At 37.5% G+C, this 72,089-nt stretch overlaps 1 protein-coding gene across 2 annotated transcripts; it reads right to left on the reverse strand.

Moving 5' to 3' along the window:
* Positions 1-8,509: 8,509 nt before the first annotated feature.
* On the reverse strand, positions 8,510-35,169 carry LOC131070722 (uncharacterized). 2 transcript variants are annotated; one of them, XM_058006332.2, is made up of 7 exons: positions 34,670-35,167; positions 10,984-11,091; positions 10,545-10,701; positions 9,740-10,403; positions 9,301-9,459; positions 9,057-9,135; positions 8,510-8,825 (listed from the first exon to the last, which is right to left on the reverse strand). In XM_058006332.2, exons 1-7 carry the CDS (start codon positions 34,907-34,909, stop codon positions 8,760-8,762), a joined length of 1,473 nt encoding a protein of 490 aa, XP_057862315.2. In that variant the 5' UTR covers positions 34,910-35,167; the 3' UTR covers positions 8,510-8,759. The 2 variants fall into 2 exon arrangements, 1 of the variants encoding a protein (XP_057862315.2); XR_009112392.2 differs by having other exon boundaries at positions 8,808-8,825; positions 9,270-9,459; positions 34,670-35,169.
* Between the last annotated feature and the right edge of the window lie 36,920 nt (positions 35,170-72,089).

Raw genomic sequence — 72,089 nt, forward strand, 5'->3', positions numbered from 1 at the left:
TCATAGTGAGGGAACCTTACTACTGACAGTCATGGTTCTCCCTCGTGATCTTCCCTTTTACTTTGTCAATCGAAGTCGTAAGATCCTTAGTCCACTGGGGGCTTGGTGTGTCTTGCCTCCTTGACGTGGTGAAAGTCTTTCAATATTGTTTCCTTGTACTTTACCGGAAGTATGAGCATACATACTCCCGCTAAAGTGGGGGCTAAATGTAGCATCCTAAAATTGCGACACTTGCAATTTCGACTGCATTTCGGTCTTCACGATGGCGATGCAACACGGAACCTGGATGGAGACCCCGAAACTTGCTCATGACACCAAAAACTGCATTTTCTTGCACCCTGGCCTGAACCTCCTTTGCACCCTGCTGTCCCGGGAGGTGGGACCAGAGCGCCCAGCGCCCTGGTCCCTGGGTCCTATTTTGGGCCCGGTCTCTTTTGGACTTCGGGTCTTTATGTTTGCAAATTGGAAAATTGTCTTTCCTGGTCGGCCTAAGGTTGGGAAAATCAGTCTATCAGCCCTAATTGACAAGTATATAAACTACATTTTCCTCTTTCATTCGACATGATGGAAAAAGCGTGGAAATTATACTCGAGCATTCAAGCATTCAAGCATTCCTTCAAGCAATTGATCATTTCAAGTCTCCATTCAAGGCTAAGTGTTGCATTCAAGACAAGGATTCAACCATTGAAGAGGAGATCACTTACTACATACTACTACAACATACAACATACAATATCTATACCTTCGCACATAAGGATACAAACATCCTTACAACAAGGTATTAGTACTTGTTTTACATTACAAACATTTACATTTACAGCATTGCTCATTTCTTGGTTAATTCCAAAACCGGGGTTTGACCTAAAGGCAAACCCCTAATCCCTAACCCCCCAATCGTCTTCGCTTTTCTGTGTGTAGGTTGTAGGTACGCGGCTGAAATTGAAGATCTGGAATCCTTGTGCAGAGACGAACAGATCCCCCTTCGTTTCGCGGATTTTTCGGAGGACCGTGGCGCTCGAGCGCCATCGTCCTGACAACTTTTGCTCAAATTTGCAGGACAACGCCGTATCGACATTTTACTACTAATTCCAGGTCCGCAGCTTCATCCTATATCCCTATCTCAGTTTATAAGCGAATCTTTCTCACTTTCTATGCATTCCTAGCTTAATTCTTCTATGCACATTCTTTACAAAAGAGGGTAGCCTTGCTTTCTTAACCCTTGAAACTCATTTAGCATCCAATCTTGCATTGTGTGGGATTGGATCTTGTGGGTTTCAACCCCTCTTTTGAATGTAAAGTCTCTCCCCTAAGTGAAAACCATCAACCCTAGTGAATCTCCCTTCTCTCTCCTTGGAGTTGGAAGAGGGGAGAGCAACTAGGGTTCGATCGCGATTTTCCGCTTTACACTTGGATGTAATGAAGGATGTGTTTGGCGGCTTTCCAATGAAGCTCATGTGGATCCTGCATGAAGCGGGAAACCATGCCAACGGCAAATGAAATATCAGGGCATGTATGAGTCAAGTAGATGAGACTACCCACAAGCTGACGATACAAAGTGGCATCAACTAGTGGAGAAGAACACTGAGCCTCAAGCTTGACTCCTGAAAGAAAGGGAGTCGGGGCAGGCTTACAATCAGCCATATGAAAGCCTGCAAATAGATCAAGAGCATACTTGGGCTGCGATAGTGTAATCCCGGAAGGTGACTGTGAAATCTCTATCCCGAGAAAGTAGTGCAAAAGACCCAGGTCAGTCATAGAAAATCTGTCATGCAAAGCAGATTTGACCCTGCTAATGATGGATGAAGTACTCCCTGTAATGATCAAGTCATCAACATAGAGCACAAGTATCAAGTGAGAGTCATCCTATCTCAAAATGTAAACATTTGGATCGGAATGACACCTGGTGAACCCTGTGGAGAGAAGAAAGGAATCCATCTTGGCATACCAAGCCCTGGGGGCCTGCTTAAGGCCATAGAGAGATTTCCTTAGTCTGCAAACCAAGGAAGTATCCTGGATGAAACCCTGTGGCTACTCCATATAAATCTCCTCATCAAGATCTCCATGAAGAAAAGCACTCTTCACATCCATATGATGTACAGCCCAACCATGAGCTGCAGCAATAGCAAGTGTCAAACGAATGGAGTTCATCTTGGCTACGGGTGCAAAGGTCTCAGTATAGTCAACACCTGCAACCTAAGAAAAACCTTTTGCAACAAGTCGGGCCTTATACTTATCCACACTACCATCCGTTGCAAACTTGGTCCGATAGATCCACTTACATCGAACCATCTTTCTCCCCTTAGGAAGATGGACTAAATCCCATGTGTTGTTCCTCATCAAGGAACTATACTCTTCCTCCATAGCTTGGTCCCACTCGGGAACCCCTGATGCTTCCCTAAATGTCTGTGGATCGGAAGTGGTAGCAATGAATGCATGTGGAAGATCCTGATGTTGTGATCGAGTTCTCCATGTATCTGAAGGATCCCCAACAAGAGAACCCGCGGACTCAAGTGTCTGTTGAGCCCAACGAGGTCTAGGTGGAGGTGGAGAACGAGGCTTCTCAACTGCAAGTGGACCCTGCAGAGGTGTAACCCTGCGAGTCAGAGTTGAGGGAGTCTCATCATCTGAATCACTAACATCACTATCCACAATGGAGGAAGGTGGAGGAGGTAGAGAGACTAAGCTAGGAGAGCTTTCCTCAAAGTGAACACTCCTCTCAATGAATACCTCATGTGTCTCTGGATCCATCAATCTGTATGCCTTAACACCCTCAGGATATCCAACAAATATGCAAGGCCGACTCTGAGGTTCCAATGCCTTGCGTTTCTGTGGAGGTATCCGAGCCCATGCGGGACACCCAAAGACTCTAAAATGTCTCACAATAGGTTTCCTACCAGCCCAAGCTTCAAAAGGAGTAATACCTTGCAAAGCTTTGTGAGGAACCTGATTCTGGATGTGTGTGGTACAACTGATAGCCTCTGCCCAAAAGGCGGGATCAAGAGAATGTGCATGTATCATACAGCTAGCCATTTCTTTGAGAGTTCTATTCTTGCATTCTGCAACCCCGTTCTGCTGTGGAGTGTATGCAATAGAATGCTGAAGATCAATCCCCTCAAATGTACAAAAATCCTCAAGTCTTTTATTCACATATTCCCTTCCATTATCTATGCGAAGAATTTTGACCACTTACCCTGATTGCTTCTCCACACGAGTCTTGAAGTCCTGAAATCTGTCAAATACTTCACTCTTATGAATGAGAAAGTAGACCCAAGTGAAGCGGCAGTAGTCATCAATGAAGGTAAGAACATAGCGGGCCTTACTGAATGAAGGTGCTGGAAATGGACTTGCTACATCGCTGTGAACAAGTTGAAGAACTTCCAAAGCTCTCCAAGTTTTCCCTTTATCAAACTTCTCTTCGGGATGCTTGCCCATGGAACAACCTGAACATACACCCTCTGAAAAACTGATTCGAGGTAGACCTGTGACCATGTCTTTAGTGCTTAGCTGCTGAAGATAGCGGTAGTTGAGGTGACCAAACTGCTCATGCCATAGCTTACTTTCTGAATTTGAATGAGTAAGCAAGGCCCTAGAAGGTGAACTTGGCACAAAGTGGGAGAATGAATAAAGCCTTGAGTTGTCATTGACTTGTCCCACTACTACCAAGGCATCATCATCAAGTTCCTTTACCACAACTGAATCTGGTGTAAACTCAACCTTTTTCCCATTCCCATAGTGAGTGATTTGGTAGATAGAGAGAAGGTTGGTAGACAAGTTAGGAACATAGAGAACATTCTCAAATGTTCCATCATCCATGTCAATTGAACCTTTCCCTTCAACCTCTACTTGTGTGTCATCACCTATGTAAATGTGAGGTACCTTAGATGGCTCCAATGAAGAAAACTGCTCCTTTGTAGAACCCATGTGATATGAGGCACCCGAGTCAAGTATCCATTGCTGTGAAGAACCTATTGTAGCCACAAATGCTTGCCCTTTTCCTTTAGACTGTGAGGAAGAGGAAGGAGATGAATCCTTCTTTGTGTAGGCGGATGGCAAGTTGATGTTGTTTTTCTTGAGAAGATCGGTTAACTCATCAACTTGCTTTGTGTGGCATCGATGCTCATCATGACCATACTTTTTGCAATATGCACAAGTTGGTTTATCCTTCTTAGGTGGTGTCCCCTTCTTGGAAGAGGATGATGAATCGCCTTGTGATGGAGAGGATGATTGTCCTTTTTCCTGGTGTGGCTTAGACTTGGATTGCTTCTTCTTCTTGTTGGAATCTTTGCCTTGACTTCCTTGATTCCCTTGATTAGCCACCAAAGCCTTGGACTTTGAAGACTTGAGAAACCCCATGTTCAACAACTTAGTTTGTTCCAATATTAACATTTCTGTGAAAGCATCAAATGAAGGCATAACATAAGAACTCCCCACTGTCAAATGATGAGTTTGGAAGCTAGATACAAATGCTGCATATTCTAGTGCAAGCTTGTCCAACAGGTTGAATATCAATTGAGCATCCTTTTTGTCAATTCCACAATCCTTTAGCTTTGCTCTTAGCTCATTTGCTTTGGTGACATAATCTTGGATTGTATCAAAACTCTTGGGATCTAAGTTGGTGAGCTCATTGTCAATCTGATAGCCTCTGATTTCATCAACTTGTCCATACAATTTCTGAAACATATCCCAAGCCTCTTTGATTGTTTTACACTTCTCAATGTGAAAAATGAAGTCATCTGATACATACTTGCGTAAGGTTCCAAGAGCCATGCAATTATTTGTGAGCCATTCTAAATGAGCAATTGGATCAGCCTTAAGATCAAGTGGTGTTGTTATTGTTCCATCTATGTAGTGAGTGAGACCCTTTTCCATTAGTTTACTCCATACTTTAATTTTCCATGATGCATAATTATGTGGAGTTAAAGGTGGAAATTTGTTAGGACTCATTGCAACAAGAATGGAAAGAGCACAAAGAGAGGCACAATCACACAAGACACCCCCCCCAAATTCATTCAATCAAAGAACCCCCCCAAATGTGATGATTTTGGCACTTTATAAGTAGTGCGTATACAATGGGCCACTTGCAAAAAATGGCAAAGATGACTTCTGATTTACAATTTTACAACTGCCTCAATAAGGCCAAAAGAGACTCAAACTGATAATGTAAGAGATCTAACTAAGATCCGAGCAATTTACAAGTACCTAATAGGCCAAATAAGACCAATATCTGAAAGTACAATTTCCACTCAAAATCTCTGAAATCTGATCATAGATTCTAAAAGTAGACGAATTAATAAGCACTTTCAAAAAAAACGGCACTTGAAAAGGAAGTCGTATGAGCTCAAACGAGGCCTTTGAATTTGTAGAATTGAGGATTGGATAGGTACAGCTGAGAGAATCCGAAAATTACGAAAAACCTATGCACCAAAATCAGAAAATAACCACACCACTGCGAAGATCACGAAATTTTAGCCCATTTCAAAAAAAATTGCACCAAAAAAGGAGCAAAAATGAGCAAGATATGGCCTTTCAAAGTTGGACTGCAAAACTGAAAAGCCCAATGGAGAGAGGTCAAAAAAATTTCAAAAAGTGCTGATGTGGCACTGACATCAGCAAGTACTGTATTAAATTTGACGGTCGTATGACCGTCGCAAAAACTTCGCCTCCCTGCTGACTGGGCGTCCGTACTGTACGGACTGCTGATTGGGCAAGTGACTGTGCAGGCCGTACGGATGACGTGGCATTGTACTGACTGATTGCGTGGCACGATGGTTGTGTTGTCGTACGGTCGAGATGGCGCGATGACGTGGCGTACGGACAGCTGTTTGAGAGCCACGTGGTGGGGTCGATATGCTGACTGGGTGTCAGCGTGGCGGTCACCGGAGGTGACTGGACGATCACCGGAGGCGGTGGCTGGTCTGGTGTCATCGGCAGCCGGAGGTGTGTGGGCGGTCGTCGGAGGTCTCTAGCTGGCGGCAGCGCTGGGTAGACGAGCGCAGCGGGCCGGGGCGTTCTGCGGCGGTGGCACGGCGTTCGGAGCGGCCGGCGGGAGGGAGCACAATGGCAGCGGCGAGACCTGCAAAAAGGGTACGGGCGATCCCTGCAACACCTGCGCAACACGCAGGTACAGTGTACGGGGTCTACGGACCCCCAGACAAAGACTTTTTTTTTTTTTAATTTTTCGAAATTTTTTTGAAAATTTTTTTTTTTTTTTTTTTAAAGTTTCGAAATCCGTATGATAATAGCCAAAATGGGGAAAAAAAATTTCTCACCAAAATAGATCGACTTTATAGTCGAAATTTATGGAAACGGCCTCCCGGATTCAACAGTGATGTCCAAATCACTCTATGACGCCCCCAAAAAATGAAGTTTTTTTTTTTTTTAAAGTTTCGAAATCCGTATGATAATAGCCAAAATGGGGAAAAAAAATTTCTCACCAAAATAGATCGACTTTATAGTCGAAATTTATGGAAACGGCCTCCCGGATTCAACAGTGATGTCCAAATCACTCTATGACGCCCCCAAAAAATGAAGATCCCCAAATCCGAAAATAGAAGTCTTCCACGATGTCTCCAAAAACCGATCAATGAAGCCCCAATAGCTCTGATACCATGTAGGATTTTGCCAAGATCGAGGGCACAATGAAAAGCATAAAAGAGACAATAGAATGACAAGAACAAACTGTATTCTCATCAATATACAAATGATCAACTGGATTAACCAATACAATGAATAGAGGCCTGCTTATATAGGCAAGGCCATATGGATGTATGAGCACACAAATATGACATGTGGCTCAATGAGAAACAAGGGTAGGTAAGAAATACTAAGGGTAGGTAGGAGAAATAATATAATATTCCACAAGAGGTGGACCCACCGAATGTGGAGTGTAACAGCAAAATAAAACCACAAAAGGTGGAATTTCTCCTACAAGCTATATCCCTATGTGCACACTTCCCTAAGTGTCTCAAATTCAAACTACGAAGAGATGCATTATCCTAAGTTAACTTAAGTAAGTGTAATAATATCCAAAATGAATATTTATTTACACCAACATTAACTTGTAGAAGCATAGAACCATGCAAGGCTTAAATTGATTAGGTCAAAGTTTTATTACCCTTGCTACTCAAGGCCAATGTATATAAAAGCTTGCAGCAACTATCCAAACTACCAAATTAGGCAAATATAATAAGCATCATTGGATAATTGCCAAATGCTCCTAATATGATATAACACCAACCATCCACAATGGAAGTGCATCAACTCATGTACAATTATTTCTATAATTTATCATTTGGATAAACCTTGCTACTCAAGGCCAATGGATAGGAAACTTGCAACAACCATCCAAACTAACAATTTAAGCAAATCTAGTAAGGTAGATTGAACAATTGCCAAATGCTCCTAATATGATACCTACAACATCAAACATTCTAGGTGGAAGCAATCAACTATCGTTATTCTTCATCATTTGGAGGTCTCTACTAAGTAACTCGCGCAAAAGCATAAATGTGTCTATAAACATTTCTCTCAATAATGATGGATCACAAAGTGTATCCAAACTCTTGATGCAAAATCCACCGTACAAAGCTTCTTTCATTCTACTTCTCCTACCCCAATAATGGCATCTACACTTTAGGTAGCATTTGTAGAATTAGAAGTGTGTAGAATGTTGTTGAGTAGTGCATCATCACAAAGCAAGTGCAGAATTTAAGTTAGACATGCTGAGAGCCTAAAATGGACTGTGGATGCACCACCGTGTGCTTGGCTCATGATTTAACAAATTTGGTGATTGGGAAAGAGGGCTCTCATTCGCATGTGAATTGTAAACGCCCTTTACATTCTAATTTGTTAATCCAATATGTTTTCATTTCCAAATTCCAATGCCATGGCAATCCATTTATTTTTAAAATTTGTTTTCTAAAGAAAGGCACTTAGTTGCAACAGAATCTTAATTGAATTGGTTACATATTCATATTACTATTACTCAATTGGAAATTGGCATGACCAGCCTATTCATGTACTACTATTTTTACATATAACTAAATTCCAATGCCATGGCAATCCATATACTTCTATGTTAAAATTTGTTTTCTAAAGACAGGCACTTAGTTGCAACAGAATCTTAGTTGAATTCCTTTATGGTTACATATTTATATTATTGGCGGCATGATCAGACTCCATTTTTATATAATTGAAGGGGCATTATTATGGTAAACTTTGTAGGCTTGTTGTTAAAAGAGATTCTTAAAGAAATCTTAATCATCTTTTTTTATAGTCCACCCTGGGAAAAATACCATTTTCTTTTTCAGAGATCTTAATCATTTTTTTGTTTCACCTTGAGAAAATACCATTTTCTTAATAACATTTTATATTGCAAAATAGCTAGATTTGAAGAAATTATTTTGAATGTATATTAAAGTAAATTCTTTTGAATGAATAAAAGTCAATTATGAATAGAATTAAGTAATATGTATCATAACTCACTAGAAAATTTAGTGAATCCTTCCCAAAGTCAAGAAAGGGGATATGAACTGAATATTTTACAGAATGATATCTTAGAAGAGTCATAGTCCAACATTTGAGCTTGAAATCAAATCCAATTTGATGAAGCTGTATCTATATACAGGTTACCATTAATATACATACAACACTTTCTTGAATGAGAGTTTCACAAGATGTGAAATTCCTCTTAATAGATGATGTAAACATCTGTTAAAATTTTTGCAATGAGCACAACAATACAATAATATCATAATAATTCAACATGCCAAAAGTGGCATGGTCTCGTTTGTTATCTTCCCATACCGGCAGCTAAAATAATAAGCCTGAACCAAAATTGATCAAGATCAGTGATTAATGCTAACCACAAAAAACAATAACAAAGATATAAATGTAACATGGATATGCTTGCCCTATTCTATGCCAGATATACAGAAAAAACTACTATGATAAAATGTTTTGTGACAAATAACATCATAGCCATACAACTGCAATCATTTTAACTGAACTTTTGTGAATTTCAAATCTAAGGCTGAAATGGAGTTTAGAATACTCACCTGCATCAATATGATTATGTCTAGAGATACTGTCCCTAAACTCCCAAGTAGCCAAGGTAGCTTGGCAAACAAATCTTCCCTGAAACATAAGGAAAAAGATGTACAGAAGCCACAAAGCTTATTATCTAAACCATTTGCCCATCAAAGCCTTACAAATGTTTTAGGATCAAATGAGGATCGGATATAATTGAAAAAATCTAATAGAAAACTTACTGCAATAAGAAAAAGGTCAAGATATGATTACCATGATGTTATTAACATCAAAATGGAACCACCATAAGTGAGATTTGCCATCACTGCACAGCTTACCATCCCCAATGACAAACCTTCGACGGATTTTCTAGACCTGTTTTTAAGAAATTGTGATGCACGGGAACTCAGATATAACATTGAAGAGGTCCACCTGTAAAGTTGACCCAAGAAGTCGTTAGGTAAGGCTCAAAAACAAATCTATGTTTCCAAATTTATTTTCCATAGTTATTCTGACATCAGAACTTCCACACTTTCTCAATGAACTTCTGCTTGAAATTTGAATTCATGTACTTAAGTGATAAGTATCTCTAAAAATAAAAATAAAAATAAAATATTGATTTTCACAAAAATAAAACAATGAATTTTAAAAAAAATTGCAATTGCAGTCTTATATCTCTAAAACTTTCAGAAACCTGTGAAAGTAAGATTACCCAAATAGTAATCCAATATCTCTAGTCCACAATGATGCAGATTCACTTATTTCCAGTAGGGTTCTCTGTGAAAGTCCTTGGTCCTCAACTCGTAGCTCCTGTAAGCTTCTTCTCCCTAAAACAACAAATTCATTCCCATCTGGGGTGGCACTCCTGAAATTAGGCACACTTGAAAAAGACTGCCAACTGAAGGATGCCAGGATTAACAGACCAGTGAAGCAAAAGGCAACCTTTACACGGGACTTCCTTGCATGACAGTCTGCACCCTCACACTGTTTTCCTGAACTCGACACATACCTTTTCAATTTTCTTTTTGATGATGGAATGTTGCACTCTAGTCCATATTGCCCAACTACTCTTTTAAAATTAGTCCTTATATCAGTTGCAAAACAGCAATCTTGTAGATGTTTCTGCAGATTATAATGCCCAGAGCTAAATGTCGTATTCTGTTGTGACTGATTCATCCTGCTTGTACTACAGGAGCAACATCGTAGTTTACCCCTGTTTTCAGCAATTGGGTCAGCTACCTTTGATACTGAAGCATGCTTGACTTGAACAATCGGTTTCCCAGAATCTATGACAGTTGGTTTAGTTTCCTGAGACATTTCAGATTTCATTGTACCTAACTGGGGATGGTTGCCCTCTACATCTGCTTTGGTAACAACTGAAGAAAAGAGGTTGCAATCAGAAACTATATTGATAAAAAAATTAGGCCAAAAATTTGCTACAATGAATGTTCCTATTAATTTTTCACTCCAACGCAAACCAGCTGAAGCAATTTGATTCTATAAAGAGAAAACCAAACCTGTCTGCACAGATGACTCCAGCAGCTTCTCCAACTGTGTGGCTACACCATTTTGAAGGGATTCATAATATCCATTAGGTGGCTTGTGCAAAGATTCATCCGAATCTGATCCATATTCTCCAGACTGCTTGCGCCCTTTAAAACCGTAATACAGGTACTGCAAAAATAATAATTATGATTCAATTTGAGATGGCTTCAAGATGAGATAAACATCATGTATTAAAGCTGTAATGGTAATAAGGGGTAAGGTAGCAACAGTAATTATTGAATTCTTTATCAAAATATCAGCAGATAATTAAGATGAAGATATTTACTCGAACAAACACTGTAAAGTCAGAAGTTAAAACCTTGCATTTCCATTGCCAATGATGACATTGTTACTAAATGTTCACTAATCTGAAGCCAAATTAGATTTAGAAAGTGCGTTCTATGAAATTACCTGAGATAAGATTACACAATCTGCAAAAATAAAATAGGCTGCTGTAATGGTTTCTGTTGCTAACTGATCACCAGTCAGAAGACAGCCGAGCAAATTAGATGCATCACCCTGGAATCGATCAATGAAGAAAATTAAATTAACAATCCATGTGACTAGATTATTTCAATCAAAGTAATGAAACAATCTAATCTATCAAACTTCTGTACACCTGATTTAATCTGATCTATTCTTGAACAGGTCATTTCAAAAAGACGCATAATATTTTGGAAAAGGTTGTAGAGCCTTTTTCATGTTTATCTTTCCATAGTCCATATTATTGATCAAAATTGCTTCTAGATATTATTGAAAAAGAATGCCTTAGAATGCTTGGATGGTGGACATGATGGAACCAGTTTATAAAATTGGCAACCTACAATATATCTTCACAAAGTTGCCAATGATATTTTGGAAAAGCGTGTAGAAGATTATTTCAATAAGATACACAACACTTTTGTTCATATTATTGATCAAGAATGTTTCTGGATATAAATATTTTAGAAAGTTTTTATATCAACATTTTGGATCATATTCCACGATCTAGCATCAAGATGAAAAAACTAGAGTACCAGATTGCAGATAAATACTTCTTAAATAGAAGTGGTATAAGAAAGGGTAGATAAGAAAACAAGGAGGGAAACAAGCACAAGGAAGATTGAAGGTTCACACTCAAAAAGCTTATAAGACAAAATCAAAAATAAATAAAGACTGAATTGTCAAATTAGGATACGGATACAGGTATGTAGGTACAAAACACAAAATCAAAAATAAATAAAGACTGAATTGTCAAATTAGGATACGGATACAGGTATGTAGGTACAAAACACGACCAGACAATACAATTAAAATATATATTCTAGGACTATGCTAAAAAAAAGGTAAAAAAAAGTATTAAACATTAATTATTCAATAAAATATCAAAATATTTAATATTATTATATTAATAAAAAATATTATATAATCTTTATATACTTATCTATATAATTATATTTAATAATATAATATATTATATTTAATTTTACTATTTTAAATTTTAATTCAATCATATAAATAAAATATAAAATTAAATTAAAATTATATAATATTTAAATATACTATTTAATAATTTAAAAAAATGGATTTTAGAAATTTATATATATCATTATATTTTAATTTTTTTTAAACGGCAGGAATCAGGTAGGCTCTCATATAAACTGCAGTAAGCCTAATAAATTTTTTAACCGTGACGCTGGCAAGAAGGAGATCATTATATTTTACTTTAGAAATATATTCATACATATAATTTATTTATATTAAATATATTATACAATATAAATCTATATTTAATTAAATCCATCTATTATCATGACATTAGAATGAAGATTTGAAGTTCGCAGCAGAAGAAAATGAAGATTCGTAGTTTACAGCAGAAATACATTTTACAAAAACTTAAACCGCGGGTCAATGCTCACAGGTCTAAAGACTAACCGATTGTTTTCAGGGTTATTTCTTTGGTTTTTAAAAGTCAAATGGCATCAGAATCGAGCTAGAATCATTCTGGATTCGCCACGTCATTGCCGGAATTGATTGGAAACGAAACCCTCGTCCTAGATCCACTTCGGCAGTTAAAAATGCAAACCCTGTGCATACCCACAAGTAATTCACCTCCAAATTGGATTTGGGTACTTTTAATTGGCGGATAAGGGGCGTGATTCGGATTCATAGGATAAAGGACCTAAAAAAAGGTACCTTTATTTATTTTACACGTTTTCAGGTACCTTTATCTGTTTTGGATTTTTTCTTCTAAGCTTTTTTGTGTATCAACTGTCAAACCTCCCTGTGTATTTATTTTGTATAAAAATACCATTAGGTTACCTTTTATCTATTTTGCATTTTGTTTTCTAAGCTTTCTGTGTATCAATCCTATCTTTATTTTGTATATTAATATCATTAAGTTACTTTTATCCATTTATGAATTTGTTTCTTAAGAGTTTTGTGTATTCAATACTCAAGCCTCCTTTTTTCTTTTTTTTTTCTCTTATTTTCTGTTCCACCTTTTCCTCTCCCCTTTCTATTTAGGAAGCTACCATTAGGTTACCTTTATCTATTTTGCACTTTGTTTTCTAAGCTTTCTGTGTATCAATCCTATCTTTGTTTTGTATATTAATATCATTAAGTTACTTTTTTCTTTTTTTTAATTTGTTTCTTAAGAGTTTTGTGTTTTCAATACTCAAGCCTCCTTTTTTCTTTTTTTGTCTCTTATTTTCTGATCCACCTTTTCCTCTCCCCTTTCTATTTAGGAAGCATTTGTCTCCAATATATTACTCCTCTTTTCATTCTGATGATAAATCATAGAGTATGATCTGAAACAGTGATGCAAAAAAAATTTAGCACATTTACATTCAAAACATGCTTGATCAGATTATTCCAAGTTTGCAAGCTTTACAAGCCAGGTTTTGTACATAAAAAAGATGAGAAATGATTTGAATTGGACCATGATGAATGCTGCCATTCAGTTTGAATCAATAATCTGACTAATTTCATAAGTTGTATGATTAAGGAAGTAGTCTAATACATTTAGACTCACTCTTTGAAGCAGAATTTGACAGACATGCAGAGATCAAACATAATCAGAAAAAAGGTGCCGAAAGACCTAAGGATGATCCGAGCATGATGAGGCACATAGAAATTTTTGCAACAGTTTACAATGATGTGTTTGGCAGGTACCACATATGCAGAATTATTCACACATACAGAATCTATCCAGTACAGTTGGGTGAATAAAAATACATAAAAGTTTTTGCAACAGCTTACAATGATGCGTTTGGCAGGTACCACATATGCAGAATTATTCACACATACAGAATCTATCCAGTACAATTGGATGAATAAAAATTAATTTCACCTGTGCTAAATTTACCCCACAATAAACAAAATTGAAATCTACTTGGATGGAAGCCAGAACATTTCTTGTTGTCTTTCTTTTTGTGAAAAGTCCTTATCCAATTCAATTGCTCACATATTTGTTTTTTTATTTTTATTTTTAAAAAGGGGTAAACATTTTTCACCCAGAGCTATGAACTAGTGAGGTCACAAATGGGGAACCTCATCCTCAATAAAAACATTCAACAACAACACCCCAATAGGATCTGAACCTTGATGACAAGAACAACAACACCACAACTTAACCATCACACTATGCCAATACCGACCACATATTTGCTTAATTATATATTTTTATTCTGGATTTGTAGGATGTATGTGCAACTGACAACAATAGTGAAGAATGTTGTTTGAGCAAGTTTTCAGAGAAAGGCAATCTTGTAGAGAATTGAAGAAATGCTGCATAAGTCGCACTCTTCTTGGAGTCTCTATTGGAGCAATTAAATTGACTTGTAAATCTTGGAAAGTAAATAGTGCAGATGAGGAAACACAACCCTACTCTTCTGGACCTTTCCCACATTGGATTTCTACAGGTTACAGTTTTATGTGTTGTTTCAGTCTCTTGCTTAATTTCATCTTGTGCAACTGCCTCATCAAATTTCAGCACTCCCAGCATCACAATTTTAAGAATAATTGTGTCTTTTTAAGAAGAGCACTTAAATACAGCAATCTAGATCAGTTTTATTATATGTCTAGCATGTTAAGATATGTATTTAGTAATTCAGGAATGGAGCCTCCATCGCAGTTATGGATAAACATCGCAGTTATGGATAAACAAACAGCAAACATAAATGAGACCCCACTCAGCCAAAGTGTAGCAAATGCCAAGAAGCTGGTTTCTACTGTAGTTTTAACAGAAGAACTTATTAGAGGAATGACAGTTCAAAACTGCCAGGGCAAAAAGAGATGCTATGGTAATGAAGATGCAGCCAAGGGTTCAACCCACAAGGGAGGATCAGAATTATTGCTCATGCCATGCTCTACTTAAGCCACACATGATGTGTATAACATATCATCAGATCTCAGATGGAAACTGAAAGCAAACAAAAAGAACTTGGAAAATCCATGAAAGAGAAGCTGAAGATTTTAATTAAAGCATTTAAAAGGCTTGTCTGCTGGTAAGCAACTACCAAACATTCTGAGCTTGAAGACCAGAGAGAGTTCTCTACTTGAAGAGAAAATAGATACCCTATATAGAAGTTCACGTTTATGCTGAATACACAAGGATTGCACTCTTAGAGAAAACAGGAGGGGCTTTCTATAAGCTTTAGGCTCCTAACAAACTCCATCTCAGCCCACCAAAAGAATACAATGAAAGAAATCAGGGATCGCTGATAGAAATATCACAGGACTGCAAGAACTAAGCTCTTGTCCAGGAGATAAGTTCATCCTCAATAGCAAAAACACTTCAGCATGTTGCAGGACTAAAGGCTGTACTTTGGTGACTTCAAAAGTTGAATAGTTTTACATATTCATGTTCCTCTCAAAAAGTTATGCAATTTCAAAAAAAGACACCTCATTTCAAGTCCATATGCAAAAGTTATGGCTTCTAGAAGAGAAAGAATATAAATCTGAAGTAAATAGTTGGTTTGTCATTATCAGGTGGTCGTCTTGAAACTGCAAAGGGACGGTTGCATCCTGACAGAAAAACAAAGGGAATTTAAAGCATTTGAGTGACCCTGTCTCTCGTTATCCATGTATAAGTATAGACATAAGGAGTTTATGAGAACTCTATAAGAAGCAAATGGGGAGCCCAAAGCAAAGCAGGAGGGGTATTGAATTGTTATATATCTTATAAAAAGAAAGCTGAAACCATGATAAGCTCGACAAAGGCAGTAGCATAAGTTGTACTTGTATATTTTGAGCAATACACTCCAGTACAGAGCACTTGCCTCTACCAACTGGGTTTTCACCCCACGCAGAATTTTCCCAATATACCTGTGTTGGGTAGCATCTCTACATTTCAGTACTTCAAATCTTAATGTAATAGCATTCCTTTTCCTCCCACTGGTGACTGTCATTTGGAAGTCCAAGTAGAACAATAGTCTCATTTCTTGATTCCTTACTTTCTAACAAAACTCGGTGGAAATGGAAAATCATATCCTGGCTTGAGCCAAAGACAATTCGTATCAAATATCATAAGAGCTCAGATGAAAACTGAAAACAAAGAAATAGAAGTCAGATTTGAGATATCAATAAAAGAGAAGCTTGGGATTTTAATTCAACCATTTGAAAGATTCTAATGACAGGAGACTCTCCCTCTCAAACCACTCACATGCAAATCAGTAAACGACTTGACTTAAATCTGATGTAGGGTGCTCCCCTAACGTAAATAACTCAAAACAATAACGAATTAAACAGAAAATTTATAAGATATGCTTCATGTTTCAATTGATCTTCCTGAAAATGAATTAACATGTTCTGAAAACTTACAAAGCTTTCAGCCTTAAAGGCAACATACAATAATCTCAAATCTGATTATAAATCAGCAAATGGATATAAAATCAATACATATGCAAGAGTGAACTACAAAGAACCATCAACCAACTCTGAAAAATAACCCTTCAGCTATTGAGCCTTAGTCTGCCCCTCTTAACTTTGATCTTCTACCTGCAAACTGAAAATTGAAATCTCCAAGTCAACCCCTCAATATATAGTCTCATAAGGGCTCAAAATACCACCATAAAATATTACCATGGATCAAAACAAGGTTTTGAAAAACCATGGTAAAAATCCATACAACCCCAACTTGTAAACATAGTAAAATACAATAAATGAATCACATGGCCACCATTTTCTTATCCAATTAGGTAGTTGTCATAAAGATGCTATGTAACTCCTCCAAACCCCAAAGATAGCACATGCAAAGACATGCGAGATTGGGTACTATTGGTGTCTGTTTTATCATCTACCAAACATTAGGATAGGATACCTAAAGGTATTCTATCCTCTCCTGAAAAATCACTATTGATTCCAAGGTCTATATGTGCGAACAAGCGACTTTAGTGGAATAGCTTCTTGGGTAGTGTATGCTGAAATTTTCAAGGGGGGACTTACGTTTGACAAGTATTCTTGAACGGCTGAATTTAGATGGATTTAGCAATTTTAGGCTCTTCTTCCTTTTTTGGGATTTTCTGGGATTTAGACTTTCAAAAGAAAGGAAAAAGGGAGATAGGGTTCAGGAAGGCTAATCTAATCCTACGAATTCTGGAGACGGTATCAACTGGATGCCCTCGAGAAACCAAACCTTGCTTCACCACACTAGGGGCAACTACACAAGGCCGGTGCAATCTTCAATGGGTTGTGCTTATGATCGATATGTTGGGATGCACAGGGGATGGGCGCAAACTAACTTTGCACGGTAGAATGGAAATCATCCATTTACCAAAAGTATGAGCGGAAATACACCATCAATTGATACTTATCAAATCCTTCATTCAAATTAACAACAATGAAAGCAAATCTAAATTATTTCTAACTAAGTGTTGAGGCAATTGAAACCATGCAAATCATTCAAATAATAGAGATTACAAAGCAGCGCACATGCAATATATTATCTGGAAATGACCTTAAGCAACAATACATAAAAAACCTCACCCTTTTCAAATGAGGGGAGGCAACCTTATATAGTTTCTCAAAAATAAATGAATGGCCGAGATCAAACAGTGATCAAGGGCCAAGATTGAAAGTCCTAAACCCTAATTAGGGTTTCCCGAAATACTATCAGTTCAAGCAAATGAAAGAGTGACAAGTGGCGCAGCTGCTAATTTTACTAAGGTGAGTGGCCACTTTCCTCTTTCAGAGATTCAACGTATCTAGACACCATGAGCTTGACCTCCTCCATGGTGACACTTGGCAAACTGCCAATTTGGAAGTCGACGATATCCACATCGTCGGCGCACGTAGCAAGGATGCCTTCCCACTCCACTGCTTGGGTGAGGAAGTTGTCATCGATGGAGAGGAAGTTTGCAATCTTAGAAAGATCGCCTTTGTCAATCATCCCTAAATCTCTGAAGAAGCTTGTCTGAATCCTGGCTCTCAGGTTCTCTGCTTGTAAATGCTTCTCCCTTAGGCTTTCCTTCTGCCAGATCTCTGACGCCACCCGGAATACCTTGCCCAGGATCTCTCTAACCCTTGCCTCTGTCTCAAAACACTTGGTCTCGGATTTCTTCAGAACCTCAATCCGAGTGACCAGAGCATAGTACCATGTGCCAAAGTCGTACCTGTCTCCTATCTGTATGACGCCTGCATCCACTAAGCTCTTCTTTAACATGCCTTGGATAACTTTTAGGTGAGGGAGTATTTCATTCTGAATTTCATCCACTTCTTCCCAATTGGATGATAGATCCTGGATACGATCAATCAACAAAGAAGTTGCCTCATGCGCTGATATTAAGTTTTCTACCAGGGTGTCAGCACGTATCACAGCATCTGAAATCCACTCCTTTTCTTGAGTGTATGATCCCTTCATCTCATCATAGTCCTTCATTGATCCCTGCTGAAGAGGTTGTGGTGGAGTAGCTGGGACTTCATGGTTGAGCGGGCTGGTAAGATGGAGAACATACTTCCTCCACTGCTAGTTCTCTTCTTCCACTTTCTTTCTCTTTTCTTTCTCATGAGCTAGCCTTGTCTTTAGAACATTACAGGAGTCGTCAAAATATTGGACCTCCTGGTCCTAGGTAGGCTTACCTATCTCTATGGTGGTGATCTTGTAGTCATCTGCGGTGACATTGTCCATAGTCTTCCCTTCTTTGGGCACTACTATCTGGATTGTCCTGAATCCGGCACTATCTCTCTAAATCAGGGAGAACTTCTTGGCTAGTTTGGGCGGTTTAGCTGCGGCGGGCTCATTCACCTTCTCCAGGAATGCTGCGGTAGCCTCCTCGGTTGAGTGGACCTCCTTGGGCACCTTGGCCTTTATTCTTGCTCTCAGCCAATCAGGAATGGTCGATTGTTCTACAGTGTTCCAATCAAACTCATCGTCTGCTTCTCCTGGGTTCGTTGGTATGCCATCCAAGAAGATTATAGGGGCTTCATCCTACCCTCTGTTTGGAGTTCGGAAGACCTTCTCCATCACCCCCTCAACTGGCTGAGAAAGCACTCTTACTTCATCATCACTCACATAGATGTTCATCTCTTGTTCCCCAATTGTACTCTGATCAGGCGCAATGGAAGCATCACTTAGGATGGAGTGACTTTCACTGGATTCTCTTCTCTCAACTACAGCCCTTTTCCCTGTGCACTTTGTGGAGCTTCCACCCAACTCCTTTCTCTTTCGAGATCCAACACTTTCTGGATTTCGAGCATCACCGACGGAGGTACAAGGGTGGACGGACAGAGTATCATCCACTCCCATTAATTCATAAGTTAGAACTATACCTTTGGCCTTCAACTATTTTGCCTTTTCGGATGCCCACCACCTTGAGTATTCAACCACTGACCTCATGAGGTCTGCTAGATCTGATTTTTCTCCCTCTGTCCAATCTATCAAGACTAAAGGTTCATTCTTCATCTTCTCAAAACCCGGCTGCTGAAGTTCTAGGCTTTCTTCCACCTGATCGGCAACTTTGAACACTTCCGTTGCCCTCACCATACTTAGAGGAATTCTTGACCAGAACCTCTTCCGGATCTCGAAACTATCGGCTGCATTAGCCCAGTAGTCTTCCAGATCTAGTCTGTGCTCAAACGTTGTCCCTTTGATCTTCTTTATCCTTTGGAATGGATCGAAATCTTTTCTTGCCTTGTATTGGTAAAAGGGATACCAGGCCAATTCTTTCTCAGCGGTAGCTGCAGCTTGTGATGATGGACATGTTTCCAACCCATTACCAATTGTAAGTGAGGATGTGTCTGCCTTCTTCTGCTTATCCCTTTGAATCACTATATACTCCTCCAATTGTCTCACAACCTCGAGCAACACCACTCGGTTGGTAGGGTAAGCTGGAAGCTTGTATTAAGGACCAGAGAATCCCTGAATTCGAAGGTAAGTGAACTTTGGATATTGGATGTACCAACACCCGAACCGACTGATGAAGTCCATAGACTCTTGAGAGAGCCTCTGGTGCAGGCCACCTTGAAGGGTCCGAGTAATGTGCATCAGGAAGGCATCATTCACCCTTTTGAAATGGAACTTCTCCTCCATATGGAACTGGGGATAGCAATCATATACCGGAAATTGGTTCTCCTTGTTCCCAACTTCTCCTCTACAAGTGAGACCTATGTACCTGTAGGTCCTAGCTAAAGAATAGAACAAGTAAGAACTCATGAAGAAAGTCCTATTTGCCTCCAAATTCCTTAGCTGGCTATCTAAACTGTCGCTGATCATACGGGCCCAGTCTATCATTTTTACTCCATTGATTATTTCATTAATGAAATAATACATCCAGGGTTCGAATGGAGCTCCCTGAGGATTTCCTATTATTCTATTGAGCAAGACAATCATGTCCCCAATGTCCTCCTTGAAGTATGCTCGCACTAGGCTTTTTCTCTGGAGTTTAGAGGCGCCCTTCCTCGGCTTGTCTAGCCAGGAATGATTAACTATGGCGTCATATTCTTCCAGATGATCATGGTACAGACTGTCAGCTTCATCCTTGGTCATATATACTGTGTTGTGGTACTCAGGGATCCTGAAGGCCTCTCTAATGGCCTCATTGCTGACATTCGCCAACACTCTTCCATCAAGTGCAACAATATCCTTACTGATGGGGTTGTAGTGTTTGGCACATTCAACTACTAGTTCATTGCACTGCATGGTGGGGAGGAAGTTGGCAGCGTGCACAATACCACTCTTCATCATTTTTTGCGCAATGGTGGTAGGCACAAGGTTGTCCAGACCAAACATTCGCTTCTTAAACTCCCTTAGATTGATGTGTCCGAGGTTGGTGTCGTTGATGTTCTTCCACTTGGAAGTCATCCTTGACTCTGGAGGAGCATCTTTATCTACCTGGAACTTCATGGTGCTCAAGACCTGCAGATGAATGATAAAAACTTTTAAGTTAGAAAAAATTCTGCAGAATTTCGAAAAAAAATAACGGGGCCGTGAAATGGCTAAGTGTTGGAAAATTTTCATTTTTTCACTCTCATTACTTAGCCACAAAAGTTGAATTTTCACCTCCAGACCCTCAGCCTTGAAGCTGGTTGAAGTCACCATCAAGTGTTAAAAACTTTCGAAAATTTTCATACTTAGCCAAAAAAATTGAATTTTCACCTCCAAACCCTCAGCCTTGAGGTCGGTTGAAGTCACCATCAAGTGTTAAAACTTTCGAAAAATTTTCATACTTAACCAAAAAAATTGAATTTTCACCTCCAGACCCTCAGCGTTGAGGTCGGTTGAAGTCACCATCAAGTGTTTAAAACTTTCGAAAATTTTCATACTTAGCCAAAAAAAAATTGAATTTTCACCTCCAGACCCTCGACCTTGAAGTCGGTTGAAGTTACCATCAAGTGTTAAAAACTTTCGAAAATTTTCATACTTAGCCAAAAAAAATTGAATTTTCTTTCTCCAAAATCATTTATTAAATTCTAGAAAAATATTCAGAAAATTCACAATTTTAATTTTACCTCTGACTTGGCTAGACTTTTCTCCAAAATATTGAGAAAATTCAGAAAAGATGCCTTTCTCCAGAAATCTGTAAGCCTTCTGCCAAAATATTATCCGACTTCCAGCAATATCTGGAATTTCCTCCAAATGATCTTCAAACTGACATACTTTACTAAGCTCTCCTTAGTAATTTTGAACTTCTTGGTGTAATAATGAATTTGATAATGAAGTATTTGTAGACAAGTTTTAAGAAAAACCGCTAAAATCATCCAACTCATACTTCTAATTCTAAAAAACACTTTCCATTTTGATTTAAGTTTGAAGATATTCATTAATCCTCCAATATTCCCTTTCAAAAAAAACTTTCCATTTTGAATTAATATTTCAATAAATTTTTAATATTCCCTCAATATTCTCAAAAAAAACATTCCATTTTGGATTTCTTTTGAGGATTTTTTTTTATTTAGATATTTCTTCATTTTGGATTTAATTTTGAAATCTCTGTGGATTTTGTGACATCATGTTGACTTTGTTTGACCTTCCATGTGTAGGTTGATTTTTCGAATTTTATTTCCATCTTTTTCAAATTTTGGCGAATTTAGCCAACCTCTCCAAGGTATGGCGGACTTTGTCTAGAACTCCTTTGTGGCCTCTATAAAGGTGAAAAAATTGACTAAGGCATTGGGGCGGACTTTGATGTTGATTCCTCCATGGCCTCCTTTACCTTGGCGGACTTTGGTGGTCTCTTCATGGCTGGGCGGACTTTGGAGTTACCTCCTTCATGGCCTCTTCATGGCTGGCGGACTTCTGCTTGGCCTCTTCATGGCTGGGCGGACTTTGGAGTTACCTCCTTCATGGCCCCTCTTATGCCTTGGGCGGACTTCAAGTGCTTCTCCTCCTTGGGCGGACTTTGATCACTCCTCCTCCTTAGCCTCCCAACCTTGGGCGGACTTTGGAGAGTGCTCCTTCGTGGCCCCTTCAAACTTGGGCGACTTTAGCTTGTTAGCTCCCTCATAGCCCCTCTTCTTGCTTGAGCGGACTTTAGATTACACTCCCACCTTGAGCGGACTTCAACCTTAGCACCCATGTGACCTCTCCAACCTTGGGCGGACTTCAACCTTAGCCCCTTCATGGTCTCCTTCTTCCTTGGGCGGACTTCAAGCCTTGCTCCTCCATGGTCTCCTTAGGTGGGGCGGACTTTGGAGTGGGCACCCATGTGACCTCCAAACTCATGGCGGACTTTAGGCAAGGCGCCCACATGACCTCCAAACTCATGGCGGACTTTAACCTCAGCACCCACATGACCTCTTCATCCTTCGTGATGGGGTTTGAACCTGCAGAAACACTTCAAAACCCTTGTTAGCCAGACTTAGAAGAATTTTCAAAGAAATTTCAAAATTTCACAGTTTAATCTAATTTAATCAGATTAACTTGGAATTTGAAATCCGTGCTTAGGTGGATCATCTGAAAAAGCAAAAAGCCTAAAATCTAGGGATTTCAGCTTTTTAGGTCAAAACTTGGAATTTTCGAGTCCTGATCGAAGCTGGTTAGTAGTACAAGTGTAAACCCTAGGTTTACATCCTGGAAAAAGCAAAAAGCCTAAAATTTAGGGATTCAGCTATTTTAGGTCAAAACTTGGAATTTTCGAGATCTGGTCGGAGCTGGTCGATGGTGCAAGTGTAAACCCTAGGTTTGCATCCCGAAAAAGCAAAAAGCCTAAAATCTAGGGATTCAACATTTTTAGGTCAAAACTTGGAATTTTCGAATTTCGGTCGAAGTTGGTCAGTGGTGCAAGTGTAAACCCTAGGTTCCCCTCCCGAAAAAGCAAAAAGCAGACATCCCTAAAAAATAGGTAAACGTTCTAAAAATAGCCATACCGGGGATCGGGCTAAAAATGCCAAAAACGAAACTTCCTAAAAAATAGGAAAATGCAAAAAAGCAAACTTTCTAAAAATAGAAAGTTGTCCAAATTCGTCCAAATCAATTGCGATCTTCGTCCTTTGGCCTCTCTAAGCATTCTGGTGGTGTTCACACTTTGGAATCACATAACTTGCAGAAACTAACTTTCAATCGTCAGGGCCTGAAATGCTCTGAACTGGACAAGGCTTGGTGAAACTGTAGCAAAAGGTCACAGGACACTAACAAAATCCTAGAAAGCAAGAAAAGAGAGGGTCCCCATTTGCAATGGGGCGATGTGTGGAAAAGGTCACAACAAGTACCTCAATTTGGGAAGCATGCAAGTGACATGTGTCAACATGCATAGGCATGCATAACAAAAGTCACTAACTTCCAAAATGGATGCCTAAGTTTAGAATTCTTCCAAATTGCTCTTTCAACCAATACTGACAAGTATTCACAAATTACTTACACCTTCCAAAGTGGGTGCATTGGTCAAGGATTCCTTCATTATGCCTTATAACCTCCATCAACATGTGTCCAGCTCCCTTGTAAAATGCTACCTTAAGGACTTGGCCAAATATTTATTAAATATTTAGGCCCAAAATACATTAAATTTATTTATCAGAACATTATTCCAGACATTGCAAAAAAATTAAATAAAATATTATTTTTGGTTGATGCAAGATTGCCTTTACACCACCGAATGCTCTCTTACATCAAACATCCAAGGTAAGAAAAACTTTGTGAATATGGATTTACAAAATGGAGTTGAGTGATAGGTAGTACCACCTTTTGAAATTGTAAACAACCTATAGCAAACTCCATCACTAAAACAAGTACCTCTAATAATTTCTTCTTTCTCCTCTTCCAGCACCTAGCAAGAACAAGCATTCTAATTTGACAACTCAGCTCTACACTCAACCTCCTTAATGTGGAATCAATTCCACCATAAACCATCCACCTCCTCCAAATGCATCTCAATCTTGTGGGATTAAACCCACCATAGTTTGGCCACCTCTACCACAATGCACCTGCACTAAACTCTACAACACCATACAAATCCTCTGCATGCCACACATCACTAGCAAATTCTATCTGAACCATCTCATTTGAATTCACTAACTTATCCATCTCTACATAAAAATCATCAATAAGAAAAGATTTTACCTTCTCATCACTCGCTGCAACTTCCACTTTGTTCTCCACTTTCATGCCTTCAACAGGACATGTAACTATATCACCTCCTTGTCCTACAATTAGTTCCCACTCCGCTTCTACTGCTGCAATATCCTTCTCCACTTCTACATTCTCAGTTTCATCCTTTGTTGCAACTCTTTCTTCACTTGCAATCAGTTTATCTCATTATTCTTCAATCTAAACTAGTAAATTATCCTTTTCACTCTTGCATGTGTCATCTAAAGAACTCTCTTTTGTTGTTGCAATCTCTATAACCTCGTTCTCCATGTCTTCCAATAGACATTCCTCAACTTCAGGTTCATCAACCTCTTCATATTCATCTTCCTCAGTGTCACATGCATGACACTCTATTGCTTCTCCTTTCTTTCCTACATGCAAAGCATCATTAGTAAAATAACCAAAATTATCATTACCTCTTCTCTCCTCTACTTTTCTTCTTTCCAACTCTACTACTATTTCATTCACTTGTTGCTACAACTCTATCATTCTAACTCTTATTTCTTCTTGCACTCTCTCTCTCTCTAATTTTCCAAAGTCTCTCTTTGGTTTTCTCAAGTCCGGGAATCCTAAGAATCCATCCAATGACAAAGGGTCCTTTTCCTCTTTCTCTTTTCCATACTCAAGGCCCCACAAAACCTCAACACAAATCCTCTTATCAACACTTCCAAGTTCTGTTGCAAACTGCTTCACATTCGGCAATTTGTTTACAAACTCAGGAACCTTTGCTCAACAAATCCTCTAAGTAGTTCCTCTTGCATGTTGCACATACATATCCAACAAACTCACACACACTCCACCTTCAGGTCCTACTACAAATTGCCTCACGTTCAACGTTCTATCTACACACTCGGGAACACGAGCTACGGTACCACTGATGCAGGGAGACTCTCCCTCTCAAACCACAAACATGCAAATCAATAAATGACTTAAAAACCTGATGTAGAGTACTCCCCTAACATAAATAACTCAAAACAACAACAAATAAATCGGAAATTTACAAGACATGCTTCTTGTTTCAATTAATCTTCCTAAAAATGAATTACAATGTTGTTCTAAAAATTTAAAAAGCTTTCAGCCTTAAAGGCAACATACAATAATCTCAAATCTGATTACAAATCAGCAAATGGATATGAAATCAATACATATGTAAGAGCGAACTACAGGGAATCATCAACCAACTCTAAAATAATCCTTCAACTATTGAGCCTCGATCTGCCCCTCTAACTCTGATCTTCTACTTGCAAATTAAAAAACTAGAATCGCCAACTCAACCCCTCAATATATATACTCATGGGGACTCAAAATACCACCATAAAACATTACCATGGGTCAAAACAAGGTTCTGAAAAACCAGGGTAAAAATCCATATGACCCCAACTTGAAAACAGAGAAAAATACAATAAATGAATCACATGGCCACCACTTTCTCATCCAATTAGGTGGTTGTCATAAAGATGCTTTGCAACTCCTCCAAACCCCAAAAATAGCACATGCAAAGGCATGCAAGCGGGGGTTCCTCAATTTGGGAAGCATGTGAGTGACATGTGTCAACATGCATAGGCATGCATGACAAAAGTCACTAACATCCAAAATGGACGTTTAAGTTTAGTATTCTTCCAAGATGCTCTTTCAACCACTACTGACAAGTGTTCACAAATTACTTCCACCTTCCAAAGTGGGTAAATTGGTCAAGGATTCCTTCATTGTGCCTTGTAACCTCCATCGACATGCGTCCCAACTCCATTGTAAGATGCTACCTGTAATGTCCCCAATTTTAATAATATCATAAGGACTTATTTAATTTTAAATACTATCATAAGGACTTATTTAATTAATTAATTTAATTATTAAATAAAGAGCCTAAATTAATAAAATAATAAACTATTGTCGGCCTACTTGTAACCCTTCGGGAAACTTCCCGGAGCTCTTTATAAGGCCGAGTTTGGCTTAGTTGTAGGCATGTGTGAATTTGGTATTTTTGCTCTGTATGTGCAAATTCCTATTGGAGTTCAGTCGTCTGCCATTTCGGAGGTGGAAGATCCTCCCTACTTGGCATCTGCAATTTCGATGGGAGTAACTCCTCACCCTACTCTGCTCTGCCCTCAGTCCGAGATTTTGTAATCCGAAGTGTTATCATTATTGAATCTAAATTTCTACTTGCCTGGTGTGTTCATTCCTGTGCCAAATCGTGTTAAACTAATTATATTGTCCGACATATTGCATGTAACGGAACCATCTTTCCAAAGCCATGATTATTAGTCCGTACACAAAGAGCCAATTGTTCGTACGGAAGGCAAGGAGCGTACGGAGTGAAGGGTCGTACGAGGGAGGGAGTGTTGGCCGTACGGTAGGTTGTGTTGGCCATATGGGGGAGGGAGTGTTGGTCATACGAGAGGTTGTGTTGGCCGTACGATGGAGGGAGTGTTGGCTATACGGGAGGGAGTGTTGACCGTACGGTGGAAGTTGAGTTACCGTACGGTACGGTACATTACAGTGGTATCAGAGCCAAAATCCTGCCAACCTGTAGAATGCTTGGGATGACTACAAAAATGGAAGAAAGGGATAATGAAATTGCTGCCAATAAAATCACCAAGTGGTATAACAAATATCAAAAGAGGAAGAATCTTCTGACATTTCAAGAATATCTAGTTCTGATAGGAAAAAGTATACCTGTGCATGAGGAGGTTATCAAAATCTTTGATGAATACTCAAGTGAACCCGAGGAGATCAAGGCTACTGAATCCTTTGATAGGTACTATGTAAGGAAAAGAAAAGAGGAGTTGGATCCTGAATTAGAAACTCAATTAGAATCAAAGAAAGATGAAGACAAGTTCACATGTTCACCCCAGCGACAGGAGGATATGGACAAGCCAAAGACAACAATTGTCCCTTCAAGTGGAGAACACTTAAACTTTCATGACAATTGCAAGGATGAGGATGTTTGTAAGAATTTTGTCAAGCCAACAGTGGTTGATCAACTTCATGGAGATGCGAACTCTAGCAATGATTCCTTACAGGAGAAATCTCTACAGTTGGTTGAATACGAAGTTTACCCTTTGGTGGGGCATGAGGCGTGCATGATTGTCATATCTCCATGTGAGTGGCATCTATATGAAGAATGCAAGTTGGATTTTGATTAGTTATTCCTCAACTCCGAGCAGGGCAATGTTTATGTCAGAGTGGAGCAGCGCAAGCTGATTGGGGATTTGCAAGTGGTGCTCGCAATCATGGTGCAGCGTCAAGCTTTCAGCGGATATGGCTACAAGCATTCGTGCATGGTCTGGGATCCCGGAGCTTGTCAGATGGCAGATAGTTACGGATTGCTTGAGGGCAAGCAATCTTTGGGCGAGGAGGACTGTAATGTCCCCAATTTTAATAAAGTGACTTAATTAAGTTAATTAATTAAGTGGTCCTAAATTTTAAATAATATCAAAAGGACTTATTTAATTAATTAATTTAATTATTAAATAAAGGGGCCCAAATTAATAAAATAATAAACTATTGTCGGCCTGCATGTAACCCTTCGGGAAACTTCCCGGAGCTCTTTATAAGGCAGAGTTTGACTTAGTTGTAGGTATGCGTGAATTTGGTATTTTTGCTTTGTATGTGTGAATCCATGTTGGAGTTCAGTCGTCTGCCATTTCGGAGGTGGAAGATCCTCCCTACTTGGCATCCGCAGTTTCGGTGGGAGTAACTCCTCACCCTACTCTGCTCTGCCCTCAGTCCGATATTTTGTAATCTGAAGTGTTATCATTATTGAATCTGAATTTCTACTTGCCTGGTGTGTTCATTCCTATGCCAAATTGTGTTAAACTAATTATATTGTCCAACATATTGCATATGACGAAACCATCTTTCCGAGGCCGTGATTATTCGTCTGTACACAGAGAGCCAATTGTTCGTACGGAGGGCAAGGAGCGTACGGAGTGAAGGGTCGTACGATGTTGGCCGTACGAGGGGGGGAGTGTTGGCCGTACGAGGGAGGGATTGTTGGCTGTATGGGAGGTTGTGTTGGCTGTACGGTAGAAGGGGGTGTTGGCCGTACGGGAGATTGTGTTGACTGTACGGTGGAAGTTGAGTTACCGTACGGTACAGTACATTACACTACCTTAAGGATTTGACCAAATATTTATTAAATATTTAGACCCAAAATACAGTAAATTTACTTATCAGAACATTATTCCAGGCATTGCACGAAAATTAAATAAAATATTTTTTTTAATAGATGCAAGATTGCCCTTACACCACCAATGCTCCTGCATCAAATTGTCCACTGGGAGACAACTGGTAAACATTCTGAGGTTGAAGGCCAGGCAAAGTTTTCTTCCTAATTACAGTAAGCTTGAAAAGAAAATGGATTCCCTCTATAAAAGTTCCCTTTCATACCAAATCTTGTTTGCAGTCTGTTCAGATTACTTGTACTTCAAGTTTTCAGCATTACCTAGATAATCACCATAATTTTTTTCTTCTGTTATATCTATCCTGTTACAGGATTTAATAAGAGTGTTTCTGTATTTCATTCTCATTTTATTTTGAAATTTATATTTCCAGAATGATTTCATTGATATTAAAATCTTTTATTCAGGAGCAAAAAAATAAATAAACTTTTACCATATTGTCCAACTCTGTTGCTATTTTTCTAACATCATTGCTTTCATTTATAAATTATATTTCAATAATCAGGGCCCTTATGTAGTAACTCGTCTTTGAAGGTCACTAGAAACTTCAATTTGGATACCCATAGTTAAAGGCCGTAACATAAACTATAGTATTATATCAAAATTTTAATAATTTTTTTAAGAATCTTGCTGGATTTTTGTTCCTTGTCCCAAAAACCATTAGCACTTCGCAATGTGCATGGAACAGGACAGCTGCTTTCAATCAAGGGAAGGAATCTCTTGCAAAGATGCTTGATAAGATTGTAGAAGACAAGCAATCATCTTGGCAATATGAGGTTAGGGACTAAAGAAGATGAAAAGCTTGTCCTACTGTCTCTGCAAATTCTTTGCAAACTGCCATTTGAATTTCTCTAGGCATTCAATAAAACTGGGTGGCCAGAATCCTAAAGCCAATGGCTGTGAGAATTCTTTACAGCAATCAAGCTCAACCACTTCAAGTTTGTAGCAGTAGCTGATGATTCTCTCCTTTCCAGGTTTGTTCCATAAACCTTTTTATTTGCACCATTAACTAGACCTGATGCGCTTTGGAATACATATTTCCAGAAAAGGTTATAAAGCAACTATAGTACTTGTGTGGTACATAGGGTTCCACAGATTCAGGCTTTCAGAAATGTGTGTGATGTTGACCAGGCATTTGCAAGACCACTAAATTGTGCATTTCACAGGGTTAGGAGTGAATCTTCTTGTGATAAGGTATAACCCTGATGCCACCATGACTGCTGGATTCAATTAATTAATATTTCCCACTTATTTAAGAGATTCTTTATAGCCAAGCTTTGAACCTGAGCATCCTAATAACCTCGGAATGGCATTAGAGCCATGAGCTTCACAAGCTCTAAATCAACCATAAGCTTAATAGATGAGATGCCTTGTTAGGCATCTCCGCACTGACCTGACTGTGATGGCATCCAAGACCCAGAGCATAAATAGTTATAGGCATTAAGTCTTGCCCTACTTTCCAGAATGCAAACCATGGTGTTAATTGTGATTTGTAAAAATTTGTTTATGAGAAGCCCCAAACAAGCGCTATCTTTGTGCCCAAGTTACTGGTTTTCTCCCTGGAGGCCACAGATTCGGTTCAGATTCTAGGTCAATCCAGCTTGGAATTCTGTTAGGATGCTTCTTTTTATCTGTAGGTTCATCCCAAATGTACCAGCGGACCTTGCAAGTTTTTGCAAACCCTTGAACAAATCTGTGGGAATCTGATGACTGACATAAAAAAAAAATTAAATCGTTTTATGCCTTTGACATTGACTACTATTGACAAAAACGGGATTACTAGCCTTAAAAGTTAAAAGTGACTTATAAAGCATTTGAAAGACAAACAAACAAATTTCACCTAATTGTGAATGCCAAAGACAAACAATGCATTCTTGTTTGCCATAACATGAATAGAGCTGAAAATTGATCATTGAAGGTTCAGAAGTGATTGGATTTCTATTACTATACATTGCAAGAGCCCATTCACTACCAAAGAGATTGCAGACAAAGATTGTTGTAAAAGAGGTAATGTTGTTTTGAGCTCTCTTGTTTTGTTTCCCAATCTTCTATAAATTTATGCTTAAAATATTAATGTGTTAGGTTGTTTTCAAAACATATATTGTTTTCATTTGTTTTGTAATGTTTATCAAACTTGTTGCCATAGGGATTACAATGGCAGCCAGCTCTAGCTCCATCATGTACATAAGTTGCAAGTGGAGAGAGATATGTTTGGATTTCAAATGGACATGGTGTTAGTAAAAAAAAAAGCTCTTTTGCATGGCATTCAAAATGGGCATCAAAGCTTGCCCTAGAAAGAATTGTGTACCCATGCCACAAGCTCAAGTGGGTATAAAGGGAGAAGGAGCAAATAATGGCATGCCAAGCCATAGGTCAAAGCATCCGTTGGCAAAGAAAAGATTTCAAGCAATGAAACCCACTTTTCCCCCATCTAATTCTAAACTTGTGGTAGAACCAAGCATTTTTGCCCACGCCTCAAATATAGCCAGCTTCACATAAGTGACCGTGGGGACTATTACAGATGGCATTTCAAAATGAATACAAGGAGGTTGTCGATCAACATGTAGCAAGTTGTATCTATGCAAATGGACAAGCTTTCAATGTGTTCACTCACCATATCAACAACAAATGATGAGAAAAATTAACAAAGCTCTAAATAGATGTACAAGAGCTCAGAATATGAGAAAGTGCATGGCACTTAAATGGAAAAGGAAGTGAAATTTGTGGAATATTCATTGAAATCCACAAAAAGGATTTGTGGACTAGGACAAGAGCGTCCATTGTTTCCAATAGATGAAGAAATATTAAAAATTGGCCCTTGATCAATGTGATTGTGATGCTCCCTAAAGAGGAAATGTTTTTGCAAGTCATGGATTGTGAAAGATAACTATAAGTGATTAGCATTCTCAAGGTGGTCATTGAGTAAGTAGGGCCTCATAACATTGTCCAACTCATAATAGACAACACAAAAAAAAATTGTATTGTAATTGATTTGTTAGTCGAAGAACGGTATCACACATCTTTTGGAAACCTTGTGCTGCCCACTCCCTCAACCTTATACTACAAACACCAAAATTGATTGGATCAAACAAATTTGAGGCCAAAAAAATTTGAATGTCCATCAACAACCAACACAAGTTGCAGAGCATAATTAAAACATTCTTGAAATTGCAACTACTAAAAAAGGTAAATGAAACAATATAAAATTTTATGTTTCACTTAAAATATATATTTTTTGAAATTAATTATATATTCTTCTCTGTTTTTATTTTCTTATTTTTATTTCAAATGGGTTGTTGAGACTCATTTGCCTCCAACAAAATCATCTTGAGACATTTGATTCAAGAGGTACTTTCTATCATAGCCACAAGCCAATTGATCCATATAGAAACCATCAAACACTGGGAGGGCATTTATTAAGTAGATGATTCTAGATAACACTTTGTGGAACCATGTAAAATATCTTCTTAGTTTCACCAAACCCATTCTAAATATCTTCTTAGTTTCACCGAACCCATTCTAAATATGATCCATTATACTAACATGTCTAAGCTTTGTTTGGGAGAGATATACAATGACATTGACTCCATGAAAGAAAAAATGAGAACTGTCATAAACATGATAAAGCAAGAGCAAGATCTTGAGGAAAATTTTATCAAACAGGTGTACAAATTATTGTTCAGAGATGAAACATAGTAGCCACTCTGACATTTTCTTGCCTTTATGAGTGTAAAGAGCTTGAAATCTTGGAGAAACTTTCTTCAAACAAGTGCACAAAATTATTATTGAGAGATGGAACACATAACCACTGTGCTACATTTTCTCACCTCTACATTGAGTTTAAATTATTAAAGTCCAAAGAACCTTCGAGTGCCAATAAAGGTGCATTAAATAGAGATTTCAAATTCAGCAAATAGAACAAGGCAGCAATTCTTGATTTGCAAGATGTAGTCATGATTGAGTTTATTGATTTTATAAAATCCAATGGTCAGCATATTGAAGCTTTTCATGAAAAGTTTAAAAATGATGCTCACAATTGATGGTAGTTCCATACCCAAACATTCCCAAACCTACAACCTCTTGGGATAAAACTCCCAAGTTTTTATTTTATTATTATCATCAAAAGGAAAAAGACTAACATTTTCAAATTTTAAGTTTCATTTACACTCTTAACTTATTGCACTCAAGGAAAGCAACCAACTTAGTGTGCGTGCATTCTAATTTGTGTCTCTTTTTGCACAAATAAAACAACTACAAGCAAGGGGGCACAAAGATGTGATATAGATCCAAAATATACTGACTTGGATGCTTTTATTTCCAACACGCTACATTTGAAGAGAAGCCAAAATAGTGAGCACTAGTTGTAGTTCTTCTAATCTACCCGCATCATATAGTGTCAATGACTTTTATAAGACACATATGCCGCTGGTGTCGACGTTACTATTTTAATATTGAACAACGAATATTTTTCATGACATTCAAGTTTGCCTATTGACATTAAAATAGTATCTTTTTAATCTTTGTGGTGCTTTCTTTTATTGTGGTGTTCCAAACTGAATTTCTGCTTCTAGGCTGCAAATATGTATATATTTATGATTTTGATAAGTTTTTCATATGGACACCGAGAAACCCAACCCGAAATTTTTTTTTGTCAAATCTGCATTCCAAACCCAAACCAACTACTTAGCTTTGCACTAGCATCCACTCAGGTAGCTTAAACATCACTTGCCAGTTGTGCGGAATTAAAGTTTACAATTTGCAAGATTAGGGTGATTTCTGTTGGAAACTGATCTAATCCCTGGGTCATCTCTGGCAACTAATGGCACTGTATTCATGCAGCCTAGCTTTGAATAAAAGTGACCTAATAAGCATGGGTTAGTCTTTCAGCTCTAATCCCCACAAGCTCTAAATGGTTTTAACCAGAAACACATGTTCCAGCTATGAGTTTGAACCGCTGTAAAACTACTATTTAAAGAAATGGGTGGCATGCAAAATCTAAACTCGTTGCAAACTGATCTGATCCTTAGGTCACTTCTGGCTACCATTGGGAGCGTATTCATGCAGCCTAGCTTTAAATATAAGTGACCTAATAAGCAGAGATTAGACTTTCAGCCCTAGCTTTCACGAGATCAAAATGGTTTTAAAAACACTCTATGATAACCATAAGCACTTGTTCCATCTATGAGTTTGCACCACTGTAAAACAACTATTAAAAAAATGGGTGGCATGCAAAATTTGAGCAAAGCTCTCAAGGGATTGTAGTTCATTGATGCGTTAAGCACATACCTCAATCACTTTTAAATAAAACAGGATAGAGCAAATTATATATCCTCTAACATATGAAACTGAAAACAAGCTGTAAACAATGTTTTAAAATACAAAGTTCCCCAGTATTTTCAAGCAAATGCCCCACAAAGCGAGGCAAATAAGGAGCCATAAGCACAGTGAAACAAGAAATCTGCATTCCTCAACATCTTGGAGACAATGAGCGATTGAAGGGGGAAGAGAAGGAACCTTCAGCATTCTGCTTCAAAAATTAGATATTCCTAAACATCTAGGCCCAAATGAAGAATTGGAAGGACCAAAGAAGGGGCATTTTGAGGTTAATGCTTCAAGCAATAGATATTTGAACGCATCTTATAACAATGCCCCAGTTTTGTGGGAGAAGGACAAGCATTCTTACCCAATACCCAATTGAGTAGGACAAACCTTCTAACCAGATACGCGGAGGTGAGACTATTGGATTTTTACTGTTTTCCAGGCTGGGTGTTTTCTCTGCAGTTGGTTTCAATAATCCCCACTACTCAACAGCTATCCTTTGAGCTCATTCATACTAGTAAGTGAGTTAAAATTATCGCCCTAAAATTTTACAACCTCATAATCAAAGGCTATTCTATAGATACATAGAAATGCTTACCGCGAGCCATTGCACAAGAAACCATGGAGACAACCCATCAGCACTCTGCCTGGCAAAGTTACTGATAAACTGAGGCACCTGAGCAACAATCCAAAAACAGACAGACGACAACCCAATAGCAAAAGCCACCATATCCCAGGGCGTGTAAATGCACTCGTTGAACCAGCCTTGAATCCATATGTTGGCATGTGGCAGACAATTGGAAATTGTTAAATGCAGTGCATCCTGGCTATTTGTCATTGCAGAAGCTCAAACTACCGTTTCACAAGAAGAGAAACAGGCAGCAGGAGGCGGCCTTGTTTCACTACTGGATCTCTTCGTCTGCCCTTTCTGGAACTAGGTATTGCTCATGGTTTTGTAATTGATGCTTGATAGTTATACAGAGTTCGTGGGACTCTTCTCATAGTTTTTTTGGATCTAAATTAATTATATTAAATTTTGCATTAAAAAAATTTGAAAATGTCTTAATGCTTTAGCACTTAATTCCAACGAGAGAATCCGTAACGTGTGTCCACATTCTATTTGTGATCATCTACTACTTTTAGGGGATTGTAACCGACTTAATGGAAGTTATGGCTTTAACTGTATTGATTTCAGTTAAAGTCCGATGTTTCCTTCATTTCAGTACTGAATTAAATGAAATTATGAATAACAAAACAAATTCACCGTCCACAGATTTTGTTTTTTATAAGCTTGGAGACGGTGGAGTGCTCAGTTTTAGATAAGGCAGCTGCTTTTGTCATAACGTGTTTAATTATTCACAGTAGAGGCGGCTTACAAAGTTTTAAAAAAACCATTCTTTTCAAATTCGGTGGGCTCAAATCCTGCATTGGAGAATTGAAAATTTTATGACGGTTAGATCTTTTCAAGGAGCAATCATTCACGGGCCTAAATTTTTATTTGAAGTCCTTCAATTATATGAATTGTCTTTATTGAGGCCTCTGATTTAATTTTGGTGTTTTATTAAAAATTCAATAAAGGGCTATAAAAACTTTTTTTTTTTTTTGGGATGTTTTTTTAAGTTTTTTTAAATGTAATGATTTAGTGTATAAATGGTATATTTTTTATTTTGTATTGGAGGATATTATATTATCCACATAACTTTAAGCTATCGTGTTTTATGATCTTGAGGCCTTGCACTCAACAAGACTTATCCTTGGTGGGCTCATAACTTTAAGCTATCATCTTTTATGATCTTGAGGCCTTGCACTCAAGAAGACTTATCCTTGTTGCACTCAACAAGACTTATCCTTGGTGGGCTCATAACTTTAAGCTATCATCTTTTATGATCTTGAGGCCTTGCACTCAAGAAGACTTATCCTTGTTGCACTCAACAAAATTTATCCTTGCTCAGCTCATTTAGAACCATTCAACTTCACCAATAGATCAAGGATTTTTTTTTTATAAGAACTGATTTTTAATATGATTTTTATTTGTTGGGATTAAGGTGTCTCAACCTTAGAGTCAAACATGTTAATTTAATTATTTGTTTTATTTTGCACCCACTTTGGAAGTCCTAAAGTTTTGGGAACTAGTGTCATATGTTGCTATGTTAGACTATGACAAATTTCTATTATGACTATGACAGTTTCTAGTTCCGTGCAAGAGTCATGGAGAGTTATATTTTGGTAGACTACATTTATGGTTTGAGTTCACTTTTAACAAGTGGTGTGAGGTAAGGAAGGCACCTATTTGGTCATGGTAACTTCTATGTTGTACTTTCATTACATTTGGCAAGATGATTGTTATGGAAGAGATAAGTGTTGTTGTTTCGAAAGTTGCTATGTGCAATGTGGCATTGGATTAGCAAGGTGTTGCTTGTGACACAACTTACCTCTTGGGCTTTGAAGACGGTTTTGGAAACCATGGGCACATACCTCTTTATGATGAACTTTATTAATATGTTGATACCTTAGTTGTTTTTCTTAAGAGAGACCAGTGGATTATTTCTAAGGTGTTGTTATATTGTTAGAATTGTTCTTGAAATCTCTGTTGTAGCTACTCCTAAAGAGCATTGGCTCTGTGCATTGTATTGTAACTATTGTTGTTGCTAATAATACAACTGAGTTTGGCTTTTGGAGTGTGGGTTTTTCTCAAAAGGGTTTTCCCATGTATATTCGGTGTTGTGGTTTTATTTGTTAAATCTGATTTTATACTTGTTTATCTAATTTGCATCACCTCTCCTATTAGATTTGGAATTTGGAAGCGTTATTCCACACTTTGGCTTCCTTTCATTATTTTATTTTTAAAAAAAATTAGTGGTTTATATCAGACCTTTTTTATTTAAACTTTGTTGTTTGGTTCATTGTGGAGCTGACCTAGTTTAGGACTACACGTGTTAAGATTGAATGTATTTTTGCTAAATCAAAATCTATACATGGGTCTAAGACAACTTACTTCCAATTAGGTGTTATTTATTTACTCAAGCACAAAATATTCTAATTTCGATGCTAAGTTGTTACATGAAAGGACAAAGCCCTAATTCATTTTTTAGATCATAAGATAGCATCTTATGATTTGATCACTTGAGTATCTAGGATCATTGTATTAATATATGAGATTGTAAGGACAAACATAGGTATTTGTACTTCTAATACATGTGTCTTCAATCTTGTTCAAATCATTAAATTGATATAAGGTCTTGATGAAGACACGAGGAGGTAAGCAAGTTAGCATTACATCTCTAACATATTAAGTTATAACAGTGATCCTAAGCGCCAATATTTTTAGATATCAACAATGCATAGGATACTAAAGACTCGAATTGCAAATATTAAGGTTGCATAACAGTTTTAGAAACTATATGTTGGATTGAAGCCACAAATGTAAAATTAGAACTCCATGGGCAAGACTAAACTTGAACAAAGTATAGATCACTCCTTAGTCTACCAAGACTTCATAGTCTTGGGTTAGATAGCAAAAATCATATTTGGATCATAATGTATGAATTCCAAAAGGATATCATCTTGTTGTTTCCAAGAAGAAGTATCACTTGTTGGCATGATTGGCATAACTGATGCAGATAAGGTGATGCAGTTAAAGACTGATGATTGAACCGGTAGAGGATAGAAGACTATTTGTGATGAAGAGATTGAGATTTTGTGATTAAATGACTTGATTAGTTATTTGTGTTGTCATTGATGGCAACTAATGATTAATGATGTTATCTAATATTTGGTTTGTCATCTAACTGATTTAGTCTACCAGAGACAGGGTTTACTGGCAATATACAGAAGACTGTGAAATAGGACTTAACCGATATATGCAGAGATGTTTTACTTGAAGCAAATGATTGGTGATGATTGGTGATTTGTGGTTTGGAACATAAGCTTTTATCATGTTAATGAGTATCTGACTGAACCCGCATCTTATGATGACTATCGGAAGGCATGTTTCTAATTTCTGATGAAATTTTGCAGGGTTTTAGTAGGGTTTTAGAACCGGTGAAGAAATCATCTAACCGGTAATAATTTTTGGTATGGCAATGATCGACATCAAGTCTACATGTTGATGATAATGCGACACAAACCACGTGAAGTGTTTGAAAGATGTTTTGGTGCGTTTGGAGAGCGAATTTCTTGGGAATGTGCAAAGTGCTTAGCGAAGTGAGCTAAGGGTTTGACTTTGTACCAAATCGACTTGTTGTGACAACTTATGATCATTCAAAAGTTTTTATTGATTTATAATTGATTGTAATGATCCATATGATGATCTGTAATGAGTTGTAAAGATCTGTGATGATCTATGTAGTAATTCTTAGGGTTTTGATGCCGACCTAGTTGTAAAGGTTATTTATGTCGGAAAGGTTGATGTTCATTGTGTCGGTGATTTTGAGAAGTGTGTGAAGTCGAACCGGGGTGTGAGAAGATCAACCAAGAGTGATGCAAACTTATAACTTAATTGGATCTGATCAAGCAAGCAGTTGAGTTTTATACATAGATCGTTCCCTGTTGTTCTCTAACAATTACAACAGCTAAAATTCCTTAACTGGGTAGGTCCTAACAGTCCTCACATTGTAAAATCCCCTAAAAAGGTGACTCAATATCTGAGTTCTAAATCCCGTTGTGAGGTTGATCCTAACAAATCAAAGCTCCTAACAGGGCTGAGGTAAATCACTTAACCAGGTGACTCCTAACAAGGTCTGCTCCTAACAGGGTGTATTGTAAGCTCCTAACAGGGCGTACTTCAAAAGAGTACAAATCTTTGTGGGTACTAACTCCCACCGTGGTTTTTTTCCTATTTGGGTTTCCACATCAAAAAATATGGTGTTCATGTGTGGTATCATTTTCATGTGATGTTATTGATTATCTTTAGTTCATTCATTATTTTTTAATACATCGGTTATAGCAGTTTATCAGAGATTTATCAGTGGTTACCGGTATTGTTTAATGAGTTGGCATATGTGGTAAATGAAGTTGGATTTGTTATAAGTTTGACTTGGGTTTTAAGTTTCAAATTGGTGTTAATACTGATTCACCCCCCCTCTCAGTATTAACAGAATCCTCATAGAATTAACAATTGGTCTCAGATCTTTGGTCCTGTGTGTGCAGAAAGCCTAACCGCTTGAGGGAAAGATTCTAAGGAAGTCAAGATGATGAAGAAAGAGGGTCCTAAGTTCAACAAGGATAACTACAAGATCTGGAAGATAGAATGAAGATCTACATCAAAGGTCTTGGTGCACAATATTGGAAGCAATTTGAAACAAAATATGTTGCTCTTACTACTACTCCCTTGACACCGAATGAACTCAAAGAGCAGCAAGAGAACATGCAAGCCTTGGAAGCTATTGTTAGTACTTTATCTGATTTAGAATATATTGATGTTAAAGGATTAAAAACTGCAAGTGAGGTTTGGGAAAATTTAGATATAATCTATGGAGGAGATGAGCATGTACAAAGAGCCAAAGAGGAAAGCTTGAGAGGAAATTTTGATGACATAAGAATGCTTGAAGGAGAAAATATTGCACACTATGGTCAGAGAATCAAAGAAGTTGTTGGTGGCATAAAGAGTGTTGGAGGTAAAATAGATGATGACGCAATAGTAAGTAAAATGCTTAGAACTCTTCAACCTCGGTATGCTATAAGAGTATCTGCAATCCAAGAACTTAGATCTATTTCAAAGGATAAGGTAATTGTTGATTCATTGATTGGTAAGCTTACAGCTTTTGAGTTGAATAGTTTTGACAATAGTGTGACAAAATCTATTGAATCTTCCTTTAAAGCTTTAGTTACCGGTTCATCTACTAGAAAAGGAAAATATATATGTCGAAATCATGAGTGCGGGTCAAGTCATGGAAGTAACCGGGGAAATGAAGACAATGAAGATCAGGTGATGGAACTTGAGGCACTGTTAGCAAAAAGATTTCCAAGAGGCACCGGTAAGTATAAAGGAAAGCTACCTTTGAAGTGTTTTCCTTGTAGTAAAATTGGTCATATTGTTGCTAATTGTCCTAATGCTGACAAAAAAGAGAAATTTAGAAAATATAAAAGAAATGGCAAAAAGCAATGTTATGTTGCAGTAGATGGTGTGACCGATGAGGAGTCTAAGGATGAAGATGACAATGAGGAAATTGTGTTTGTAGTCATGAAGGAGGAACTGATAGATGAAAAGGCACTGGTATCTCATATGGAGAATAGTGATGAATGGATTATAGATAGTGACTGCTCACACCACATGACTGGAGACAAAAGTAAGTTCATAACCCTTGATGAATTTGATGTCGGTGTTGTTAGATTTGGAAATAACTCTCCCTGCACGGTGAAAGGTAAAGGTTCAATTTCTCTAAATGGGAAGAGTAATGTTGATGATGTGTTTTAGGTTGATGGTCTAAAGCATAATCTTTTAAATGTTGGTCAGCTCAATGATAAAGGTTATTTGCTTGAGTTTAAAAGTGGAGTTTGCAAAATTCTTGAAGGTAATGGTGAACTTATTGCTAATGGGAAGCAAACTAGATGCAACTTATTCCATTTGAATAGTAATGTTAATAATTGTTTGGTTGCAAGAATGGAAGATAGTTGGTTGTGGCATAAAAGATGTTATCATGTTAATTTTGATAATTTGGTTAAGATAAGTAAGTCAAGTGTTGTAAGAGGATTGCCCCAACTTGTTAAATTGGATAGTGTGATATGCAAAGATTGTCAAATTGGTAAGATGACCTTTATTTCTTTCAAGAGAAAGAATTGTACTTTTGAGAGTATTTTAGATTTGGTACATACTAATCTATGTGGCCCTATGAGAACAAAGAGTTATTACGGTGATAGGTACTTCATGTTTTTCACCGATGACTATTCTAAAATGATGTGGGTGACATTTTTGAAGGAGAAATCAAAAGCATTTAGTAAATTTAAATCATTTAAAGTTCTAGTTGAGAAAGAAATTGGTAAGAACTTGAAGTGTTTAAGATCGGATCAGGGAAGAGAATTCACATCTAACCTCGTGACCCCCCACCCCCGTACCCTGTGGTTTTCGCAGAAATTGTACCGTGCTTTTGCCCCCACAAACAGTACCGTACTTTTCTCAACCCCTGCCACCCGTCGGCGACCTGCACACACCCACCAACGATTACCAGTCATTCCGGCAGCATGCAGCCCACCTCATCGGTCGATCACCGCACAGTCAGTCGCTACAAGCTCCTGTTCCAGCATCACCATTCCCTACCGCCGAAACCATTCCCCGACAACTCCACCGGCTCTGGCTCCTGCTCCCGCTGCGCTGGCAATCCTCTCGCCAGCGTTTGTACCTCTGGTCGTTGCTCCTACCTGTCCAGGCCCCGCCATGCCACTGCTGGTCCACGCAGACACCTCACCTTCCCAGTTTGCTTCCACGTCAGTAGCCACGCAAATGTCACCTTGACATTTTTGTACAGTACGAAATCATTTGCAAACTAGCACATGGCATTTTCCATACAGGCTAGCAGGGGTGCGACGATCATACGATCGTCAATTTTAAGCCCGTCATTTGCTGACGTCAGCACTACGTCAATAGTATTTTGAAATTTTTTTTACCCCCTCATTGAGCTTTTTAGTTTTGCAGTCCAACTTCAAATGGTCGTATCTTGCTCATTTTTGCTCCTTTATTGGTGCAATTACTTTTGAAATGGGCTAGAATTTTGTGCTCTTCGTAGTGGTGGAGGAATTTTCTAATTTTAATGGACAATTTTTGTAGAATTTTCATATCTTCATGACTGTACCTATCTAATCCCCGATTTTGCAACTTCAGAGGCTTCGTTTGGGGTCATACGACCTCCTTTTTAAGTGTTTTTTTTTTTAAGTGCATAATTTTTTGTCTACTTTCATAATCTGCCATTATTTTGCAGTGATTTTGAGTATAAATTGTACTTTCAATATTTGGTCATTTTTTGCCTATTTGGTACTTGCATTTTGCTTGGATCTTAGTTTAGATCACTTGCAGTATTTGTTGAAGTCTCTTATATCCTATTTGAGGCAGTTGTAAGATTAAAATCAGAAGTCCACCTTGCCTTGTTTTGTAAGTGGCCTATTGTATACGCACTAAGTATAAAAAGCCAAATCACCACTTTTCTTTTTCTTTTCTTTTTTTTTTTTGGGGGGGGGGGTTCTTGATTGAGTAATTTGGGGGGGTGTCTTGTATGATTGTGCCTCTCTCTATCTTGTGTTTTTTTATTTTGGTGCTATGGGTTCTCCTAAATTTCCACTTTTAACTCCTCATAATTATGCATCATGGAAGATAAAGGCATGGAGTAAACTAATGGAAAAAGGACTCATTCATTATGTAAATGAAACTATTACAACACCACCTGATCCTAAGGCTGATCCTAATTCTCAAATTGAATGGCTAAATAAGAATTCTATGGCACTTGGAACTCTTAGAAAGTATGTATCAAATGACCTCATTTTCCACATCGATAAGTGTACTACAATTAAAGAGGCTTGGGATATTTTTTACAAATTGTATGGTCAAGTTGAAGAGATAAAGGGCTACAAGCTTGATAGTGACCTCACAACTTTGGATCCCAAGGATTTTGATACAATCCAAGATTATGTCACAAAAGCAATTGAGCTAAGAGAAAAGCTAAAAGATTGTGGAATTGACAAAAAGGATGCTCAATTGGTTTATAACTTGTTGGACAAGCTTCCTTCAGAGTATGCAACCTTTGTATCTAGCTTTCACACCCATAGGTTAACTCAAGGTTCCTCATACACTTCTCCCTCATTTGATGCATTCACGGAGATGTTGATACTTGAGCAATCTAAGTTGACCAAGATGGAGATTCTCAAATCTTCAAAGTCACAAGCTTTGGTGGCTAATAAAGGGAATCAAAGCAATCAAGGGAAAGGCAAGAATCATAGGCAACCCAAGTCGAAACCACAACAAGATGGAGCACAATCATCCTCTCCACAACAAGGTGATTCACCATTCTCACCTAAGAGGAAATCATATAAGGACAATCTTTTTTGTGGATATTGCAAGAAGTCAGGACATGATGATCATCATTGCTACAAGAAGGATATTGATGAGTTGAATAATCTTCTTGAGAAGAACAAAATCAACCTACCTTCTAGAATGTCTACATCGGCTTCTTATTCCAAGGATAAAGGAAAGGATCACTCTTTTGGGACATATTAAAGAAAGGGGCAAGCTCTTTGTGTTACTACAAGTCATGATTAAGGGAGATGGCTTCTAGATTCAGGGGCTTCTCATCATATGGCATCTTCACGGTCTATGTTCTCTTCATTTGAGCCTTGCCACATGCTGCAGATTTTGATGGGCAATCATACATGCATGGATGTGATTAAGAAAGGATCTATTGCCATTGGGGATAACTCCTTCAATGATGTGTTGTGCATACCCCACTTGACAAACAATCTTCTTTCCATCTATCAAATCACACATGGGGCAACTAGGAAAATTGTGGAGTTCACACTTGATTCGGTTATCATTAGAGACTTGGAGATGAGCTATCATTGCGACTAGGGTGGTTGATCATGCATCTTGGTTGTACTCTTTTTCACATTTTGGTCCTATTGATGAGGTTGATTCTTTGTATGTTGATGATTCAGACTTTGAGGAGAACTTTGGGTACTTGAACTTGGGTGTTCTCACATGTGACCCCATTCTTGAGCCTTGCATTTCATCTCCCCCTCTTGATATCACATCACCTATTTCACCTAATGATGCAGCTAGTGCGATAATTTTGTCTTCTTGTGATTTAGTGAAGCAGGATATTTCATGTCTTCCAGCTTTAGTTGATTGGTATGCCTACTTGACAGACATTGCAGGTTTTTTTGTGGAGTCCTCCATTGCAGATTTGGGAGACATCATTGATGACATTCATCTTCTCTTTGATGAAGATGATCCTTCTTCGATTGTTGCGAGGGATCACTCTGACCCTCTTGTGCATTCTTTATATGATCATTCTTTCGAGGTTGACATGATTGTGGATACTTTTGTACAACACTTGGAGGAGGTCTCTTTATCTTTTGAGGAGACATGTGAGTCTATGGATATTGTTCTACATTCTTCTCCACTAGATCTTGTAGTGCCTTTTTCAGCAGTGTGGAGTAGTTCACCACCTTTGGAGGGGGTACCTTTCAACAACGACATGGGGACACTTGAGCAGTTTTCAGAGATTCCATTCATCATGAGTTTTTTTCCTACATCTTCCCTTCATTATTGGGGAGACTTCATGGATACACCTTTTGTTTTGTTTCTTCCTAAGGGGAGGAACATTGTTCGATGTTTGTGGAGTAGTTTCTTCATTCATCTTTGAGCTTCTATCATTGGTGCAGATTCTACATTGAGGGGGGGCTACCTAGCTTCTCTTCTTCTCTCATATGGGGGGTACTTTTTCCTCGCATGGGGTTTTGTTCCTCACATACTTCTATGAGAGTTCTATTTGTATAGTTTTCATCTCTCTTTTTGGGGGAGGGTTTTTTCCCATTGGGTTTTTCTCTCTTTCCCCACTTTGTGAGAGATTTCATTGCATTGGTTTGTGTGCATTTGTATTTGTACATGGGTACCTAACATGGCCTTGTAGCCAAGACCCATCTTCCATTGCTTAGTTGCATTGTAGACTTAAGTGCATTCCCCTAAGTTGCACTTAAGGGGGGGTGTTGGTGTAATTATTTATTCATGCTAGATATTATTACACCTTACTTAAGTTTACTTAGGTACATGCATATCATAGTAGTTTGCATATGAGACACTTGGGTGTTTGTGCCACATTGGGATAGTGTGTGTAGGAGAACTTCCACCTTTTGTGGTCTTATCTTGTTGTTACATTCCACCTTTGGTGGGTGATCCACCTCATATGGAATATTATATTGTTTCTCCTACCTACCGCACCTATTTCCTACCTACCATTATTTCTTATTGAGCCACATGTCATGTTTGTGTGCTCACATATCCATATAGCCTTGCCTATATAAGCAGGCTCATATTCATTGTATGTAATGATTGATGATCTAGTTGATTAGTATTTTCTCTTGATAGAATACAGTTTATTCCTATCATCTATTACGTCTCTCTATTGTACTTTTCATTGAGCTCTTGATCTTGGCAAAATATCACACAGATGTCAGCTCCAAGGACACCACAACAGAATGGCATAGCAGAAAGGATGAACAAAACAATAGTTGAAGCTTCTATAACCATGCTATTACAGGGTAATGTACCTAAAATGTTTTGGAGAGAAGCAGTCAGCACTGTTGTATATACTTTAAATCGGGTACTAGTAAAAAGAGGTAACAAAAAAACACCCTATGAGCTATGGTATGGAAAAACTCCTTGTGTAAGTTATTTCAAAATTTTTGGGAGTCAATGTTTTATTAAGAAAGATAATCACACTAAGAAATTTGATGCAAAATCTGATGAGGGAATCTTTCTTGGTTACTCTACTAGAAGTAAGGCATATAAATGTTACAATAAGAATACTAAGAAGATTATTGAAAGTGCTAATGTGAAGGTAGTTGATATCTCTGGAAATTCAGAAGGTACCAACAGATCTGAGCCTGAAAAAGATGATAAGAAACTTATTATTATTGAACCGGAAGCATAGAACAATGAAGAACCAACAAATGGAGAATTAGGTGCTCAGCCAGTAAGTGATGACAGGGATGAAGAAAATGAAGAACAAGAAGCAGAAGATGCAGAACCAGTACCAGTATTGCCTAGGTATGTCAGATTAAACCATTCACAAGAGCAGATAATTGGTGATAAGAATGTTGGTGTGCAAACAAGGAGGAAAATAAGAGAAAACTCATGTTTGATATCTACAATAGAATCCGAAACAATAAAGGAAGCACTAAAATATGATGATTGGGTTAATGTAATGAATGAAGAATTAGATTAAATTGAGAAGAATCAATCATGGTCACTTGTTCCTAGACCGGAGGATAAGAATGTAATTGGAACAAAATGGGTCTTTAAGAATAACTTGGATGAAGAAGGATAAATTGTAAGAAATAAGGCGAGGTTAGTCTGCAAAGGGTATGCACAGGAAGAAGGTGAGGATTATGGAGAGACCTTTGCATCGGTTGCTAGATTAGAAGGAGTGAGAATGCTGCTAGCATTTGCTGCATATAAGGGATTCAAAGTTTATCTAATGGATGTCAAAACAACCTTTCTGAATGGGATTCTAGAAGAAGAAGTCTACATTGAACAGCCAGATGGATTTTCTCTATCTGATGATAAAGACATGGTATTTAAATTTCATAAAGCACTATATGGTCTGAAGCAAGCACCAAGAGCATGGTATGAGAGATTACATGCACATCTAATCAAAATTGGATTCCAACATACCAATGATGACATCAATATTTATTTGAAGACTAATGGAGACAATATGTTGATAGCAAAAGTGTTTGTAGATGACATAATTTTTTGTGGAAATGATGATATGTCTATGGATTTTGTTGATGTAATGAAAAGGGAATTTGAAATGTCTCTAATCGGTGAAATAACATTCTTTATTGGGTTACAGGTCCAACAACTGGATGGTGGTATCTTTATTTGTCAGAGCAAGTATGTCAAAGAGGTGTTGAAGACATTCGGCATGGAAGACTACAATCCAGTAGGAACACAGGTGGTGACAGGCTGCAAGTTGTCCAAACAAGATGATTATGCTATTGTTTGTGAAAAAGAGTGCAGGTCTATGAATGGTAAGTTGCACTATGTTATTCATAATAGGCCTGACATTGCTCATGTTGTTGGATTAGTTGCCATATTTTAGAAAGAGCCTAAGGAGACACATTTTGTGGTAGTGAAGAGAATTTTCCAGTATCTCAAAGGTGCATTAGACTATGGTTTATGGTATCCCTATAGAGGAGATTTTACTTTGGATGTCTTTATTGATGGAGATTGGGCGGGTAATGTGGATGACCGGAAAAGCACAAGAAGTGGAGCCTTTCTTCTTGGTGGAAGATTAGTGGCATGGACGAGCAAGAAAAAAACATGTGTTTCTTAATCTATAGCTAAAGCAGAGTATGTTGTTGCATCCACGAATTGCATGCAAGCAATATGGATGAGACAAGTGCTAGAAGGATTCAAAATAAATATATTTGAACCGGTGACTATCTATTGTGATAATACAAGTACAATAAATATTTCTAAGAATCTTGTACTTCATGCTAGCACCAAGAACATTGAATTGAAGTATCATTTTCTAAGGGAAAGAGTTCAAGAAAAATAGGTCAAGATGGAATATGTGAAGAGTAAAGATCAGATAGTTGATATCTTTACTAAGCCCTTACCGAATACTACCTTTGAGTTTCTTAGAGGCAGATTAGGGGTTGGACCCCTACACTGAACAAACTAGAATGATGGAGATGCATCAATCCTATGGTACTAATGTTTATTCTTCACTAAGGATTGATCAGGTGCAAGCTACTCCATAGGGGGAGCAACTCGGATATAAAGCTTTGATTTAATGTTCTGATTTGGTTAGCAGAGATGATGATGACAAAAGCAATAGTAAAGAAGATCAGTGATGCACATACACCTTTGGCATTGTTGTCAAAGGGGGAGAAGAACAAGATTAGATTTGGGAGAAGAACAAGATCAAATTTGAGAGAAGAAAAGGATCAGAGAAGTTGGAAAAGTATTGGTTTAGGGGGAGAAGACAAAAGGAGGAGACCAATAGATGATATGATACTGGTAGTAAGTAGCAGTGATGGTGTTGCAATCTGATTGGTATATCTGATTGGTGTTGCCATCAATGCCAAAGGGGGAGAATGTTGACATGATTGGTATAACTGTTGCAGATGAGGTGATGCAGTTAAAGACTGATGACTGAACTAGCAGAGGATAACAAACTATTTGCGATGAAGAGATTGAGATTTTTTTATTAGATGACTTGATTAGTTATTTGTGTTGTCATTGATGGCAACTGATGATTAATGATGTTATCTGATGTTTGGTTTGTCATCTAAGTGATTTAGTCTACCACAGACAGGGTTTACCGACAATATACATAAGACTATGAAATAGGACTTTAACTGGTATATTCAGAGATGTTTTACTTGAAGTAGATGATTGGTGATGATTAGTGATTTGTGGTTTGGAATATAAGCTTTTATCATGGTAATGAGTATCTGACTAAAACCGCATCTTATGATGACTATCGAAAGGCATGTTTCTAATTTGTGATGAAGTTTTTCCAAGGTTTTAGTAGGGTTTTAGAACCGGTGAAGAAATCATCTAACTAGTAATGATTTTTGGCATGGCGGTGATCGACATCAAGTCTACATGTTGATGATAATGCGACACAAACTGCGTGAAGTGTTTGAAAGATGTTTTGGCGCGTTTGGAGAGTGAATTTCTTGGGAATGTGCAAAGTGCTTAGTGGAGTGAGCTAAGGGTTTGACTTTGTACCAGATCAACTTGCTATGACGACTTATGATCATTCAACAGTTGATATTGATTTGTAGTTGTAAAGGTTATTTATGTCGGTAAGGTTGATGTTCATTGTGTCGGTGATTTTGAGAAGTGTGTGAAGCCGAACCAGGGTGTGAGAATATTTGCCAAGAGTGATGTCGACTTAGAACTTAATTGGATATGATCAAGCAAGCAGTTGAGTGCTATACACATATTGTTCAATGTTGTTCTCTAACAATTACAATAGTTAAAATCTCTTAACCGGGTAGGTCCTAACATGCCTCACATTGTAAAATCCCCCAACAAGGTGACTCAATATCTGAGTTCTAAATCCTCTTGCGAGGTTGATCCTAACAGATCAAAGCTCCTAATAGGGCTAAGGCAAATCCCTTAACTGAGTGACTCCTAATAGGGTCTGCTCCTAACAAGGCTAAGCTCCTAACAGGGCGTACTTCAAAAGAGTACAAATATTTGTGGGTACTAATTCCCACCATGGTTTTTTCCCTATTTGGGTTTCCACGTAAAAAAATATGGTGTTCATGTGTGGTATGATTTTAATGTGATTTTATTTATTATCTTTAGTTTATTCATTATTTTTGAATACACCAGTTATAGCAGTTTATCAGAGATTTATCAATGGTTACTGGTACTGTTTAATGAGTTGGCATATGTGGTAAATGAAGTTGGATTTGTTGTAAGTTTGACTTGGGTTTAAAGTCTCAAATTGGTGTTAATACTGATTCATACCCCCTCTCAGTATTAACTAGATCCTCATAGAATTAACATCACTATCCATCTTTCTCAATTTCATAACATAAATATATGATTTTTTAAGGTGTAATTATTTATCTAGGCTAAGTGTGTGTTAATTGCTTGAATTAATTAACTAACCTAGATAATCTTAAAAGGAATTCACTTCTTTCTTTTCACCTACAAATAAAGAAAATAGACAATAAACTCATTAAACTTTATGAAGCTTTTTAATTTGTAAAATATGTTATTATAGTTATAATATATGCAATAATATTATTAAATTATTTTAAATTTGATAAAAGTACAAAAATATCTATTATAATTTTTTGAAGAATTTTCATTATTAAGATGTCTTATTTAGCTCAAGATTAAAATATCTCACTACCTTTTAGATAAATGTACTTAGATATTTATGCTAGTTATTAGTTGGTATTGTAATTGTGAAATTAGCATACCCATGTCATTTTCCATTTAGTTTGTGTCCACCTTAATTGGAAGTGTTTAATACAATAATGTATTAACAATTGGCATGCTCTTTTATGAAGCTTGGCTCATGAAATAATATCTTTCCATCTCTATTTCACTCTTATTTGAACTTATCTCCTTAGATTTTCCTCTCACTTTAATATTGTCATCGCATCCCTCTAGTTCATCTTCTAGTGACATGAGATCAACTTGGTTTAATCATGAGAAGCATATGAATGATCATCAAATATAAATCTTCAAATTAAAATTCTATCTTTCTCACCCCTTTCCTACTAATTGTTATGAGTTGGCTTAACACGTGTGTGTCATATGTTCCTATGTAATGGTCTTCAAAGACATTCATTTGTGTAGTTAAAAGAAGAGATCATGTGCTATAATCATTAGAGTAGACTTTGATTTTTAAAGGGTAATAAAATTTTAAAATATGCAACAACAACATCATATAGGATATTTTTATTTGTTTAAATCGTCTTAACTAACACTCATTATCAATATTACTCTAGTTCATCAATAGATTTGAACTAGGAGAATGCGTTCAATTATTAAAAATCAACAGGCTCATCAATAGTGTCTCTAAGCACCACCTTGAACATTTTAGATATTAAAAAAGGAAAGGTGACCATATCTTTAGGTGTGCATTATGTTAATTCAATCCTAGATTTAATATAAAGCAATTCTACATGATAGAGCAGGTTTGAGCCAATCAAAATCAAACTTGTAGCACTCAAGATCAACTTCCATCATTTTCTATGTTAGATCAAATTTTAATAAAGTCATTAGACATATGAGGCCATTAATTTTTTCAAGGTGGCTATTCAATTTAGCACATCAATAACATCATTCTTCTATCATTGATTTCAAAGCTAAGTACACCTAATCCTTCAATTTAAATATCGCGACTCTTTTTAATTCTATTTAACTATACTAGACTCTTATATTTAGGTTTATTGTTAGATAATTAATTTTATTTATTCTAGATAATTTAGAAAATTATTGTAACGCATATTGTTATGACAAACATTATTCTTTTATAATTTTATTCAATATGTGTAGACACCCCAAAATCGACCCTCTCCTACATAATTACTTAATTATTTTTTATAATCAATCACCTTCCCAATTTCCCATAACCAATTAAATTATATTTAATTAACTGTGTTTCCCCTTTCTTCTAAGTTTAACTAATTTAACTAGCTTCACCATAGCCCCCACTTAATAATTATTCTAATTTTTATTAATTAATTAATTACCCCTCCCTAATATTCATTAGAATTTTCTTCAATTGAATATTAATTCAAATCTCCAAACTTGTCATCATGTGACAAGTGTCCCTAGCCCTCTTTAATGCTCGTGTATGTGTAAGCATACATGGGTCACCATCACCCTCCACTCATCCTTTGATCAACATTATTGGTTTTTCAACATGCATGTCAAATCCCACACATGTGTAAGCCACCCTGCACTTTTCTCTTTCACCCTTATGTCATTGTCCTTTATTTTTTCCCCAATCTTTTCAACTCATCAACCTCATGTGCCCCCAATGTAAGCTCATGCATGTGTGAACATGCTTAGCCCTCTTTCACATGCCCCATGCAATTTTCTTGAGCCTCCATCTTGTGACACATGCCACAAGGCCAAACCTTTATGCTTTCACTCAATATCAACCCTTTATCTCACAATGCACCTCAACACTCCATTTTAGCCCCCAAAAAACTATAAATTGAAGGCATGTCCTTCATTATTCATCAATTCACTTATAACTAAGTTCATGCCATCGTTTTCTCTTTGAATTCATAAACTATACCAAGATTATGCTAGTTTGAGTTTTGAGCAATCCACAATATAATATTAGTCGTAAAAGAAGGATTTGAGAGCATATCAAGTCGATAAGGGTGCACCCCATTTTTGCTCAATCAACAGAGAAAATTTTTAATTAAGATAGAAAGGTTTATTTTACTTGCTTATTTATTGTTTTGTTTCCTCATTTGAATTCCTTGTCTTCACTATGTTTTAGACTTATTTAAATGTTTCCCTTACCTAGGTGTTTTACACCTTTTTAACCCCTTATTTGGTCTTATCCTACCGTATACCATTCCTTTTATCTATTTTAATGGGTTTCCCTTCTTCCAATGTGAGACTTATATGTCAAGTAATTTGTTTTATCATTCATGTGTAGTAGTTATCCTTTCATGACCCCTTTATTTAATGTCTATGTCTATCCTCATGTGTAGTAAACCTTCATTTTAATGTATTTTATCAAGATAAAATCATCACCCTTCAATATCCTTCCTTTCCTTTAGCCTTTCCTAGAAAATTAAGCCCCCTCAAGTATGACATTGTTACAAAGCTAGGTGTGTGGGGTTGCGACATAGTCCTTATTTTCTCTTGCCACCAAAATTTACTTTGAGATTCATTATAGCTAGCTTAATATGTTTGTACCCATTCGCTACTTAGAATCTTAGACAAAAACCTCACGAAGAAGACATGCACAAGTTACTCGACTAAGCCAAAGGTATACTTGGAAAGGTACACTCATATTCTTACCAAAACACAACCAATCGTAGCAACACGAGGCCCTCTCTACAAACATGAAGGAATTCCCACACCACTCCACCAAGTAAGAATAACATAACATAAAATGCACCTTCACATATCTCTATGCGTGGAATCATGTCCTCGAGCCTAGATTGCTGGCATCAACAACATGTCATCATCACCTACACTATGTCGAAACATTAATGTGGTGTGGTGTCATTTCTATGGGCACCGTGTTGGAACATGGGTAGATATGGAAACCATCACAACATGGGATAACTCAATCTCTACATGCTAGAACAAATATACATAAAATAATGGAGTAAGAGAAAACCTAATACTAGCAAACAATATCAACTACCAATATCATTATTAAGAACAACGTAGAATAGGCTAACACTATGAACCACTCAATGGTCCATCCATAAGGGGGAGAGTGGGTAAACTTCCTAGGAAGATATGGGTAGTAGGGTTACCCCATGCCAATTTCTAAACACATTATCATAACTTCCTATAAATCCATGCTTATACTTAACCCCACATAATGAATTACCAACAACCCTTGGGTTGGTACTCAATAAGGTAACAAACAACCAAACACAAGTAGTATGATTCCACCATACTTTTAGCCAATCACATCATCCATGGATGGGTACACAGTACCACAATCTCATGGGTACACAAGTCAAGTATGGGATGTTCACAACACACAACATCAACACCAATACAAGTTGTTCACATCCACAAGGGAGTAAAAAATAAAATTTTCTTTTTCAATGCATATATTAGTGTAACAAAATCATTTTCTCACACATAAGTGTGTAATAAATACCACAAAATTTCTAAGAATTTCCTCCTAACATTCCATTTGAATCACTCTTTCTAAGGTGACAATAAGAATTAACCATAGTTTCACAATCAAAGCTTCTCAATACATCCCGTGAAATTAGACATACTAGACCATGATAGATCAATGGATTGCATTCTCATTCACAAGGTAGTACATCATAACACAATATAATCATGCCACTTTATCCCTTTTTTATCAACATTGAAATAACATTCAATAAAGTACAATTCTATTCACTTAAGAAGAAAACTCACTTAACTAATGGTAAACATCAAAAGGATTTGGTTGGGGAACTTATGTCTTGACCCAATGTTATAACACAATTACACCAAATATTTACTCATTCAACCATAGTATTCATTAAATAAAGACACATAAAAATGGTTTAGTTAGGGTAATTATATCTTTACCCAATGTTTTCCCATCATCATGCAAAGCATTCTATTTCTAACAAGTGGTATACATAATTATAATAAAACCTTTACTCAAACAAGGGCATTCAAATTCTCAAATCACACCAAGAAGGATATAGAATGATTGATTAACACCACAAGCACAACATTCAACACACACTATGTTAACTTAATTCATATATTCAACATTTTCATATATCTAATCTGAACATAACCAATTAACATTTGTATGATTTTCTAGGAAAAAAATAAAAATAAAAAATATTGTTGGCAACTCTAAATATCACCAACATGATGATACTATGATGCACATGTTGCTCTACATTTCATGTATACCAATCAATGAGAGGAAGATCCTAGCTTTGGAATCAACAATGCAAGGTTCACTAACCATGCAAAACATGCATTTCATAGTTTATAAATCTTTAGTTACGATTGTTAGGAAAATGGTGGTCTCAACCTTGCAATAATTAAAGGTTGGTGTATTATGAGTTCTAGATAAGGTTGGTGCATTTTGAATTCTAGATAAACACTTGTGTTTTTCCTACTAGTGCATTCTAAGTGTTGGATAAGGAATGCTTGATTTTTCTTGTTGGTGCATTCTATATGATACGGAAGTGCATCTATATTGCTCGATAGCTAATAAAGTTACATTTTATGTGTAATTTATCGTTGTAAATCTTGACTGTTTATCATTAGGTCACATATCTAACAATGGATAGTTTGTGTGCTTTGTTTGCCCTAGAAGAAAATGCTATTTTATGAGGGTATTGTATTATGACTATGTATTGTGATGTATTTTGAGATTTTGATAGTTGTTGAGTTGCCTTTGGATCTCCTTATGATACTCCTATGATAAGCTTGCTTTGCAAGTATATTGTAATCTATTGTTGATTTTTGAATAATATATTGGGCGGCTTTTGGAGTGTGGGTTTTTTTTTAATCTCGTAAGGGTTTTTCCCACGTAAATCATTGTGTTGTGGTATGCATACTATTTATGTTAAGTTTTTGTAACTATTGTAAATATTTGTAAAGTTTTACATAACCCCCCTTTCAAGGTTAGTATAGGAAGTTGTTTCACTACCTTAACTTCCTTTCAACAATACAACAATTTTAAGTTTTTCTAACATTCATATTTAATAAGGATTATTACCATTGCCATGCATATGATCTCATCACTCCCTTTTCATCTCTAAATTTTACTTAATGTAATTAGATACTCTACCCAAGCTCACACATGAATCAAAGGTTAAGAGTACAATTTGAGGAGTTGGGTCCTTTACCTAAAGATTGGTTCTAGTCAAACATCTTACTAATATATCTACAAGGTCAACTCACATAGAAAATGAACTCAAACAAATTGAAGGTGCAATTCACCTCTATGCAATAATTTCCATTATCCACACAAAGAGAGAGATTGTATTCTCAAATCATTCCAGGCACAAATAGTGAGATAGATTATTGCACAAGCATAACTACAACTCTAATTTTCCTCCCTAGTTCAAGGCATCTAAATATAATTTCATCATTAAATAAACATCTTTAAAAAATAAATGCATCAAACACACAAGAGTGTGCAAAACTCAATGAAATCTAACAACAAAAATTATCCATATTTTCAATTAGCATTTTCACCGCACTATGCACCAAGAGAACTATGAAAGCAAACTTAGGACCTCAAAGGGTCATTTCAACAATCACTTGCAACAAAGGGGTAAAGCACAAGAAGGGAACACAATTAATAAACACTTCTTGGTAACCTCAAGGTTTAATTTACCCTCCAAATAAGCATGAATTAACAAATTAGGCAAGGGCAATTTAGGCAACACACATGCTAACCGCAGGTTAAGTGCACCAAGATGGTGAATAGAAAAGTGGCCACATGCCAAAAAAAAACAAAAATTTTCATAACTCGTGCGGGTTCTAAAATTTCAAAAATGTGCTAGGCTTGGTAACACCAAGCCTAGAGAAAAAACAATAAAAAAACCCAAAAGTTCCTCAAAACCCGTACGGGTTTTGAGGAACATTTTTTTTTTAAAAAAAAATTTAAAGTTTCTCAAAACCCATATGGGTTTTGAGAAACATATTTATTTTGTGTAGGCCACGGGTTTTGGCCATTTTCAACGCCAAAACCCGTGGAACAACAACAAGGAGAAGCCAAAAAAGCATCGAACCCGCACGGGTTTGCAACTATTTTTTATTTTTCCAACATCGAGATCAATTTTCAACAATGGAACCCCGTCGAACAGGTAAGATTTAATTTGTTTGATTATTTTTCTTTGCATTTTAATTAAATTAGGGTTTTTTAATTGATTTAAGTTTTGTTTTTATTAATTTGATGTCAAATTCTTCAAGCAATCCCCAAAAATGAAATAGACAACAAAGACCTCCTCTTGCACAAGCAACACAAGAAAACCCTGTTAACATTGCACAAGAGCAACAAGAAAACCCTCAAAATCCTGAAAATGTTGCTCCTTAACAACCACCACCACCCCGAAACCCTCCACGTCCTCCATTAGATCATGTAGATGCCACACAAGAGGATCTCATCAATCGCCTTACACAAAATAGTGCCCAAATTTCTATATTGGTGAATAGGTTGAGGACCTCTAGGCTTGAGCACCACTCAACCCTTGCTAGAACACTAGAAACAATGGCTAATAGTGCAAATGAGGTATCTAGGGAGGTTACGAAATGGGGTTCATGGAGGGATAGATGTCAAAAATTTTATGCGGATGGGTTGTCATATGATCAAGTGAAGAAAAAGGGCATAGTTAAAGCTGACATGTGTGTTATTTTCACCGATCCTATTACCAGTAACAACCTAGAACTAAATACAACTCGGTTTCCTATACATTGGTGTGTTCATGATAGGTTGAAAGAAGCTTTTTGGGATAGGTGGTATATGGTCTTTGACCAACCACCTTGTAATAATTGGGAGGTACCTCTATATTTTTGAGAAAGTTGTATTGTGAGTTTATCCTCGGGGAGAAGTCGAATTACTTTGACATTTGACAATTTCAAGGTAGAGGGAGAGGCTCTGCACAGGATAGACCTGGGGCCCATAGGGTGGTAGATCCACAACATAGGGGGCATACAACTGCTAAACCCATGGTTCATGTCATTGTTCCTATATCCTTGAAGGAGTCTATGGAATTACAGACTCTTCAGGCAAATGCATCATTGACTGATGTCATTGTTTAGCATGGCACACAGCTGGTCGGAGCAGAGGATGTACCAGCACCTCCTTCATCAGTGACACCTCCTTCATCAGCAACACCTCCTTCCTTAGCAACACCTCCTTCATCAGCAACACCTCATGCATCATTTGGCATGAGCCAACCCATTCAACATATGTGCCCCACTTGCCAGGGTGTATGTTCTGGTGTAGACACTGACGTGGACAAGGATGGTGGGACATCTCATTTGTGTACATGTTGCGGGAGTATATACCATGCTTCCACTGCAGAGGATGTGGCCCTCACTGACAAACTACTCAATATGTTGTACCCTCTCTATCAGACACAGGTGCGTTTAATTTTGTTTATGACATGTTATCAATTAAGTGACTAAATCTTATAAAAAAAATGAATTTTTATTTTTAGAACAATTTAAAGTGACATATAAATCAAATGCATTGTAGGGTGCAACAGGTGGTGGGAGTACACCACATACTGTTCAGTCGACTCCACGGTCACGAGTAGTTTCGCCACCAAAGGTAAAGATTTGTAAATTTGTTAAAAATATAATAATACATTGGATTCAAAATATATTTTGTTAATTATATGTATCATTACTTGATATTTGGTAGGTCTTATCAGTGACTGAGATGTCCCAACTTGATGATATCACGCTTTTAGCCATTGACTTTGGCCAAGATAGCTATGCAGTACCATTTAGATTTATATATTTTTTACTTAAGTGATATATTAAATACATGCTCTTTTCCCTTATGTTAATTTTTTCCCATTAGTTTACCCCACCTATATCGAGGACATCTCGTGTGAGAAAGCCATCCTCTAGCACTCCGAGGCAGAAAAAGATATCCTCTCAGACACCCAAACGACAGAAGGTAATTCGCTACAATTTAAATTCAATTGTTGAAATGTATTATGATTAAACATGTATATGTAGATATTGATAAATGCACTTAATTTATTTGTTCTATATACAAAAAAATATGGGGTTTACAAAATTAATGAATGCACCTGATGTCGATGGGGTTCAACAAAGGGAAGAGGTGATATCTTCATATTCACTTTGGATTGCATTCTTGCTTGTTCGAAATAACTAAATCCTTTTATGTATATATCATATGTTATCATTTTTCATACAGGAAACGGTAATAGCTACATCAGATTCGACTAGGCCTCTTAAGGTTACAAGAGAACTATACGAGGCTTCAATGTGCATTTTTTCTACATATGTTAAACATATTTGTTTTATCTAGTTTGTCAACAACTTTGGGTTCTTAACTTGTATGATTTTCTCTAAACTATTACAGGCCCCTTCCAAACTTCCTACTGTTATTCTACCATTCCATTTCAGTAGAAGTCCTACACGTATATTATGGGATCCAACACGACCAAGGCAAAAGGTATGTCTATCTTAGATCAACTCCTTTTCACTAAGTGCACAACGAAGTTGAAACCGTCTAGTTAACTCCTTTTGGATCACTTGCCATGGATATAGGAAATGGTTGTAACTGATCCATCTATCACTTTGCCTCCTACAACCACAACACATCCATTTGAGGCTCCGATATGCTTTAGTTTTTTAGTCTATTCATTTTTAGTTATTATGTGTTATTTGACATATATGTCATTAACATGCATTAATGTTGTTTTACCAGTTGCAGCCTCCTTTAGGACATCACATGGATCCTCAGCCTCACTGAATTGCAGAAGACAGAGATGTGGTAATCAACATTTCAACTTCAAACAATTTAGAGTTCAGTATTTAGTTATTTTGATGTTATATTGAGAAAATATATCTAATTCGATATTTGAATTATCCTTGTGCAGCTACCTGTAGAGCCACGTACTGCTTCGAAGAGGCTTGATTTTGATGATCCGCCATAGTCATAGATACTGATAGAGACATATAGTTAAAGTTGTGGTCATTGAAGGACCAATTTTTTATATATTTGACATTTGTATATGTATATATCGACTTTGACAGACATGGCACATGCCACATTTTTGTAACTATTATTGATTTGGCATCTATGCCATTTTTTGATATATGTACACGATTATTGTTCATTTTGATATATATGAAACTTGATGTTTGATCCAATTTGTTCATTGATATATATGAAACATGATTCTTGAAACTTAGTTATTTGCTATTGAAATATGATCAAATTTGTTAGTTGTGTATATGTCTTGGAATGTAATCCAATTTGTTCATTACTTGTAACTCATATGGCGTATACTTTTAAACTATCTATTGCTCATATTGTGTATACCCAAGTATTGATACCGGTAATGTTGATATTGTGTATTTTGATTGAGTGAATTTGCTTTGAGTCCTTCGTGCATGAAGAGATTGGAGTGAAGTTATTATTTCATAAACTCGTGCTTATGGAGTGAAGTTCATCATTTCAAGAACCAATTAAGACAAGATTTGAGCATACAAAGTAGATTTGAAATTTATCTAAGGATGAATCGGCTTACTTAAGGTTTTCATTTAAATTTTATTCCATAACAAGTCGGCCTTAGGGTAAGAGACACACCTATTCATCCAAATCACCTATAAAAGAAGAGTTGAAGCACGTATGGACGATCCATGTGAACCAATGGGGTCATAATTTCACTGCCTAAAAAATCCTCTCTCGGTTTCGGGCAACTTGATTCTGTTTTCTTATGGTTAGATTTTTTCTGTCGCATCAAAAATCGTCAAAAACTGTCAGTGAGAGGTGGCAAATAGTGCATATTTCGTTCTGCTTGTCATGGGAATGAACCATCAGCATGAGCGCATTTAGGTGGCCAGGTTTACGCTAGGTGTGCCCTTGTCTCACTCCCCAAGGCGTTTGATCGTTACGAGCCACCTCGTAGCGATGTTTTCTCTTGAGAACTCAAAGTGGAAAAACAGTCAAACTTTGACATCCTGTAACTTGGAGACCGTGGCACTTATGGATGATCCATTTGAACCTATGGGGTCATGTCATTTCTTCCTACAAAATCCTATCTCAGTTTTGAGCAACTTGATTATTCCATTTTTTTGTGGTGATATTTTTTCTGTTGCATCAAAAACTATCAAAAATTGTCGGTAAGAAGTGGCAAAATAGTGCATCTTTCGTTTTGCTTGTCATGGGAATGAACCGTCAGTGCGAGCGCATTCGGGTGGCCATTTTTACACTAGGTGTGCCATTGTCTTGCCCCCCAAGGCATCCGATCGTTATGAGCCACCTTGTAGTGAAGTTTTCCCTTAAGCGCTCAAAGCGAAAAAAAAAGGGTCAAACTTTGATGTCCTGTAACTCGGAGACCGTGGCACTTATGGACGATCCATTTGAACCTATGGGGTCATTTTTTCGCTGCCTAAAAAATCCTATCTCGGCTTTGGGCAACTCGATTCCATTTTCTTATGGTGAGATTTTTTCTGTTGCATCAAAAACTGTCAAAAATTGTCAATGAGAGGTGGCAAAATAGTGCATCTTTCATTCTGCTTGTCGTGGGAATCAACCATCAATGTGAGCGCATCCGGGTGGTCGGGTTTACCTAGGTGTTCCCTTGTATTTCTCCCCAAGACGTCCGATCGTTATGAGCCACCTCGTAGCGACGTTTTCCCTTGAGCGCTCAAAGCGGAAAAAATGGTCAAACTTTGACGTAGCGTAACTCGAAGACCGTGGCACTTATGAACAATCCATTTGAACCTATGGGGTTGTGTTGTTTCTGCCTACAAAATCCTATCTCGGTTTCAAGCAACTCGATTCCATTTTCTTGTGGTGAGATTTTTTCTGTCGCATCAAAAACCGTCAGTGAGAGGTGGCAAAATAGTGCATCTTTCATTTTGCTTGTCGTGGGAATGAACCGTCAGTGGGAGCGCATCTAGGTGGTTGGGTTTACATTAGGTGTGCCCTTGTCTCACTCCCCAAGATGTCCAATTGTTATGAGCCACCTCGTAGCGATGTTTTCCCTTGAGCGCTCAAAGTGGAAAAAATGGTCAAATTTTGACGTAGCGTAACTTGAAGACTGTGGCACTTATGGATGATCCATTTGAACCTATGGGATCATTTTGTCGCTGCCTACAAAAATCCTATCTTGGTTTCGGACTATTCCTACTAGCCCTTCAAATCGGGTAATTCAATAATAACTCAAAACTTTCCCAAAACACTTGGAAAAAAAATTGCATATTCAGATACCCATTTGCAAGTTATTTAACATATGTCAGAATTAGACTCAGTTATTTATAATCAAATGGTACAAGTTTATTACAAATATATTTATAATTAAATGGTACAAATTTGGGCTCTCAAAATTTGCAAATCAGCCCCATGGACACTTTCATATATAAAATTTGGCATCTTATATAAACGATCAAGCTCATTACTGTTTGTGTTTATAAAATTTTGCATCTAAATATGCAAATTACAACTCATTGTTGTTTTTTTATACAAAACTTAGCATCTAGATATGCACATTACAACTCATTGTTGTTTTTTTATACAAAATTAGCATCTAGATATACACATTACAACTCACTGATGTTTTTATATACAAAATTTGGCATCTACATATGCACATTATAGCTCATATGCATATTACAGCTCATATGCATGTAGAGCACATCCAAAAAAGTGAAGTTACAACGTTTCGCAAAAGATATATACAAAATTGTCAAAATTATTCTACCATATTCTAGAATTATTCTTCTAGATGGCCCAAAATCAATCAAGTGAACCTTCTGGATCAACTCTAACCCTTAGTGTCTCAAGTATTGCCTCATGGTCTGATTCACGAACTTTCCACAAATCCTTGTTAAGAGGTCTACCATGATATTTAATCAAATGAATATTTGTTGCAACAAGAAGGTTTGAGTAATGAAGAATATGTCTATGTGTCTCAAAGTCCTCAAACAACCAGGCATTAGAATTTTTGATAGGGTACCTGCATTTTATAAAAGGATAATGCCAAAATCAATACAACGACTGCTAAATAAATGAGTTTAAGATGTCTCAATACAACTCAACACAACAACAGTACCTTCTAAGCCATGTCCCTGTCACAACAACAGATCCTATTGGGTACTCAATACCCTCTCCATCAACCACTGTAGAAGTCAATTTTTTTTTGGCCTCAATACAATGACACAAAAAGTAATATGTTCCTTCTTCGTTGTTCTCATTCGCAATAACTGCATATACATGACCTGCATTTAATAGAAGGATATAAGTTAATACCAAAATCAACATAAGTTAATACTAATAAATTAAGCTTAAAATTGTAGCAAATTGCAACCCTTTACCTAGTTCAACTATGTCTGATACATGGTCAAAATCCACTGATGCTTCAATTCGGTTCATTTGTAGTGCTCTAGGAAGTTGATATGTATCTAGGGTTTGCAAAGGTCTACAAGACCATTGGTCAACCCACTCTGTTGATTCACATTCATCCCATAAAAAATGCATACATGAAGAGCAAAAGCACGCAATATGTCTAGTATAAATAACTAGTGATGTTGCATTTGAACTTCTAAATTAATGCATGTCACTTGATCCAGTAAGTGTACAACAATCTAGATAGTTTTCAATGTTAGATTCGCTTATTAACCAAAAATATCTAGAAACCATAGACTTATTTGCATTACCTGGTCCCATCGTAGAGCTACACCATTACACAATTGTTTTTGCATCTATTAACATTGCACCACCTTCCTACTTCAATTCCTCTCTGGTAAGAGTTCTTTTCACACATGCTCCCGCACCATCATGCTCTCCTTTTCCTTGCCCTGCCTCAATGAAATTCCAAAAATGTTGCACACCACTTGTCACATGCATCCTAGTCAACCAGTAGAACATCCTTGCATTCTTGAATTGTGCGGTGCAATTGTCCGACCATATTAAGTGTTGGTTGTATCTTATATCTCTTTCCCTTAAACTATCATAGAAGACTGTAAAGAATCCTTGCACAAAATCTGAGGAATGAGTACGGTCATCTCTGATATAGAAGTGATATTCTCTTATAACCTTTCTGTCCTCCTCGGTGCTATCATGTGCATACATGAATGCTACGTGTACAAAAATTATAACTTGTGTAGAGTGGTAATACATAGATTGTACTTCATTTTGCGGCTTTAGTGTATAATTCTCAGCAAAATCAACGACAGAGACAATAGTGCCGAGGGGGAAAGTGTCCTTACACAACTTGAATTGCTCATCTAACCACCTAGCTCTATGTGTGTGACCTATGTACTCATATAATAGTTTCTCTTGAAACATCTTCATAAAATCAGCTACACATATATCCCTTTTCACTAACTCACACCTCTTTAATTCTTTTCCATCTTTAACACCATATGTGACTGACTTATATTTTCCAATAGAAACTAGTTCCTTACCAATTTCATGTGTGCTATCGAGATGTAGGCATCTATGCAACTGTTGCAAACCGCCACATGTAGGACAAAAACCTCTCAAACACATCATCTTATAATAAATGCACCCGTCATCTCGTCTACATAGTACACTTGAAATAAATTCTTTCGGTGACTTAGGAGGTGCTTGTAGACCACATTCGTTAGTGTGCAAAGTACAACAGATATAGCGATAAATATCATAATGTATGAAAAATTCAACATGGACCCTACAACAACATGTAGTACGTGCATGATTAATCTTAACATAAAATGGTTTTGTCATCTCAAAAAATCTTTGACTAATTTTAATCTGAGGAAAGCTTTGAAGAAACCTTTCATAAAATTGTGTTTGAGTTGTATCTAAATAGTGTTTTGGATGTGGCTCACAATTACTAATTCCAATTCGCCTTCTAATAACATCTCTTTGGTTGGGTGAAACCCTTGTGTTGTCATGCCAATATCTCTCAATTAACATTCTTAGTGCATCAACAACAACCTTGTCCTTGTGTGGGAGTCTACCTGAGAATGCCTAAAGAGAATTATTATTAGGATCCTTGATTTTCTCTCGCCTCTCTAAGGCATAGTTTAATGTGGTTCTACTTATCCTTAATAACTTGCTTGTTTTTCTTAGTAAACGAGATTTTTTCATTTCCTTTCCCATTATGGTTGATGTGAGGACACAATGAGTAACATTAGCATCTTTAGTGCCTGATTTCGAACCAATGGCTTGGTATGCATCAAAAAGATTTCTCACAATGGTTCTTTCACTATTATTTTTAGATGTTCTTAACCCCAAAATTTGTATTGTCTCTCTAAATTTCAGATTTCTAATCATTTCAAAAACTAATTGGCATCTTTCACTTTGATTTAAGTTTTCAAAATAGTTATTCCAAATTCTTCTAACCGTTCTTCTACAAATTCTTTCAGAAATTTTATCATGCATTGGCTTCACAATATTTTCATCAATACCTATTAGGAACTTTGGTTTTCTATGAATTATTCTAAGAGGTGTTAAAATTGGTGCATGCTCTTTGTTTTCATTAGGTGCATTATGTGCATTGATCATATCAAATTCAAATGGTATATCTTCTTCAATTTTATTAACATGTGTATTCACCGAATCATTTTCAAATGGTGTATGTTCATTGTATTCATTAGGTGCATTCATCATATGTATTTGAATTGGTGTATGTTGATCATTTTGATTTGGTGCATTAATCATATCAATTTCAATTTTTGAATGCTCATCACTTTCATTAGGTGCATTAGATGACGTACCTTCATGTAATCTCTTCATATGCTCCCTTTGTCTTTCCTTTGCTACCTCTCTTTGTTCATTTGTTCCTCTCATATTCTTTCCCATTGTCCTACACATAACATCATGATGACAATCCACAATCAAATAGAAAAAAAACAACAAATGATCATCATTTTGTTATAATCTAAAGTAACAATAATAAAATAACTTTAAAAAAACCAAAATACAAGACAAATAAATCATAATCAAAGCAAAAAAACAACAAATGATCATGATTTTGTTATTATCTAAAGTAACAATTATAAAATAACTTCAAAATCAATCATTCCAAAGAAAAAGTGAGAAAAGAATATGAAAACCTGATTGTTGCTATCCCAGAAAATCATGTGCAAAAGCAGTGAGGCCTTCAAACAACTTGCAATGCTGGTTTTTAGGCCATTGGGACTAAAATATATAAATATTTTCCCATAACCCGTATGGGTTATGGAAACCTTATATGTCAACATTCACAATTTCTCATAACCTGTACGAGTTATGTAGGACTAGAAGTTTTCGCCTTAGTTCTACATAACCCGTACAGGCTATGTAGAACTAGGAAAAGGAGAGGGAGAGAGGGAGGGAGATGGAGAGAGGGAGAGAGGGAGGGAGAGGGAGAGAGCAAGATTGGGAAAAGGAGAGGGGGAGAGGGAGAGGGAGAGAGGGAAAAGGAGAGGGGGAGAGGGAGAGAGAGGGAGGGAGAGGGAGGGAAAAGGAGAGGGGGAGAGGGAGAGAAGAAGGGAGAGGGAGAGAGAGGGAGATTGGGAAAATGAGAGGGAGAGAGGGAGAGAAGGATAGGGGGAGGGAGAGAGGGAGATTGGGGAAAGGAGAGGGGGAGAGGGAGAGAGAGGGAGATTGGGAAAAGGAGAGGGGGAGAGGGAGAGAGGGAGGGAGAGGGAGAGAGGGAGGGAGGGGAGAGAGAGGGAGAGAAGGAGAGGGGGAGGAAGAGAGCGATTGGGGAAAGGAGAGGGGGAGAGGGAGAGAGAGGGATATTGGGAAAAGGAGAGATTGGGAAAAGGAGAAGGGGAGAGGGAGAGAGGCAGAGAAGGAGAGGGGGAGAGGGAGAGAGAGGGAGATTGGGAAAAGGAGAGGGGGAGAGTGGTGTAGGAGCACCTAGGCCTCATTTTCAAGACAGGTTTGAGAGTAAGTTTGATTTTTATTAGCTTTGAGTTGGAAAGGTTGATTAAGTTGTTTTTGTGTTGTTTTAAGTTGTTTGGATGAGTTTTGAACTCATTGTGTGGTTTTGGTTTCCTGTTTTCATCTTTTGCTCAAAATTGCCAGTTTTGGAGTTGCCTGGCAAAATGTTGTAAAAAGTGAGTTTTTAATGAGTTTTTGTTTTGAAAATGTCTAGACATGTTTTGTGTTTGGTTTGTAGGTGTGAGAAGTGTTCTTAGGTGTTTTGTAGGCTTTGAGATCAACCCTACACCTTCTAGGCATCAAAAGTTGTCATTTAGGCATCAAAATGTCAAATTTAGTGTTCTTGGACATGTACCTATCCATACAGGAGGCTAACCAACCTAGAGTGGTATTTATTCTCCTATTGGAACTATTGTAAGGGTTGATCAATCAGAGTTATTAAGCATTTTGAAATTTTGCTCTCATTTTACCTTGTTTTTCCCTAGTTTCTAACTTCATGTGAACAACAGTCCGTACACCTGTTGTACTTGGCCATACTATTCTTGCATTTTCAGTTTCTACTATGTTTTCTTAAACTTCTCCCTTTGGTGGAATTCAATTTCATCAAGTTTTGAGTTTGTAGCAAAATTAGTTTGATTTGACAGTTTCATTGCCTTGTCTAGGAATTTGGCAAGGATGCTTGACCATCTTGGCTTCTTGAAGTCCTAAAATGTTCATGGCTTCTCAAGAACTAGTTGGTCAATTTGTAAATTATGTAAATATATGTTTTGGTTTCAAGAGTGCAGGTGCAAGGAGTTTTGTGGCCATGGAGCCCTAGGCAAGTGTGCCATTTGGCTAGGGTCTTGTATAAGTTTGATGCTTTGCTCTTCCATAGCAATTGCATTCATTTGGTGGACAGGCCCGCCTTGATGTCCAAGTGATATGTGCAAGCAAAGAGGCTTTCTAAGCCATGACAAGGAGGGTTACATGTTTCAGTTTTGTGAATTGTAAACCAAAACAGTGAGTCACTGTTTGGTAGAAGTTTTTCCTTCTTTTGTTTGCTCTCCACCATTTATTGGGGTATGTAGACCTTGTATAATATTTGTTTGTTTGAAAAAAAGAACAAGGAGTGGTGTAAACCCTGCCCATGGGTATTGTGAATGCCAAGATCAATCAATGATCTCTTTAGGCAAACTGGTAAATGCCCAACAGGCTGTTACAGCCATCTAGGACTGATTTTTGCATTTGTTTTGAGGTTGTATATGTAATCTCCCTTTTCAAAATGGCAGGTATGAAGGACACTAAGCATCAAAAGGCAGAACATTGTTAAGAGAGCATAAAACAGACCTTGGAAAGGAGTTCTAATAGTGTGAAGTGCAGGTCCAAAGTGAAAAGGCAGTGAGAGGGCAAAATGCAGTCATAATTAACTTGACAGTGAACTATTTGTTGTTTTGTAATTGCCTAATGCCTTTTGTGCAGGGATAATATGACTCCTTCTTGTCACTAATGATGGTCATGTCCACATGCTTCAAATTGTAACTGGAATTCATGCAAAAGTTGTGTTTGTATAAGGCAAGAATGAAAAGTTGTCAAATGTTGCACTTTCCTTATGTGCATTTTGTAAAAATCTTGTTCTCCACCCTGTGAGGTTTAAATCTTCTTGTTTGTGGCCTAGTTAGTCAGTAGCAAGGTAGAACCAAGTTTTCTTGTGTCATATGGAGGGTCTCAAGCTTGAAATTTGATTTTGCCAACAAACCCTACCAAAACCCTCTTTTAATGCCCATTTTTGGGACAGTCACGGAGAAGGCCTTAGGGACTCCTAAACTTGGAAAATCTTCAAGAACTCCCAAAAGGGTGTCCGAATATCAACTTTGTTTTGTTTGGAAGTCCATCGCTGGAGCAGGGTGAGCACAAAACCCCAAAAGGAGGGCTAATTCCTAGTAGCCTGATTTAGGCCTAAAATTGGGTTTTTTGACAAATTGGGTACACACAATGGGGAATGTAAAGCCTAAAACCCATCAAGTCCAGTTGATACAAGTTGTCCTTGCATACATTTAACATATTTGGTGTGTTAGACTCCATAAGTTGGTTTTGTAGCACTAGAGAGGAAGACAAAAACAATGGATTTGAAGCCCTTGAGCAACCAAGATGAGTTTAACATAGGGAGGTGAAGCAAGGTGAGTTGTTAGACTGCCTTTGATCTATTTTCACTCTGATCAAGGTGTTTACACCTTGAAAACAATAAGGAACTTTTGCCAAGCAAACTTACTAAACACCTAACAACCACCCAGCACTTACCTCCCTATCATAGTGGTATTAGAGCACAGTTACACTTGGGAAGAAGTAGCAATTTGGCAACCATGGTGACGAATGCAGAACTAGAAAAGAAAGTGGAAGAACAAGAAGAAGACAATAGGTTACTCAGAGTGAAGCTAGACCTCTTAGAACAAAAGTTGGGTGAAGTAGAAGTGAAGGAAGATGAGGCCAGCAGTAAGATAGAGGGAACATAAGGTAAGGGTAAGCTATTAGCTATAGAGGATGAGACCCCTATACTAGACCTTGTGATAGAGAATGAACCCTTTTTGAAAGCCTTGAAGGCTATGAGTGGGAGAACACTAGAAGGAGTCCCACTATTCAGTGGTAAAATGGACCTAGAAGTGGTCATGGAGTGGATTGAGGGGCTTGAGAACCATTTTGAGTGTGATGGTGTGACAGAGGCCCAGAAAGTGAAGGTGGCTAAGTCCAGGTTGAGAGGAGCTACCTTAACATGGTGGAAGTTCATTTAGGATAAACGTGAGAAAGAGGGCAAAAGGCCCATAGCAACTTGGAAGGGAATGTTGTCCAAGATCAGAGAGGCTTACATTCCAGAGGACTATGAAATACAGCTCCATAGGAGAAGGCAAAACCTTAGGCAAAAAGAGTTAGATGTCAGTACCTACACCGAGGAGTTTTAGAAGCTATGCCTTAGGTCAAAGATCCAAGAGGATGAGAATGTCAAGGTTGCTAGGTATCTCAATGGTTTGAGATGGAACATACAGGAAGAGTTAAGTTTGTTGTGCCCTACAACAGTCCAGAAGTGCTATCAACTTGCACTCAAGGAAGAGGAAAGGAGTAGGAAGAAGCAAGAGCAGCATAACAGAGGTAGAGGAAGAGGCAGAGATGGTCGAGGCCATCGAGGCAGTTTTGGGGGAAGACACATAGACCAAAGGTCCCAAGGGGAATCTAAGCTTATAGAGAAAAATGGGGATTCTCAGAGCAAACCTAATTATAGGGGAAGGGGATCAAGCAACCCAGGAAGGGGTAGGTCTAGTGGCCCAGGTAGAGGGTCTTATTTCTCCACAATGAAATGCTACAACTGTCAGAAATTGGGTCATCCTGCTTATAGGTGTGCTAAAAAGCCTAGTCCTTCCCATGGAGGTGAAAAAAAGGTGAACTATGTGCAGGAGGAAGGGAGTAGTACAAGAACTCCAGCAATGCACCTAGCACTCGAAGATGGTGAAAGTCTAATGATGAGGAGAGTATTGATGCAAGAACTTCATAAGTGTGAAGTGTCTCAGAGAAGAGCATTGTTCAGGATAAAGTGCAAAATCTTGGGCAAGGTATGTAAGGTGGTTATTGATTCAGGCTCCACAAATAATATTATCTCAAAGGAGGTAGTTAGCAAATTGAACCTACCTAGAATGAAGCATAGTGAACCCTACAAGGTAACCTGGTTAAACAAGGGGTAACATGTCCTAGTGAATGAACAAGCATGGGTAGACTTCAATATAGGTGAATACAAGGATAGGATACTATGTGACATCCTTCCCATGGATGCTTGCCATCTACTATTGGGTAGACCTTGGCAATTTGACAGAAGGGCACACCATGATGGTGAAAAAAACACATATTCCTTTCAAAAGAATGGCATTGTCTACAAAATTCAGTCCTTTAGTGAAGAGACAGAGAACAACAAACCACAGGCACCTAAAGTGTTATTAGTCAATGACAAAGAGTTCATCCAAACCATGAAAGAGGGAGATGGGATTGGTTATGCACTTGTAGTGAAACCTCAGGAGGATAAGAAAGAAAAACAAGTTGAGATCCCACAAGAAGTGTAGCAACTTCTTGATAACTTTAAGGGCATCATCAGTGATGGACAACCAGCAACATTACCTCCTCCTAGAGCCATTAGTCATCAAATTGACTTTATACCAGGAGCTTCTTTGCCAAACAAAGCAGCATACAAGATGACTCCTGAGCAGAACAAAGAGGTAGCTAGATAGATTCAAGAGTTATTGGATCAAGGATTAATAAGAAAGAGTATAAGTCCTTGTGCAGTACCCATTGTGTTAGCACCCAAGAAAGGGGGCACATGGAGACTCTGTACAGACTCCAAAGCTATCAACAAGATCACAATAAGATACAGATTCCCTATTCCCAGGATAGAAGATTTGATGGATTATTTAAGGGGTGCGAGGTATTTCTCCAAAATAGACTTAAAAAGTGGTTACCATCAGATAAGAATAAAAGAGGGTGATGAGTGGAAAACTACTTTCAAAACAAATGAGGGTCTTTATGAATGGTTGGTTATGCCTTTTGGACTCTCTAATGCTCCCAGTACCTTTATGAGGTTAATGAATGAAGTATTGCAGGATTTTCTCAGTAAGTTTGTGGTAGTCTACTGAGATGATATACTCATTTTTAGTAAGACTAAAGAGGAGCATTTGAAACACTTAGCTATTGTTTTGCAAAGATTATCTGATGAGCAGTTAACCATAATTCTTGAAAAATGTGATTTTATGTAGCAAGAGCTAGTCTATCTTGGTTTTGTTGTGTCCAGTGGAGATCTTAAGATGGATCAATCTAAAGTTGCAGCCATAACAAGCTGGCCAACCCCACAATCAGCCAGTGAAGTTAGGAGTTTTCATGGTCTAGCCTAGTTTTACAGGAAGTTTATCAGGGGTTTCAATGAAATTTGTGCACCCATGTTAGATACAATAAAAGGTGGTCATAAAGTCAAGTTTCAATGGACCGAAGCAACCAATAAAGGTTTTGAGTTACTCAAAACTAGAGTTGCTACACAGCCAGTGCTGATCCTTCCTAGTTTTGATAAACTCTTTACAATAGAATGTGATGCCAGTCATCTTGCAGTAGGTGCAGTCTTGAGTCAAGATAATGGACCAGTTGCTTTCTTTAGTGAAAAACTAAATGATGCAAATAAAAAGTATTCATCTTATGATTTAGAGTTATATGCATTGGTGCAGGCACTCAGGAAGTGGAGGCATTATTTGCTTCCTAAAGAATTTGTTGTGTATACCGACAACCAGGCAGTCAGTTTCTTGAATTCTCAGGATAAACTCAACCAAAGACATGTGAAATGGGTAGAGTACCTACAAGCATATACATTTACTCTTAAGCACAAGAAAGGCCAATGTAACAAAGTAGCTGATGCTTTAAGTAGGAGATTGTTAACTATTCAGGAGATCCAAGTAAAGAGTATTGGGATTGATTGCTTTCAAGATTTATATCCTAATGATGATGATTTTGCTGTTGCTTATAAAGTTTGTCTTGCTTTTGAGAATCATTTTCATAGTGAGTATGTTGAATATACATTGCAGAATGGTTTATTATTCAGGGGAGGACAACTATGTGTTCCTAAAGGTTCCATGAGAGAAAATCTCATTCAAGAAAAACACAATGGGTGTTTGAGTGGCCATTTTGGTCTCAATAAGACCTTGGAGTTGGTTCAATGCTTTTATTACTGGCCTAAGATGCAGAGAGGTGTCCGGAGGTATGTTGAAAAGTGCATGGTATGTTAGAAGGCCAAAGGTCATAGCACTAATGCTAGTTTATATCAGCCACTTCCCATCCCTTCTAGGCCATGGGAGTGCATCAGTATGGATTTTGTTGTAGGTTTACCAAGGACAAAAATAGGGCATGACAGTATCTTTCTGGTTGTTGATAGATTTAGTAAAATGGCTCACTTTATACCTTGCAAAACTACTACTGATGCTAGTCATATTGCTTTTCTTTTCTTTAAAGAAGTTGTCAAAATACATGGTTTGCCATCTAGCATTGTATCAGATAGAGATGCTAAGTTTTTGGGTCATTTTTGGAAGACTTTGTGGAAGAAATTGGGCACTAACTTATCTTTTGGCTCAGCTTACCATCCACAAACAGATGGCCAAACAAAGGTGGTGAATAGAACATTGGGTACTCTCCTCAGATGTCTCACCAAGGAGTATGGACAAAGCTGGGATTGGCTCATCCCACAGATAGAGTTTGCCTACAATGACAATGTAAACAGATCCACTAGTAAGAGTTCATTTTAGGTAGTTTATGGTATGCATCCAAGAGGTGTTTTTGAGTTACATGCTGTGACTAACTTGCAACATGTTAGTGGGACAACAGAAGATATGGCTCAATCTCTGAAAGAGATACATGAACAGGTTAAGTAGTCTTTGCAGGACACCACAACAAGAGTCAAGGCAAGGGTGGATGCTTCAAAGAGGGATGTCCAATTCACAGTTGGAGATTTTGTGATGGTACATCTCAACAAGT

Source organism: Cryptomeria japonica, chromosome 6, assembly GCF_030272615.1.
Source record: "Cryptomeria japonica chromosome 6, Sugi_1.0, whole genome shotgun sequence".
In the NCBI taxonomy this organism is placed as follows: Eukaryota; Viridiplantae; Streptophyta; class Pinopsida; order Cupressales; family Cupressaceae; genus Cryptomeria; species Cryptomeria japonica.

What these genes read in the sequence shown, in the direction of transcription:
- LOC131070722 (XM_058006332.2), bottom strand. Translation starts at nt 34,909, where the DNA reads ATGACAAATAGCCAGGATGCACTGCATTTAACAATTTCCAATTGTCTG. An exon ending in TTCTTGTGCAATGGCTCGCG is followed by an intron (nt 11,092 to 34,669) that starts GTAAGCATTTCT and finishes GATCGATTCCAG; the next exon opens with GGTGATGCATCTAATTTGCT. An exon ending in GATATTGGATTACTATTTGG is followed by an intron (nt 9,460 to 9,739) that starts GTAATCTTACTT and finishes TCAACTTTACAG; the next exon opens with GTGGACCTCTTCAATGTTAT.